Genomic DNA, 72,089 nt, shown 5'->3' with positions numbered 1-72,089 from the left:
CATGTCCACACAAGATAATCGAAATCACCAAGTATCCATTTGATAAAACCGTCTCATCTTACATAAATCATGTAATAACTATCACAATTCACTCTATACTAAATTACAACATAAAATCTCTCATTATTAGTCACTAATTACTCACTTTACGTAACAACCTACTAATTAATCTCTCTTAAAAAACCCTAATCCGAGATTAACATAAAACAAAGAGGAAGAGGGCTGGATGTCGACTCACAAAGGTAGATCGGGGATTAGGAGGGGTGTTCCACCATTAATCCAAGCTTGAATGTCAAAGGGAAGGTTTAAGGAGCCTTTAGAGAGAGGGGAGGGTGTTTTAAAGTGAGAAGAAAGGATAAGAAGAATGAAGGGGTTGGTGTTGGGATAAGATAAAATCCCGATATATCATCTCTCGGGTACAGCTCAGCACCACTCGACCGAGTGATACTCACTCGGTCGAGTGTACCCTCACTCGATCGAGTGCCAACTCACTTGGTCCACTTGGGGTTCTACTCGGTCCACTGGAAGTCTACTAGGTCTAGTTTAGGTCTTACTTGGTCTCGTAGGAGGATCATCCTTTACTTCCGAGTACATTTGGGTTCCCTCACGTGTCCCTAAGTCAAAGTACGGGTCCCACAAATGCCGGGTATTACAGGATAAGATGATGGATAAGGGTAGAGTGGATAAGGGTGGAGTATATAGGTGAGTTGGAGTATATGTATATACACGTATCGTATTATTATCGTTACAACTTATTATTATTATTATTATTATTATTATTATTATTATTATTATTATTATTATTATTATTATTATTATTATTATTATTATTATTATTATTATTATTATTATTATTATTCTGTTTCATGCATAACTCGTATAAATAATATAAAATATATATACCCATTTACCGTTGACTAGCCTTTGACCAAGGTAATAAAATACAGGGTATTACATAAACAAGCAGAACGAAACACCCAAAGGACAACACCGACCAAAAGGGGGCAGACCGGAGAAGGATGGGAGAGGGACGGGGGAAGGGGGGAACATCACTCTAGTGCCACCCAAGACCGCGAACCACAAGGGGAGGGACATGCAAGAGCATCAAGTATCGGGATGAGGAACGGATACGACAACGAGGAAGACCAAGCAACTTACAATAAACCAAACATGAAACAATTCGACATAGGAAAACAGAATAGGACGAAAATATGATCTGATCGGCAACGACACCGGCGAAACGAACACGCATCCGGAAAAGTCAACCGGGAATCAAAGGAAAAAAAGTCTAATCAGAGGTGAAGGTCTTACCTCCGGAGATAGGTCAAACCGTTGCCACATCTCCGGAGAGGCAGTAGGAATATAGGGGAAGGTAGAGGGGTAGGCGGTTAGTGGTGGTACAAGATGAAAAGATTGGGGTTTTTTTGGGTTTTGTTTAGGGAGAATTTTTAGAGAGAGTGAAAGAGTTAAGGGGAGTGGTAATGAAAATTGCAAAAATGAAACCATTTATTTTGAACAATAAAGACTACTCATTAATCAAGTTCGACAACCGATGTTCCAACAAGTTTTATAAGAAACTTTAGGGACTCTGAATAGTTTGTTTGAACGAGTTACATTTATGTACAATCAATGCTAATATTGCAATATTTTGAGGGTTGAACGAAATATATGATTAGTCCTTCTACTCTACTATAGGTAATATATTTTTGTTTCCAAAAAAAAATTAAAGTCCCATGGTAACAAATCGAGCCAACAAAATTAGCAATATTATCTGTAAACGTTTTAAAAAATAAATCAAATTGAAACTGATATTGAAATCAACCCGAATAAAACATATATCCCATACAGTTTGACCCAAATTGAAATCATCGCCCGTTTACCACGTCTAAGACCAAACTATTATTCCCCACTTCAAATATATAATAGGTACTCTGCTGCCAATACAAGAAAAAGGCAATGTCTAATCTAATGGAGAAGGATGTTTATAATGCTGCAGTCAACGGCGACTTAACCATCTTCCGTAACAAAAATCATGAGCAATTGCTTAAGAAAACGAACCAAAACAATAATATTATACACATAGCAGCCCAACACCAGCAACTCGATTTCATCAAAGCAGCTCTTAATAGTTTCCCCAGTACACCAACTTGTGAGTCCCTAATATGCGACCAGAACCGCCACGGGAACACCTCTCTCCACATTGCGGCCCAGGTCAGGTATGAACCCCTCATCGTCCAACTTTACGAGTTTTACTCGACTCAATGTAATGGTAGTGACCGGGTGCTACCGTGGAGGATGGTGAATTCAGATGGCAACACGCCGGCTCATGTTGCGCTGATCTACAGCAACGCTTCGGTAGCGATGTATTTGATTGACAAGGATGATTATGTTGCTCGCACACAAAATCATTCTAAGGAGACTCTACTACATCTCGCTATTCAATACCATAATTTTGGTAATTTGTTCATTCCCCTTTGTTCCAGTCTACTTCTCCATCTTTTGAATTACGTATTCTTTTTTTCCATGTGGTGGTTAATCGATACTTCATCTCAAATTATTGTAATTATTTGATTTTACAGGTCATTTGGTTTCGCATTTAGGCGTTAAATTTTCGGGAAAATTCCCCTAGTACCCTTATAATTTCCCTTTCTATGTGCTACCTTTTTGTAAACAACAAAATTTGGATAATTTTTTTTTTGACAAATCGTATTTATCATGATGTCGGTGAATTAGATATAAATCGTCAATTTGTAATCTCGTAAAAATACTGGGTGACTTAACTTTCATCTTTTTTTACCGTTAAGGATCTAAATATTTAAATTTTTCAGTTAAGGGATCCAAATAATTTTCCATTAGCATGGTTGCTGTTAGCATTTCTATTTTTATGAAAAGTCAACCCCAGTACTAATTATGTCCCATTATTCCTCTTTACTCTTAGATGTTGATCTTGATCTTGATGAAGAGTTTTAGTGAATTTTTTTTTTTTGCCATTTAGTGAACGTACAAAGTTGGCTGATATAGTGAAGAGAGGTCAAAAGTATTTACCAAAACTTAAAGACATTAGAGAAAAGTAAAATTTAAAAATTAGTTTTATTAATTTTAGCAATCGAGTTAATGAAAAAGTCAAACAATTAGGCACTTTATGTATAACTCCGTCAAATAACACAATTTCAATTAAGTATTCAATAATTGAAGTTATAAAATTAATTAATCCGATTTCAAAAATAAAAAATTAATTAATCCGACAATTGAAAATGCGTTGGCTGATTTCTTTTCTCAATTTTTAGGAAACTCCTTAAAGAATAGATCCTTTAAACGTTTGGGCGAATTTACTACTTTCCCCGTACTATAATACCCTAAAACTAGGTAGATGTAAAGAACATGTGAATATGAACCCGAAACACCAACCTAAATGACATTAATGTTATTAACAGGAAGATTTGTACAAGTACTCTGCAAAAGCTAAGAAGGTATTCTGTGCAAGTCTCGTATAAAACGGCTTTATATTAATATAATTGAACAATGAATTCAAATACAACTTTATAAATAAGTAAAAATAATTACTAAAAAATACTACGATAGATTTGTGTTAAACCATCTTATACAAAGTATTTTTATCCCACAAATATCCACCACTCTAAGAATAGATACAAATTAAATTCGTACCCATTAAATTTATCAAGAAGTAATAAAATAAATAAGTTTAGAACCTCGACACACTGTCATCCCTAGCTGTCATGTGACTCATTCTTAAGCATTTTCTACAACCTCGACACTTATACCCTCAATTCCAAGTTGATTCCCCTCTCACCTGGCCGATGACTCATTATTTGTATCAGGAAAAGAGAGATAGAGTACTAGGGAAGGAGATGAAGGAAAAGAAATTTTTCCAGATCTCAACCAAAATTTGGAAAAAAGAGGGAGTTCATCTCTCATCTTTCTCTCACTTCTTTTCCAACTCTCTCCAGGAACCGAGTACTCTTGGTTCGAGGATTCTCATATATTAGACTTAGAGGTGGCAATCGGGTCACTCGGATCAGTTATATATGGGTCGGGTTAAAGCGGGTCAGGTCATATCGGATTTGGCTTATGTCGGGTCAGTGACGGATTCGGGTTGGGTCATCTTCAGGTCGGGTCTGTTGAAGTAATATGCTTCAAAATATAATTAAATTAATTATTTCAAATAAGGCATGATAATAGGAGTAGTGGTTGTTTGTTATTAGTCATTCCACTTTACACGTTTTTTGTTTAGTGGTTAGTAGTGGTCAATATTGTGCTTAGTAGTTGCTAAGAATTAAAAAGTCTTGTTATTTGTAAGCCTATATATTAGGCCCTAGTCGAGCGTTTTCAAAGCATTGCAAATCAGTAAGTTTTCCATTACTAAAATTTCATATTTGTTTTGCCTCTTTCATCTCTTATTCCCAACATAGTGGTATCCGAGCACCAAGTTTCTATCCTAAAGTTCGTTAAAAAAAAAAAAAAATCTCAATCAAACTCATCAATGGCTTCCAATACTTGATCTCTTCCATATCCTATTTTTAAGAGAGACAATTATCAATCTTGGTCTATCAAATTGAAATCTCATTTGAAAACCTAGAATTTATGGGAGGTTATCGAGAGTGATTATGAGCCTAACCCTCTTCCAGAAGATCCCACTCTTATCCAAATAAAAAAAATGATGAGGATAGGGCAAAGACGCCAATAGCTCTCTCGTGTATCCATTCCGCGGTCTCCGAAGACATTTTCTCTTTTATTATGGCATGTGAGTCACCAAAGAAAGCATGAGAGATGCTAAAGGAAGAGTTTGAAGGCAATGAGCAAACAAAATTAATGCAAGTATTGAATTTTAAGAGGGAATTCGAGATGCAAAGGATGAAGAAATCAGAGACTATTAGAGAACATGTGGGTAAGCTTATCACCATTGTTAATCAAATTAGGTTACTAAGGGAGAGTTTTCCCGATGAAAGAGTGCTTGATAAAATTTTAGTCTCTGTTTCGGAAATTTATGAGAATAAAATTTCATCACTTGAAGATTCCAAAGACCTTTCCAAAATATCTTTAGGAGAGTTAGTTAATGCTCTTAGTGCCGTAGATCAAAGGAGATCTATGTGAGGGGAAGAATATGAAAAAGGCGATCAAGGGGCATTTCTAGGTAAAAAATCATTTTTCAAAGGGAAAGGTAAAGGACTCCAATGTAAAAATTTGTACCAAATTTGGTCATAGTGAAGATAATTGTTGGCATAAGGGCAAGCCTCAATGTCACAAATGCAAAAACTATGGTCATTTGGCAAAAAATTGTTGGTCCGGAGAGGAGGCATGTATGGCACACATTGCCGAGGAAGAAACCTTATTTTGAAGGTATGGTGACAAGTGCACCATAAGTTAAGTTAGAGAGAAGTGCTCTAACAAGAGTATTGGAGAGAAGTGCTCCAAATGAATGTTGGTGATTATGTGCACCAAGATAATGGTGATTATGTGCACCGTTAAGATGGTGATGAGAAGTGCATCATAATGTGAAGACAAGGGCTTCACAAGTTTGATGGAGAGAAGTGATCCATATCAAGAAGACATTTTAAAGCAAGGGAGTGTGTTGAAGTACTATGCTTCAAAATATAATTAAATTAATTATTTCAAATAATGGCATGATAATAGGAGTAGTGGTTGTTTGTTATTAGTCATTTCACTTTACACGTTTTTTGTTTAGTGGTTAGTAGTGGTCAATATTGTGCTTAGTAGTTGCTAAGAATTAGGAAGTCTTATTATTTGTAAGCCTATATATTAGGCCCTAGTTGAACGTTTTCAAAGCACAAATCAATAAGTTTTCCATGACTAAAATTTCATATTTAATTTGCTTTGCCTCTTTCATCTCTTATTCCCAACATAGGGTCATCAACGAGTGGCAAGTCGGGCCGTGTCATTAATGGATCAGTCTTGGGTGAGGTTGTCCGTTTATATTTTATCTTATATATTTAGTTTTAGATGATAATTTTATGTTTAGACAAAGGGTATGTGTATTAATTGTAGTTTTAAGTGAAAATAATTAAGATGAATGTCAATTTTGTCTCATTTAAGCTATTATTAAGCTAGTTCATATCGGATCATCTATCGGGTTGAAAAATATCAGGTTAGGTCGGTTCAGGTCGGGTTGGAAAAGATAAGGCTGTTATCGGGTCGGTTCGGTTTGGGCCAGGTGGGTTTCGGTTCACCCAATTTTCGGGTTGTATCGGATCGGGTTTCGGGTGGGTTGGGTCAGGTTCCTCAGGTCGGATCAGCTTTTGCCAATTCTTTTTTTTTTTTTTTTGAAATTGTCATCTTATTAATAATCAACTAAGCGTAGGTTACAATGAAGATAACAAATAGACAAAGGAAAATCAAGATTGCTAACGTAAAAAATACATTCAAAATAACTATCTAAATATCGTAATGAGAATACGCGCGCTCCAAAATCATAAATTTCTTGAATCTATGAATAATCGATGTCTTTGCATCCTTCTTGATGGAGGGAAACAGTGTAGCCGTCTTGATGTATTCATCCACGAAACAAATCTGATAATCTCCCCGTCGATTAAAACTTATTATATTGATAACAATCCCACGAAAAAATGGAAAAACCCCGAAAGAAGGGACGGAACAACAGATCTCACCAAAAGGGAGACTATTATTGAAAATAAGATAGATCTGCATAATATTAGTTGTTTAAGAAAGTTTTTGTGGGGCTTACCATCGATGGATGATCGATGGAAGCCCCCGAATAATAATGGAGGCTAGGTTTTTAGAGAGGGTTTTTTAGAGGGTTTTGCCAATTCTAATTAGACTTATTCATTTAAGTAGACGGGCAATCTTTTAACATGAGTACTAAACTGCTACGTAAATGTTTGAAATCCAGATAATGAAGCTCAAATACCCCAAACGCAAGCTATAAGTTCGAGCAAAAAGGTGTATCAACCTGGAGAGGAATTACGGCCCATTATCAGACTGTTGCTCAAACGAGAGAGTTCAGTAGCATGCTGGACAGATACAGATGGATTAACTCCACTTCATCGAGCCACATCACTGCATCCTGCTTATTGCATTCCGGTCATTAAAGCCATGCTGGCTAGCTGCCCCGAGGCTGCTGAGGTTCAAGACGAAAGGACCGATCACACTGTTTTACACCTTCTAACGAACCATCAGGTGGCAAGTTACGAGCAAGGCTTAGAATTGCTGCAAATGCCACAAGTATATGCTCTTAGGAATATTAAGGATCATCAAGGTGATACACCATTGCACCTTGCTGCTAGAAATAATGACTCTATCATGGTTCGAGTCCTATTAAGTTCTTCCCCGCACCTTGATATGAAGAATAAGTGTGGTGTCTCAGCTGGCTCTTTAGTTCAACAAGTTGAAGAGGTAATTGAGTTGATTTATTATCTCGTCTTCTTGTGTTTTCTCTTTCTATTGTTTGATTTCAAATAGAGTTGAGAGTATCTCGAAATATAAGAATGACTTGAATAGAAAACGAAGGAAGCACGGTGTTGTTCTTCTCATATAAATCGAGTGTATTTGGATTTATCTTGTTCAACTCACATTAGGTTTAGCTTAATTCAATTCAGTGACTAAACAACGGGGGCGTCTTAAAACCAATGGAGGCCATGTGCACCACAAAAAATGAGTCCCCAAATATGAATGTACAAGTGAACAATACTTAGAGGTTTGTTTGCATTTCATCGATTCAACAATTTTATTTCATATCATCGATGCAAACAGGTGAGAATTACAGAGAATCCAATACAACACAAGCGGAAATTGACAAAAGAAGAATGTGAAGCTGCAAACGAAGGAAATGTAGCATTCCTTAAGGAACAACTGGCCTCCTTAGAAATGAATTTCTTGGTTTCGCAAACACACAAGGGAGGCAACATCCTTCATATATTGTTGCAATATGAATTCAATGAAGACTCTATCATCGAAGCTGAAGAGTTCATGGGTGCAGCAATACAAAAACTACCCTTACTCATAAGTCAACAGGACTGCAACGATGATACCCCTATTCATGTACTTGCAGACAATATTTATTCATTAGAGTTACTGGAGTTTGCTCATAAGTATTACGAGAAAGCGCAAGAAGAGGTGAGGGGTGATGCCAGAGTTGGGCTCTACTTGCCACCGTGGAGAATGAAGAATATCAAAGGCGACTCGCCACTTCATGTTGCGGTTAGAGCTGGACAATATGCTGCTGCCATTAAGTTGCTGGAGTTTGATCAGGAGTTGGCTGGCTGCATTAACAACCGCAATGAGACCCCTCTTCATCTTCTCTCCCACCATAAAGGTAACGTATGATTAAATGATAACGTGTCACACTTGAGATCCGTACATGGTCTGAAGGAAGTGGGAATTTTTATTTGCAATATTTGTCATTTAAATTCTAGAAATGGCTATTTTCAGGTTATAATGCAACTGAGATGTTTGAGGATTTGATAAGCTGCCTCATCAAGAGAAATCCTGATCTACCTTATATGCAAGACGAGGATGGTCTTACTCCTTTACTTACGGCAATTCGAGACCGTTGTATCCCCTTGATTCAAACACTCCTTAGAAAGGTCCCCGGCTGCTGGAAAATTGCTGATTTTAAAGGGAGGACATTTTGGCATTTGTTTGTACAGGGACGTCAAGGCCAAAAATCTACGTCATTTGAAGACTTTAACTTGGTGTATAAGGAATTCGGGAATCAACCTGATCGTTATGAAGTTAGGTGTCTAATGGCAAGGCATGACAAGGATGGAAACACACCTCTCCACCTTGCTATTGCAAATCGACACTTTGATTTTGCACAGTTTTTTGTTCATACTGCGTTGGTTTCTCAAGGACGCCGGGATGACAGCTGCGCTCAAGCATATTTAAAAGCAGTAAACAACAACAATGTTTCGTGCTATGATTTGATTGGATCAGCTGAGCATCTTCCTCGCGAGGTAATTACTCATTATTACTATGTAGTACCTAATATACCAAGTATTAATGCTCTTTTATCAAAATAATCATATGCTTTAAACTATTCGCCAAAATAACCTTTCTATCAAAATATTTCCCAAACTAGCCCATATATTGGTACAAAAATGTTTACATCAACTAAATTGCCAAAATTATTAGGAGATTCACATTATTTTCCTTAATAAGAAATTAAGAATTATTGTTAAAATTTACCAAGGACTCCTCGTTTGATGTATGTTAAAAACTACCCTTAAAATTATTACTACAAGATTCTTCAGCAATAGTGTAGTATTTTCCCTAAAAAAGTAGTTGCGCCTCAATAATTTTTTTTTCTTTTTTCTTTTTTGGATGATCTTTCATTTCATTAAAATTTAGTTTAATGATAAAGCTACATAGTATTAGGCAAATTTCTACTTAAGACATTATTGTTGAGGTACTTGGGTAGATTATATAATTTGGGGTTAACACTTTAACATCTATGAGAGCCAAGAATGATTTCACTTATTTTTATATTAAAATTATATTACCGAAATTAATAAATACTACCTCCGATACACACCAAAGATAACATAGGAAAAAATGGAGTATTTAAGAAAAGAGTAGGTCTCCTGAGAGACGGTCTCTTAATAAGTTTTATTGAGAGATCATTGTACAATTTTAAGGAAAAGTGGTACTAAAGGTAATAAAATAGGTACAAATCATGATTAATGATAAAATGGGTACATTTATTATGTAAATAGGTACGAAATTACTATGTTACGATCAACAATAAAAGAGGTACGAAATACAAATAAAAGGGTACGAAAGATTAGTCTCTCAATAACTTAGTGAGAGACCGTCTCTCCCAAGTTTTAGTGTTAAGAAAAAGTGGAAAAAGTAAGGGTAAAGATGGAAAAAATAGGCGAGCCCTGTAATTGTGGGATGGTATGTGACATTGTGGGATATGTAATGTCATTTTGTGTAAATATAAAATGGTATAAGGACAACTTGGTAATGTTATGGGCCAAATAAGGTATAATACCTTTGGTGCGGATCGTCCGTTTTAAGTAAGTGTTACATTTGGTGTGGATCGGATAGAGTATCATTTTCGTGTGTTAATTTAAATAATTGATCCATAATTAAAAAAATGGGTTATCTAACCTATACCCACTAGGTATCTATATAATCTTTATAATATATAATATAATAAAATAAAAATCACGACATATTTGTTTCCCTTCAATACCTCACTTCCACATTAATCATAGTTTTTAGGATCTTTTGAAACTAGGCTCACTAACTAAATAATCCAACACATGAAATTCTTTTATGTTGCTAGCATGCATGAGATTTATACCACAATGATTTTGTTATTGTTTTTACTAACTTTTCTATATTCTTAGGTCTCTCTAATATCATAGATGGTTTTAAAATTTTGCGTTATCTTTAAATAATTTTTATATCCTATAATATATACAATAAATTGTTATGAGATTATTTTATAATTTATAATACAAAACAATACAACGGGTGGTAACAAAACAGGTGTCTACATTCTAGAGTGACAAGGGCCAATTCTCAATCCCCAAACTATACTATGAGACCGTTGTATAGACGATGACATAAACGTGACTATTTTCTGGTAAAAATTTAGCTTTATATTAAAATTTGCCACTATTTTGCTAACGATGACATACAGTCAATTTATACATAAAATGCTCACCATTTCTTATAAATTAGTCACTTTTATCAGTCTTATCATACGACGGCCACACACAGTAACTACGCAATTTGAATTGAAACCACAAGCAACACTTTAGTACTTTTTATGATTTAATTTAATAAATAGTAAACCATTCTTTTAATAAATAGTAACTCACACAAACATGTGAAAAAATTGTTATGAATCGAATTGCACGTTATTTATTTCTATTAGTAGTATGGTTAATTAGGGAATTTTCAATATATATGGATGTTCAGTTACTCTTTAAAAAGGCATGAATTGTGAATTATGCACAAATTAAATTGGTTGGTTATCTAATGTCTTCAATTTATAAAATCTGGAACTTTCCCTAACAGATGGTAAACGGGGCATTTAGAGGGACTATGAATTTACTTATTAGGCTAAATCGGGGCTGAGATATTTCAATTTGTTTTTTTTTTTGAGCTATGTCGAATTCCAATCATCGGCATGTGATAGTTTGCTTTTTAGTAATAATGATCAGGCTATTAACATATATATTTATTCATGTTTCCGAGTTATGATTAATAATTTGAAGTTAAATTCTTCACAGATGCTTATGAATATTTTACTCATATTTAGATATTTCACGTATATATATACAAATTATTTTAAAATAACTTTGAATGATGTTTAAAAAATGTTTATAAATATACTCGTGCAATTTTGCACGGGTTTTAAGCTAGTAGGATAAGAAACCAAAATACTAAAAAATTAAATGCTATTTTTATGTCACCTTTATTTCTCTTTACAAGAAAACACCCTTAATTCAAACAATTGGTCTCCCTTGTGACGGGTTACCATTTGTGGCGGATATTTTGTGAGATAAAATGGTAACAAAATGGGTTAGTGGAGAAAGGGGACCACATGAATAGTGTTGCAGAAAGAGAAAAAGTGGGTACATTGTGAGGTAAAGTGGTATCCGTCACAAGCTTGTGACGGATATGTCATGTCTTCAATGAGATTTTGTGTAATTCAAATCAGTGTATATAAGTATAAATGTATTTGTAAACTATTGAATTTTTCATACATCTTTTTTATTTGATTTTTTTTTTTTAATGTTCAACTATTCATCATGAATTAAGGTAAACATCTTATTTTACATACATACAGCTAGTTTAGAAACTACTTTGATAAAGTGGTTATTTTGAAAAATAATTTGAAGTATTATAAACTAGTTATTTTGGCAAAAGACCCTAGTATTTATTTGAAAGTTTGAGGAATGGTACTCAAAATGCGAATTCAAAATCACTAAAATAATTAGGCTCTTAGTCCCATTTACACAAAGCTTATTAATTGTGCTTGTATGAAAATACCTAATATGACACATATAATATGTTAGTTATCAAAAAGTAGTGTTCTCACGGATCTCATTATGTTGGTGGTTCTCACCGAATCTCAATTATATATATTTTACCGGTTCGTTATTTTAAAATTCATATCAAAATCCAGTATTCAAAAATCTAAACCAAACTTATTACCAATCATTATCTTTAGAACGGACCGAGCAATTTGTTTTAAAATATTAAGGGTTATTTTAATATGAACTCTAAAAGTTTTCTATTGATCAATTCAAGTTTTAGATTATATTATTCGATCAGCTTTTATGAATTGAAATATTTTAGGTAGGGATTAAGTTTAGATTTCAATTTGGATTGATGATCAAATAATTAAGGGGATTAAGTTAGATTTAAGCAATGTTCCTTTTTTTTTTCTTTTTTAGTGGCGGTTTAGAAATTTTAAATTGGAATTGAAGTTAGTAATAACTAAGATATATCTAACCTTTGAGGAACCTCATAAGTTAGAAATGCAATTGACCTCGACTTCTTTTAGTCCCACTTTATTTTTTTGGCACTCAAGATCCAGATGTAGACTCGTTAAATAGGTGAAGCTGGGTTACAGTTATGAGTGGCGACACACTATGATTCAGACAAACTTCGCATAGTTGAAATTCTATTTTCTATTTTTTTTGCGTTTCCAACATCATTGAGATATTGAAGTTCAGAATGAATTTCACATCCTCTCAAATAAGTTTACAAAATTGGATTTGAAATTGATTTATTGTGTGTTTGGGAACAAAGATTGTATTCTTAAATTAAGATTTTGACCAATTTGCATGTTTGGCAAACCTATTAAATTTGGATTTCCAAATCCCTACCAAATCCAACTAAGGCTAAAATAAACTCATTTAAAATCCACACTCTAACCCCCTCATTTCAAATCCGTATTTTACTTTGCTAAAATTAAAATGATTCATTTCAAATTAAATTCTTGTTCTCAAACACTCCCTACAAGGTTTTTAACATATATGAAATCAAGAAAATGAATTCAATTTTGTATTTTCAAATACTGCCTAGTAATAACTTATGGACTTTATGGGCTCCAGTTTGAAAAATCCATAGCAAAAGAAGAAAATTTACTATTTGGATACCGGAGCATGTACGGAGTTCCAACAACAAAGATAGAAGAATATGCAAATACAATAGGTGTAATAGCAGCTTTGCTTGCTACTATTACATTCACGACAGCATTCACCGTACCAGGTGGGTTAGACAACAATAATGGAACACCGCTCCTCTTACAAAAGGTAGCATTTCAAGTGTTCATGGTAGCAAATGTGGTGGCAATGTGCTTGTCCATGATGGTCCTATTTTGTCTCTTATGGATCATGACGACGGGTAACAAAAAAGAAACAATCTTACTCCTAGATATAAGTGTGTTTTTACTACAAACTTCTTTTCATGCGACACTTGTGACTTTTATGATGGGTCTATACGTCACAACTGTATCAATTGTTCCTGCCATCGCAATATCCACTTGTGTTACCTGCACATTGCTAATCATTCTTATGCACAAGAAATTAGTCATGTGGATCGTTGTGCCCCTCTTTGGGTTGTTGATTACCTTCACCCGGGCAATTCGAAGGCCCTTTGTTTGCTGTGAACGTGTATCAACTGAGACTGCTGAAGACTGGTTTCGTTATAATTAGTTTGTTCAATGTCTTTGAAAACACATATTCGTATGTAAGAGAGTCTTACATAAAAATATCTAACATGTCATTTTCGTAACTACAGTACCTTTTAATATATGTGGATCATTTACATGGTAATGGTATCCATGTTATTCAATAGTAGTGTAAAATCCACTTTATAGACCCAACTGCTTTGAGAAATACTTTTATTTGGCTTCGTGAGAAGTTCAGCTTGTTAAATAGTTTGCGGATAAGTGAATGTGATGAGCGTAAGTTTGTGAAGTTTAAAGTCGGTAGATTACTACGGAGTAGTACTAGTTTTTGTGCCCAGTTACGTATACGTTACCTGATTTACCTTTTAAATTTTATATTTTTCTATAAAACTAGAATTGTGTTTACTCCCTTAGGTCATTCATTTGCCATTTATAATACGGAGCACATTTTTCAATTTATTGACTATACAACCGGATATACAATGTTATTATACATCCCGAATATTCTAGTCTTTCTCTAATACAATTGTTAAATCCTAAAACAAATTAAACCTAATCCCCCTTTTCCCTGTCATCCTAAAACAAATTATCTTTTCCCTCTAAATTATTCAATCAACTAGTACAACTCTCCTTCGCCAATCAAAATCATCAAGTAATTAATCTATTTTTACCATCAATGGTGGGCGAAGCTTCAATAGTTGATGACTGATTGCTCGAATTATGTTTATATATAAGGCGAGTTCTATGTTCAATAACGCATGTAATATATATAGTAGCTCGACTTCTTAGATGACTTGCAAAATCCTTGGAAAATTTAATTCGCAAGTCATATTTAATATCATATTGTTCAGCAATTAACAGATCAATAAAGATATGAAAAATTAAAATTAGTTTGTGTATAATATTTTTAACAAAAGACCCTACATTACAATTAAAATTTGTTGAACCATTAGTAGATGTAAATGTGAAGAACTCGAAACCTATACTAAAAATATGAAGAATTGTTGAAACGGGTAAACATAAGCTCAAAATAGCTTGAGCTCTTTATATATTAGCTCAAATTATGTCAGTTGTATAATATTAGTATACAACTGGATGTATGATTTAATTGTGTACATTTTTGTACAACACTTCTTAAAATTTCGATTAAGATAAATTTTATTAACTAAATAAATAGATACACACTCTCAATATTGTTACTTTTACTACTCTTCATGTTATTACTTTTACTTTCGCTACTCTCCGTCCATGCTATTACTATTGTTAAAATCACTCTTGTCGTTGTTACAATTGTTATTTTTTTTTTATTATTTTTTTTTTTTTGCAAGAAAGGGTACATCTTATTCTTATTCTTATTCATCCATAAAGGGAAGAAAATAGGAATGGTATTTCTTACAAAGGAGTAGCCAACTAAGCATAAATAGAATTTAAATGAGCACTTACCATCTTACTATCCTTAGTAGTCCTATTTAGAATCATAATCCTTACACTAAACTGCGACTGTTTAAGTAAGGTAGGAATATCAGTCTCGTTACCAGCAAAAATTCGAGTGTTCCGTTCTTGCCAGACAGTGTAGATGCAAGCACTGAGATAACAGCATTACCATCTTGTTTGCCAGTGTTTCTTGTGCCGTCTATTACTACACCAGTACAGCTCCTTCCTCATGTTAGAAGACCTCTAACACGCATCCAATCCAGGACCTTTCTCCATAAATAACCAGCAAAAACACATTCAAAGAACAAATGGGAGTGGGTTTCCATGGCTTGCTTGCACAGTACACACCAATTAGTCACATAGAGTTCCCTTCTGCATAAGTTATCTACAGTAGGGAGCTTCTTTTGGCCAGCTAGAGTGGTAATAAAACTCTGCTTAGGAAGGACAGTAGGATTCCATGCAACATTTGCCCATCGAATCTTGGGATAGTGAGGTCTAAGAAGGTCATAAGCTTTGTGAACCATAAACTGCCCTTTTGCAGAGATACAAGCTTTAAAACCATTCTCAGCAGCTAGAGCAGTTCCAAACACTTGTAGTAACAAATCCTTTGTGTGTAGGATGCTCCTCCAGCTTTCAGAGTGAGTTGCTTTGATAGCACTGTTCCAAATTGTGCCTTGCTTAACAGTATAAGCATCATTCCAGTGAGTCCACAGTGAATCAAATGGATGCAACAATCTCCAAATCCACTTCCATAAGTTGGCATTATTTCAGGATAAAACTTCTTTTATGTTAAAGCCTCATTCATTCCAAGGGCAACAACCCATTTTCCAACTCTTCATATAGATTTTCTGTTGGTCCACATTGGATTGCCAAAGGTAATTCCTGCAGAATTTATCAATGAGTTTCATAAGTGCTTTAGGCAAGCTCAAAATATTACATCAGTAATTTTCAAGTCCAAATAAGATGGAATTTAGAAGCTATAATCGTCCAACATAAGAGAGCAAGTGAGTAGTCCAATGGTTAACAACATGTTGGACCTTGCAAAGAAGAGCATTGTACATAGGCATACTGAGTTTACTGTCATGTAAAGGCAGCCCCAAGTATCTGAATGGGGAAAGATCCTTCAGAGTAGCCAGTAGTCTGCTTGATCATAGCTTTGACATCTTTGTGAACCCCACCAAAGTAAATATCAGTTTTATTAGGGTTTGCTACTAACCCAGAGACAGAGCCAAACTTATCAAGTGTTTGGGCCACTGCTTTGACAGATGGGACATCACCTCTCACAAAAATCATGAGGTCATCTGCAAAGATAAGATGATTAAGTTTTATCTTGGCACATTTGGGGTGATAGGTGACCAGAGGGAGTGAGCATATTTATCTTAGATATCTAGAGAGGATTTCCATTCCTAAAACCAACAGATAAGGGGAGAGATGATCTCCTTGTCTCAATCCCCCAGCTCCCTTAAAGAAACCAACATTTCCTCCATTAATCTTCAAGGTAAACCAAGTACTGCTAATGCAACCCATAATCCATTTAATGTACTGATCGGGGAAGTTCAAGCTTCTAAGCATACTCTCAATAAAATGCCATTGAACAGAGTCAAAGGCTTTTTTGATATCAACTTTAATCAGACTCCTTGGGGAACAACTCCTATGACTATAACCTTTCATTAGGGCTTGAGAGAGCATAATATTCTCAAATATATTCCTTCCTTCAACAAAAGCTCCTTGCTCAGGTCCAATGAGTTTTTGCAATTGGGGCTTTAGCCTAGCTTCCAGAATCTTGCTTATAGTTTTATACTCCCTCCATTCAACTCCACACAACCATTATCTATTTTGTACACTATTCATAATTAAGCATTCAATTTCAATTTTCTCCCAATAGATAAGTGAAAATATATTCATGCGGGATCTTGTTTTATTCGTCGTTACGAGTACATTACAAATATCTAACTTTTATATTTTTTGCAAATACGTAGCTAACGATATTTAGCGCGTAAAAGACGCGTTGGCAAACATGAAAAAATAAAATGGTAGTGTGGAGTTGAATGGAGGGAGTATAAGACAGTACAACAAGTAATTGGCCTAAAGTCCTTGACAGAGGTAACAACATCCTTTTTAGGGATAAGAGTAAGAACAGTAACATTAGCTTGCTTAGCCAACTTGCGAGTTTGAAAGAATGTCTGAACAACCTTGGTAAAATCATCACCCACCACTGGCCAAGCAGACTTATAAAACCCAGTAGAAAACCCATCATACCCAGGACATTTATAGTTCCCAATAGAAAAAAGAGTATCCTTAATTTTCATGGCAGTTACTGGTGAACAGAGAGAAGCCTGATCAGCAGGACCAAGACAAGCCCCTTGAGCAACAAAAGCTTGGTCTAGGTCCAGAATGTGGTGTTTTGTCCTTAAGAGGGAGACGGTTTATGTATGAAGTCATTGAGTTGGGTTGTCGTCGTCGTCGAAATCGGTCTGCGTCTCAAGGTGAATTTGTGTTTAGCTGTTGTCTTTCAGTGAATCTTGAATAGTTAAGTGATATGATATGATTGCTACTTATAGGATTCGATATGGAGTCTTACTTGGCTTGTATGATGGACGCACTTTCATTGAATAACGAAAAGGTAGAGTTTTCCCTACTCAATTGCATGATTAATTGAATATAAGATGATGAAGGTTGATTAATTGGCATGATTAATATGATTATTGTGATTGTGATATATTGGATGATTCAGTTTGGTTGTTTGGTTTGTTTGTGGTTCTCGAGGTGCGTCCTCGGCTGAGTAGGGCCATTATCGTAAATGACTTCACGCCCTTGATTCGCCCCTTGTGTTTCCCGTCACAAGTGGGATGTGCACATTAATGGACATGGGTTATGCGCTCATTGCGATGAGCGAGGCTTAGGTGGGCATGACTGCAATCCCCCGCTGGTGTGGGGATTAACTATTGCGATGGGTAATATGGCAGGACTACACATTCCGGTGTGTAGTCAGTTATCGATTGTAATAGAGTTGGGAAGTGACGTTGTAATGGAATTGGTTGCATTGTTTGTGTTCTGTATCTCTTTTCTCGGTTATAATTAGGTACAGTTAAAATGTCAATCTTATCTAGTATGAAAACTATCAAATTTCCTCTATTACGTGTATATCGCTTAAGCATGTTACCAAGCTATAATATTTAACGTCTTTGTAAATAATTATCTAAAATACAGCGCATTTGCGCGGGATCTACACTAGTAATATTATTATATGATTACATTCACTAAAAGAATAATTTCAAGTAATGACTTAATTATATAAAAAAAATTAGAGAATTTGTAAGCGAAGATAGTCAACTTGTAGTAGTGGTACCTTTGTATCATCACAAGACAGGAAAATAGAATTATTAAAAAAATTGTGTAAAATATTTTGTCTCATATCATACATATTATTGTTAATGCAATCCACATGTATAATAAAATCAAAATATTCTATTAATGTATCTTTATAAATTAAAAATTTGTAATAGTATCTCATATTTATGGTACAGAGAATTAATATGATATAACATAAGGAGTGATAACCAATCATAAAGCATCTCACTTAGGCGAGAAAAAAATTTAGAGAGCTCTTATTCTTTTAGTAGAAAGGGGGCTCTTTTAAATTATGATGGCTCTAATGAACTACCGAACTAGACTTCTAGTTTAGTAATGGTTGGAGCAGCAAACTCGGATTCAACAAGAATAGGAAGTCAAAGCTTATGGGCTGTTTTTTTGCCTACGATCCAGCTGCTAAACAAAGGCAAGCAACTTGATCACATGTTTCGCCCAATTTTTATATTTTATATCGAAAAAAAACAAAACTTATTTTTAATATCCGTACATATCTTGATTTATATAGGGTGTCAAGTGCCAAATCCTTACATCTTAAAAAGAGCCAACTTCATTGAACTGTAGCAATGAATAGTACCCAAACAATATCCTCTTCCACCGTCGGATTCCTCATCAAAATCTCATCCCTCCATATCTCCTTTATTCACAGCCACAGTGTAATCTTTTCTTTCACTCATTCTACTCCACTCATTCTCATCCGTCTCTCGATTTGCACTCCTCACAAATCTCTCATCAAAGCCTAGCACCTGACATCGTCTCAAAGGTATTTACTCTTAATCCTATTTTTGTTGTTTATTTCAATCTGATCTTTGATTTCATTGTTATTATTATTGTTAGGGTATTAAGATGATGTTGGTTCTATGAGACGTATACCTTCTGCTCATAAATCAAAATACTCACAATCTTTTTATTCGCCCATAGATTTCATGACACTTGATTGATCTAACTTCAACACTGGCTTTTGCGGATCGGGATTTCGTGTTTCGAAGTGGTTTAGTTTTGCTCAGGTACTTTTCTGGGCATCCAATGTTGACCTAATTTGCGCATTTGATAGGGTTATGGGATTGGGAATGTGTTTATTTGAGTTTGATTTTATGGGGGATTGTAAATTGGTGTCTTGAATGTCGCTCAAATGATTTTTTTTTTTTTTTGCATGCGGTGTTGCAAAATTGTTGCTTAGATTGTGATGGGGAATTGAGTTTTGGTTGATGGGTTATCGTTTTTTGTATTTAGAAGTTGATTTTCATAAAAAAAAATCCTTTTCTGATTGTTTAGTTGACTTTTATTTAGCTTATATTTGGCTGTCGATTTTTTAATGCTCCCGAAGGATACCGTGTGTCATATACACCGGAATAATTTGCTCTTTTCAAAATTTTCATGTCCTGGATTCTTGCTGTACCAAAGTCTCTGTTTTTGTAGGTGTATTATGGTCATTGTTTTATAACTCAGACTTTATGACAGGCATATTTGAGTTAGGCTCGGGTGGTTTTGTGTGTATTTGAGTCACACAACATATATTTTGTTAGTGCGTAAGTCCGTGGAGATGAACGTGTAAATTTATAGTTCAGGTTGTGTATGCCAAATATTCTTAATTAACCTTAGTCAGAAACTTTTACTCTTCCACACCTTCTGGAAGGTAGTTAAGCTGTTTTACACATAGAGAGGCTAATTATGAAATTTCAGTATGCTGAGTTTTCTATTGGAATAATTTGGCAGGCGTAACAGTGAAAATTCGTGAGAGAATTTAAGGTCCTCCCTCCCCTGATAAACTGATGAAAAACTTTGTAGTATCAGCAACATTTCGATCGTTTACTTGTTTATGACACATTGCTGGTTTCTTTTGTATTGTATTACTTGAGTTTTAGGGAACTACCTCATAAATGATTTTGCCACTAAAAGGTCTGCATTATAACATTTGTGACACAATCACTGATAATGCCTTGGTTGCTAAGCTAATTTACATTATTTGGGTGGTTTAATGATGATATATTCAGCAATGTAGTTAAAGAATACATTAGATTTCTCAGGTAAGTCATCGTAGAGCATGCTTATTCCTCATGCTCTCCCACAACTAATGCACAAAGGGTAGTACAGAAATGTTGGTTGGGCACTTGAGCATCATAAAATGGTTTATACGTTTCATTCTGTAGCATGTAGCCTTGTTAGACGACAGTTCATGCATGGGAATTTCTCACCTCATAGAAAAGAAATGGCAAACAGAGAACGACTTTTTAATCCATTATTTGAAGACTCTTTGCGATATTGCTTGCGTGGAATGTATATGCAGTTATCTCAGAATTTTAAAGCAGGTCTATTAGCTTCATGAGAGCTCCAGCAACTGGCCTACGCTCGCAATAACTAATCATAATGTTCACGTTATTCAGTTTTTTTATAGTATTGTTCACGATTCTCTCCCTTAAGTTTGGTGTAGGAGTTCCATGCTGCACCACTGTCTTATCCATCTATGCTTAAAGTTTTAATATGTCATCTTGTAATTTTCAGGGGTTTGAACAACTTTAGATTAGAGAGTGTGATAAGATCTTTCCTCCCTCCTTATCAGGTATGTATTTGTGCTTCTTTTAGCTCATTGATTATATTGTATGCTCCGCTGCTATAGATTTGTAGGGATTATGGGGCAGGTGTCCATAATCCCGGCTCTCAGAGTTGAGAGTTGTAATTCATCAACCCATCTTACCATGATTTGTTGCAACGACGAGTTCTGCTTAGTTCATATCGGAAATTTAAAATTGTTGGGTTGTGCACTAGAGCCTAGGGATGCCATTGTCATTTGTCGCTTGGTCCCATAGATGGGTATAATGAGGATGCTTATGATGGGCACATCTGGAATACTTATGATGGGTACATCTGTAATGCTTATGATGGGCACATCTGAAATACTTATTATGGGTATAATAATGAGGATGCTTATGATGAGTATAATGAGGATGCTTAATAGTTCTTTTAAATTTTTCGGGGTTCAACTTGATAGGTTTAAGGTTACTACTCTCTTTATGGTGCATTTGTTCATGTCTTAGTTTACTGCTATGGTTTTGGCTATCTGTACTGGTGCTAACACCTCTCTTTCTATTTTTTCCTCCACTCCATTAAAATATTTATCTAACTTATCCGAGTTGATGGGTTGGATATGAATAGGTTGGGGAATTTTATTGTGGGCGACTGGAAGTTAAAAAATTGTACTTTCAAACTTGCGTCAAATAAGGCTAACTTGCATTTGTAGAGATATCAGCACAAAAGGAGAAGATGGGTTTAATGGTCTAGGTGCTTGGGTCTCGTATACCAACTTCATACTTCATTTTTATTCGATCATTCTTTGTAAATTTTGATGTGGCAATTACAATTTAGAATTGTCTTGGACGCTTTCATTTTTTTTTTTTGGCAGCACTTGGACGCTTTCATGTTTTATTCATTTTGATATGTAGATTGATGATGATGGGAATGTGAAAATGATAGATTTTCCACAAATGGTCTCTGCCAATTAGAATGCAAATATGTGATTTGCTTCTACGTACCGTATTACTTGGGGGCTTTGTTCACACTAATTTTACTTAGTTTTCATTGTAGGTATTTTGTTTGTGATGTTGAATGGAATTTCAAATTCACCCACAAAAAGTACTTTCAAGTGTGTTTGGTTACTCCATCTCATACAAAACGATCTTCCCACTTCAATAAAATACTCCCCATATAACTTTTATTATTGTTATTTCTATTTCTTTCTTATTCCTATGATCAATGTTATCTTATCTTGGCGTTGTGTACACTTGATTTTGTGATACGATTAGCATTGTTCCCTTAACTTTATTGATTTTAATTTTGGCTTCCTGGTATGTGCAGTGGGCATGGGCATCATGAAGCTCCACACATTGGAAAAGAACTAGAACAAGGGAGGAGGCAGAGGCGAGAAGAAAGGGCAAACTACTAGCTAACTTAAAATACAAAACCGTGATGATTGAATATTGCAAATAATTTCATTGCACCCTTTTTTTTATAAGAGCTACTGCCCACCCTAAATAAAACGCTCATGTTTTAGACCTTGCATTTTCCAACATTTATAGCAGCAGATTCAATAGTGTAGTGACCCGCTTCTTGCATGATTTATCATCGCATTTACTTTTAATACAAGTACAAATGTAACTAGGCAAATACATGTCACAATGTCCACAACGTACCCTCGTGGCGTATAAGTCACATAAGCAGAAAAAAAAAACTCCACAGTTTATTGTACATAGTTCAGGGAAGCAATTGATATTGTGTTCCCTTGGACAGAAAAATTATAAATGGTATGTCGTGCTTACCATGTAATACACAATTCGTAGGAAATCTCACTTGCAATATCAAATTTCACTATGATCCGTGTGCTCTAAATTAGGTTGTTTACATGATTAACCAAATTGGAACACCGCGCCCGGGAGGGCGCGGAGCAACAACTAGTTAAAATAAAAGTTAAAGATATGTTCCATGACCACTATACTATTTAATTTCTTATTTATTTTAAGTTATAAAATTAATGTTACCTCGTATATGTTTCCTTATTAAAAAAAAATTTGTTAACATCTGTAAATACAATTGTTTCCTTATTAAAGTATGGGTGAATTTTGGAGGGAAAATTGTTGATAGATTTATTCTCTTAGTATACAGGAGAATTGATTGATGTTGGTTGCATAACATTGGTGGGACTTTCTTGAAGCATGGTAATGGGCCATTGGCATTGGTTTTATATTGTTAATCGAATTGCATTATAGCATGTTAATGTGGGAATTGGTATCATGAGGCATGTTGGTAATTGTAATTCACGAGGAAGCTTTATGCTTGACAACTATGTGCATATTGTGATATATGTGCTATTGTGAATGTTGGAGGTTGTTGGAGGAGCCGTGGTGATGACATATGGTTGTTGAGGAGACGTAAAGCGGTTGGGAGACCGTCTTACGGTTGGGTCGCCTATCGGGGCTTCTCATCCCAATAGAGACGTGCACGTTTATGACTTGAATACGAAGGAGCTCGTGTGGTGTCACGACGCCTGACAGGGGCCCGGTTAGCGCCTGAGCTCAGTACCAAAAGTGTGTCTTGAGTACTTACTTTACGGCTGCGGTCCGGCTGTTTTGGTGGGCGGTGATATGCGGTGCCGTCACTGGTTTATGGATGAGGAGTATGATGGATAATGTCATTCATATGTGTACGTCGTGTTGCATTGCATATCCACGTTTAAATATCGTGTCTTAAGTATTTATGTTATTGAAACTGACGTTTGTTGGTTATGCATAATTGTCACCTATTTCTGGGGTGACCTGTGTCGATCCATATGATATTTTTGATCATATTGGGAGCAGTTTGAGTACAGGTTAGTTTGGTGTCACGCGGGAGACGAGATGAGCTTCGGATGTGTAGTCGAGTACATAGTTAGATGGTAGATGACATGGTCAGTAGTTTAATTGTATTATAAAGAGAGCACTTGTATTGTTTATTCATTCATTAACTCACTATTTATTTCACTAAACATTTTATTATATAATTGTTTATCAACTATAATTCCAATTTCACTTCCTCGGGAAACCGAGACGGTAGCATCTCTCGATTACCTTGGTCGGGTAAGAAGGGGGTGTTACAACTTAGTACACATTTAATGTTTGCAAATTAATCAAATTTTTTGATTTTTCTTTTCTATTTAATGGTGATGATATGACTTGCTAGAGTTGTGTCAAAAGTGAATTTATATAGTGTGGTGGTTTCAAATTACTTTTTTATTTATAGATTAACACAGATATATACTCCATATCAGTTTAATCACTATAATGGAATTGACTTGATGGCTAAAATTTCATAAATGCGGAGTATGTTTTATATGTCTAGCCGAAATGTAAACGAGATTACCTTGGCCGGGTAGCGTGAAGAATTGGAAGTGTTTAACTTTTGTACTTTGCTAGTTTATGTTTACTAATTTGCTTATGCAAACCAAAGAACCATGTTTAGTGTTCTTGCTAATGCATTGATTTTATAGTTAATGCGGAAGAGAAGGGCCGTATCACCATGCTATCCTTCTATGTATATAATCAGGATTGGACAATTCACATGAATTGGCCAATTCACGTGTTTTGTAAAATCATGGGATATTAATTCCCGTATGGCAACCAAACGAGGCCTAAGAATATGCAATTTTCTAAGGTCGTCTGTTAAATAATACAAGTTGAACTAGTGCTACAAGGTGGAGCTAGTTTAATTTTTAAAAAAAATAAATTTCATTCCACATTCAAGGGAATAAGAAAATACAAAAGTGGCCTAGAGAAATTTTTCGATCTTTTGGTTTCTTTCTATAGTAGCTTGCGACGGTCTAATGCTTCGCTCACCATCAATGGTTATGCTCAAGTTTTCGTAGAACCAAGACTAAAATAAGCTGCTTGTTTTGTTACGATTTTGTTTGTTACTTATTGTAAATCCGTTCGTTACTAAGATAAGCAAGTTGCCACTTCTATTGTGCCGTATTAGTCCCCTACATGGGATTTGAGTGAAGATTGGAAAGATTGGTTTTGAGAAGTAGATCAACCGTGTTTGATGAATTAATGAACGGAGTAATGAAGATTGAAGAGTATCCAAATTGCATCTTTTTATCATGACGCTTTGAAATAATGTCACACGGCATATAATATATTTGCTTCTGTTTAGCTTTAGGATCACCTTACCCCATTTAGCCTCTAAAATTTCATAAATGCAAAGCTCTAAAAGCTACACCATTTGAAATATTATCAATGAGATATCGAAGTGGACGGAAGCACTATGATTTCATGATTAGTGTACAAAATTGTCGTATCAAATTTGATATTGTAAAGGACATTGAAAAAAGATTACTTTTAAGCTAAATTATACTCCGTATGTTGTGATAGACGATTTCTTACTAAAATATTAAGATGCCGTTTTTTTTAAGCGGGTTCATGTTATTTCAAATTCTTGTGTGAGACAACTTTACACTAAAAGATTGTAAAACAGATTCTTTTAAGAATTAACTTCTCGTTTTATGGGTCATGACATTTGCGTTAATAACTGTTTCACACAACTTTTGTCTAAGACGACCTTACAAAAGAACAACTGTGCAGCCTATGTTGCATCCTAAATCCTACACGAATTCTTGTTTAAGACGGACATATTCGTCTTAAACGATAAAATGAGTCAAATAAATGGATGAGACGAAAAATAGAATGTCCAACGAATGATAAACTCTTGTTCTATCCATCCATATGGGGCAATATTTAAATTCGTTTACACTTAAAACAGATATGAGTGACCTGGACCAAATGACTCGACCCGTGCCCGAACTTAAGACCCCAGCTTGACTCGAACCCGAGCTGACCGACCTAATATAACCCGATCTTATCCATAAATAACTTGAAAATAGTCAACACAAAAATGACTCGAACTTGCCTGACCCGACGCAAGATCCGATCCGATTAACCCGTTTATCAGGTTTGGATATAACCGTCTTAAAGAAGACCGATTGAATAGTGAAATACCATAAAAGCCCTCAAATAGTCGTTGCAACAAAATACAGAAACCAATACACTGGTACAAAAAGTAATCCCCAAAGTAAACAAATCTGACAAAACCAAGGCCAAGTTCAAATTCAAAATTTAAAACCCAATAGAATACAAACCCAGACATTAAACTGCAAGAATCCAAAACCAAATAACGACGCTCCTACAGTCCTACACTACCCACATAAAACTACATATAAGCGTGACACTCCTACGCACAAACACAAAATATTAAGACACACTACAAAAAGATTTAGAGCGCAACTCCAAGTTTCAAAAACAAAAACCTCAAGAAATTACAAATTACAAATTACAAATTACAAATTACAAATTACGAATTAAGAATTACGAATCGGAATTCCGTAAATTTGTAATGTCGACGCAAACGCACCGGAATCGATTGTCGGGTTCGGAAAATGGTAACGGTGGTGGTGGTGTTAAGGTGGTTAATAATCCTAAGTTGACCAAGAAACGTCCGCCTCTTTCTAACCTTACTAATCATCCTCGTCCTTCTTTGGTACGCTTTCTTTCTTTCTTTCCAAGAAACTTGTTTTGTCCAATCATTTGTTTACATTTGATTAAAATGCCCCGACATAGACGGTAAACAAGTGATTGAGACGGAATGTGTTTTATAACTGAAATGTTCTTGCATTATTGTTCGCTACTGAGAATGTCGAGATATTCGTCTCTGATTTAATGTATAATTTGATGAAGAATTGTTCAATTATTACTTCCTTCATCTCGGTCATTTATTTACCGTTCACTGAAATAATCGGAATATAAAAAGTAAACGAATGATTGAGACGGAAATAATACATCATTGGCTACATTGATGTGAAACGGTCCCCGCGCGAGGGTTTTTGAAATGTTATCTGATTTTATAATTGAAATGTTCTTGCACTATTGCTCGCTGTCTGATTTAATGTATAATTTGATGAAGAATTGTACAATTATTACTTCCTCCGTCTCAATGATTTATTTACCTTTCATTAAAATAATCGTTACAAGGAATATAAAAGGGAAACAAATGATTGGGACGGAAAATATACATTATTGGTTACATTGATGTGAAACAGTCCCGCGCAAGGGTTTTTGAAATGTTATCTGAATTTATAGTTGAAATGTTCTTGAACAGTTCTGTACTTCTGTGTTGTAATGTGTGTTACTGCGAAAGTCGAGGTTTTTCGAAGATAATTAAATTCTGATTGAATGTATAAGTTGATGAAGAATCCAAGAAACTAGTCTAGTAGAATTACATTATAGCCTACAACCTACATTTGTTCTTACATTGGACCTTGTTGTGAGACGGTGTAGCGCGAACGCTTTTAAAAAGCTTACACACAAGGATGAATGCTCTGTGTTCAATTGTTTGGCAATGCTGTATGATTTTTTCACTGAAATGTTCTTGCACTATTGTTTGTTACTGAGAAAGTTCAATCTTTTCGGACAATTTCTCCGTCTCAGATTCAGTATAGTTTGTTCCCCCTTCCATTGGCTGAAATTGCTCTTTAGACTAAACATACCTTGATGAAGAATGCAAGCACTCGCGTCTTGCGTTAGATGATAGCTTACGATAAAAGAAGTTTCCAAATGACTGTTGATGAAAATGAGTCAAAATGTGTACTAATTTACGATAAAAGCAGTTCCCAAATGACCATTGATGAAAATGAGTTAATTGTGTGCTAATTTACGATAAAAGAAGCACATCCAGTTTAGTCGGTCATGGAAAAAGAAACAACGTGATGGAGGAGGTAACAGTGAACTTGGAAGACGGAATGTGAGAGGGAAGGCGATAATTACCCACTTCGCTTGTTCATGCCTTGATCACTATTATTTCCCTTCTCCCCTTTGTTTTGACCATCTATTATGCTTGTCTAGCTCTTACATGGAGTCTAAATTTCTTGAAACTAAGCCACCTGTAATAACCTCGGTCATATGATTTGCTTAGCCCTCTTACAAATTATGATTATTTCAATCATATTCTATCATGGCGGTTATTTAAAATCAAGTGAATCATCTCTACAAGCTTCCTAATCTTTCTATGCTTGTTTCGCCTATTAGTTCTTTTAGTTGTTAGTTCTAAATCCTTGAAAATAAAATTGTTGTGTATATGAGCGTTTTTGCATTTTCGTGAAACTTCTTCTAAGTGGTGTAATTTAATATGTGAAGGTACCGAGTGCCATTACCAAAAGCACCAAGGCCAAAAGGGATAGTAGTACAGGAGTCCGCAGTACAAGCTTCCCTGCAGAAAACCCGTCTGCCACACTGAACTCCAAACCCAGCGCTGTGGTTCCGTTGAAAACAGCTTTCACAAGAAGTAATGTTCTGGTTTCTTGCAAGGCTAGTTTACCAAATGGAAAAGGAGAACAATCTCATATCACTCGCCATCCAGCTTCATGTACCATGGATACGACTCCAACTCCGGAAGATGCACAATCTGTTTCCATGGATGAATCAATGTCTACTTGTGATTCTTTGAAGAGCCCAGAAGTTGAATATATGGATGAGAATGATGTAGCTGCACTTTGCTCAATCGAAAGAAAAACATCCAAAAATCTTTACATTTCTGATGACATGGAAACTACAGGTTAATTGTTTACTAATCAGTAGGTATCTGGTTATTAATCACTCCCAAGAGTAAAAAAGGGTCTAAACATGTGGTAGTAAATTGCTCAAATGCTACGGTACCTTATCCTTCATCAAACACAGTTTGCTGCTTAAACTGATAGTACCTGTTACTAATCTGCCATCCAGAATTTTTAGCTCTCATTATTAACCGTGTGTAATGCCACCTTTGTAGGAAGTTTCTGCAAAAGAGAGATAGTTTCAGCCATGGAAATTGATAAAGTCGTTGACGTTGATGACAATCACATGGATCCTCAGTTTTGTTCGACAATAGCTTGTGACATCTATAAGCATTTACGAGAATCAGAGGTATTCAATCTTCACGCTCACATTTAAAACATTCTTTCCATTTCTCTCAATTTTTTCATGCTCTTTGACATCCTTGCCACCCATTTTTTAGTTCGAAACTATCTGTTATGTAATATAATTATTTCTGTATGATCAAATTTGGGTATCTTGTAAATACAGTTTCATTTATCAACTCATGATTTTTTTCAGACACAGAAAAGACCATCAACAGACTTTATGGAGCAGACTCAAAAAGATATAAATGCCAGCATGCGCGCCATACTTGTTGACTGGCTTGTTGAGGTAGCTAAGTGTCCATTCATGATTTTCTTATATCAAATTTATATGCTCAAATGGTTGAATTTCGCCTTTTGTGTCGAACATCAATCAGAGTTAATTCTTGGAGTAGTACTGCTTTCAAAATGTCTTGAATGATGTTTTGTTAATGGTATTCAAGTTCTTACCGTGATAATCCATTAAACTGAAGCTGTATTCTCTTTGTTAAACATTGCAGGTTGCTGAAGAATACAGGCTCGTCCCTGACACATTATATCTAACTGTTAATTACATAGATAGATATCTATCTGGCAATGCAATGAACAGACAGCGTTTGCAATTACTAGGTGTAGCTTGCATGATGATTGCAGCGTAAGCCATCTATCTTTCTAGTTTCTCTTTTTGTAATTTCTGTTGGGTAAAATGAATTTCTGAATCTGAGAGTATATGATGGATTTTTGCAGAAAATATGAAGAGATATGCGCGCCTCAGGTGGAGGAATTTTGTTATATTACAGACAACACTTACTTCAAAGAAGAGGTATGAATTTTAACACCATGTTATTTTTTTTCACATTCCTTCAAAGGTTGAATACTTTCACAAAATTGACTTAAATAACCTTGTCTGTAAAGGTTTTGCAAATGGAATCTGCAGTTCTGAACTTTCTGAAGTTTGAAATGACTGCCCCAACGACCAAAAACTTTTTAAGGTATACTATGGAATGTTTGTGTTGCATGATGATTTTCCAACATTATGTAGTTATAAATTATTTAATTTCTGTAATAAGTTTATCAGATTAGCAAACTTGTACTGACTTTTATTTTATCTGTTGGCTGTTAATCAGGCGATTTGTTCGGGCTGCTCAGGTGATGAATGAGGTGTGTTTGTTATTCCGATCATCTTACGTCTTACACTGGTTCTTGCGTATTATCTGTTCTAGAAACTCCCAAATATTTAGCTCTATGCAAATGCAACAGTGTGTTATGTTCTCATTATTTCTTCTCGTGCTGCGTTATTGCATAGGTGCCAGCATTCCAGCTCGAGTGCCTCGCAAACTACGTGGCAGAACTATCTCTTTTGGAGTACAGCATGCTTAAATATGCCCCATCACTCATTGCTGCTTCATCAGTCTTTTTAGCCAAATACATGCTTACTTCTTCTAGACCTTGGGTATGTGCCTATGATGGTCTAGTTTCGGTTTTTGCCTTTTGGTCTCTTGATTTAGTAGCATTTATTTATCTGTTTTTCCATTGATGATTGTACAGAACGCTACTTTGCGGCATTATACGCTTTACGAGGCTTCTGACTTAGAGGAATGTGTTAAAGCTCTTCATCAGCTGTGCCTGAACAGCCATAGCTCTAGTTTACCAGCAATCAGAGAGAAGTATAGTCATCATAAGGTATAACTCAGAGAACTTCCGGCACACTTAGTTTTATTTACAAGAATCTGTCACAAATTAAACCCCCTTTTTAAAGACCCCAGACAGATTTAATCTCTGTGACACATACATAGAAGGCATGAGCGTTTTAGGCCGCATAATAATGTACTCTGTAAATATATTAATACCTTGCAAATATATTTTCTTCAGTACAAGTCCGTGGCAAAGAAGCATTGTCCTTCATCAATACCCGCAGAGTACTTCCAGAATTCAAGCTGCTGACTATATTCAAAACCAGCTTCTTCGATGCAGAATGCTACACTGGCTCCAGTATAGTCAAAAAGCCAGTTGAGTAGGCGTCACCAGCTTCGTCATAACAGATTGCTACATTGGCTACAGTATATTCACGCCACCTTTCTGTCTGCCATGTACTGAGACTGTAGAAAAACTTATTAATCCTGCTTCCGCTGTCCCACTGTTAGAAGGACTTAGAACATACGCCTCAATCGATTTGCATGTCATTTGGAGATTGAGTTACAGTCCGTGTAACTATTTCAGAAAATGTTGATTGCAAATTCTTAAATTTTGAAGCTATGATGAATCTGTAGTAGATAGGTGAATATTGCAAAATGTCCAGTTATATGATCTCATATTCCCTTGAAGCATTCTAATTCAAAAGATAATGAATTTGAGCTCAATGCCCACTCGGAACTAGTTTTTTTTCGATACATTATTATGTCACATCCGAGCTAATGATTTGTACTTTTTTTTTTGGTTTTTTTAAAAAATGATTTGTAAATTAAGAGTTAGCTAAGTAAGCTCCATGTTTAATATTTTTTTTTTTGTTTTTTTTTTTTTGTTTTTTTTTTTGTTGTCAGAACATGTATCCATATCCAATATTAGACTTGGTAAATGTGTTATTTGGGGCAATAATTTTAGGGGTGGCATAACACCACGACCAATTGCGTTAATGCCACGAACTTTATACCGCATAAAAAGTCAAGATTCTTCTAATTACTGCAATAATGTCGTGGCGTTAAAGAAAATGTTCGTGGAAATATCAGTCCCCTAATTTTATCGAGTTATTTTTGGATGAAGTCATTTTGGGTCATTTAGGTCAAGATTTTGCCTTTACCAAGTCATTTTAGTTCTAGCGGGTCATTTTGGGCCATTTCAAATCAGTTCTTCCGGTCGAGTCACTTTCGTCTTTAGCGTCAGGTCACACTTTTCGGCTTTTTTTGGGTATATTGATTCACCTTATCGGGCCGGGTATTCGGGTTAGTTCAGCTTTGTCAGATCTACCCAATATGCATCCGAACATATGACCCGACCAAAACATTTATCGTTGCCAATTGACCATTTTCCTTAAATAATTTGATATTTATACCCATAAAACTGACCGAACTCAAAATAACCCGACCACAATACTTACAAATTCGAATAACCCGAACTCGACCCAAACAACTTGCTTGTTAGGTGACATACTGACATCCCAAAAATATTTACACGGGATAAGGAGTTGGTGCGGATGACATTGTTTGGTATTATTCGTGCAAAATCGACATCCCGACAAACATATCATCAATCATCATCTATTCATCATCCTGAAATCTCAATTTTACTTCCCAAAATCAATTACCCATTTTAATTAAACCAAAACCCACAAAAAAACTCTGCAATTCACCATTAATGGCGGCATCAACATTAAGTAGCATCAGCAACATAGGTTGGGTACTAGGAAATTGGACCAACCCAAAACAACAACAACAACAAAAATGGTCTAACATTTCCAATTCTAAACTATCAATTAGGGCATCTAATGACATCCATACTAATACAACTACGAGTACGAGTAAAGGTCTTAGCATTGACGAATGCGAAGCAGCAGTTGTTGCAGGAAATCCTCCTGCTGCACCTGCTGCACCAGTTATTCCTAAATCACCTGTTAATACTCCTGTTATTACCCCATTGTCGCTTTCTCGTCGCCCGAGGCGTAATCGTAGATCAGCTCATCATAGAGCTGCTTTTCAGGAGACTAATCTGTCTCCTGCTAATTTGGTTTATCCTTTGTTTATTCATGAAGGTGAGGAGGATACTCCTATTGGTGCTATGCCTGGTTGTTTTCGCCTTGGTTGGCGTCATGGCCTTATTACTCAGGTATACGAGGTTTTTTTAGCGATATGGCGTCACCTGGTGGTACTGAATTGAATTTCAGCATTGTAGCATTGTTGATACTCCCTCTGTCCCGGTCATTTGTTGTCCTTTTTCATTTTTGGGTGTCTCGGTCATTTGTTGTCCTTTCTATTTTAAGAATGAACTTGATGAGTAATTTGATCATTCTCATTCAATTTGTTCCACTTGTCATTTAGTTATTGGTCCTCTCCTCTTTCCTTGGTCTTTGTGCCAAAACTAAAGGACAACAATTGACCGGGACGGAGGGAGTAATTGTTATGTTTTGATTGATTGATTGATTGATTGATTGGTTTCAGGTGGCTAAAGCACGCGAAGTTGGGGTTAACAGTGTTGTTCTGTTTCCTAAGGTTCCTGATGCTTTAAAGGTACCTTCTTTTATTCGTTTCCATGACTCTATCTATCCGTGATCAATTACTCCCTCTGTCCCGGTCATTTGTTATCCTTTTCCATCTTGGGCCCATTAAAATTATAAATTATGAAACTTTGATGTAAATTATGAAACTTTGATAGATTACACATGGTACCCTAATTTTAAATTATGAAACTTTGATGTAAATTATGAAACTTTGATAGATTATACATGGTACCCCCACTTTGATAGATCATGATAGATTACACATGGTACCCTACTTTGATAGATTACACATTGTACCCCTACTATGATGTAAATTATGAAACTTTTATGTAAATTATGAAACTTTGATAGATTACACATGGTACCCCTAATTTGTTGTCCTTTTCCATTTTGGGTGTCTCAGTCATTTGTTGTCCTTTTTATTTTAAGAATGATTTTGATGAGTAATTTGATCATTCACACTCAATTTATTCCACTTGTCATTTAGTAATTGGCTCCATCCCCTTTCCTTGGTCTTTGTGCCAAAACCAAAGGACAACAAATGACCGGGACGCAGGGAGTACAATTTATAGAATAAGAACGTGTTACAGTGTGAGACGGTTCTTTTATTGGTGATCAATTCAAGTATCCAACCTGTTTGTTTCTCTTCAGACACCCACAGGTGATGAGGCTTACAATGACAATGGTTTAGTGCCCCGCGCTATTCGCTTGCTCAAAGACAAATTTCCTGACCTTGTATGTCTATCTTCCTTCTTCATTCCCCTTTTATACAGCAAAGGGTAAATTGCTTGTGCCGCTCACTTTGAGAGCTTTCTGAGAGTATTAATTAATCGGTTTATCTAACTCAAAGCATAAAAATGAGTGGCACAGTATATTTATGAGTGTTGCTATGGCCGACTTTTATGTACTATTGCCGGTGTTATGTGTCTTCTGAGTGCTGCTACTTTACTTTATGTTGGCAGATTATTTACACAGATGTTGCATTAGACCCTTACTCTTCAGATGGGCATGATGGGATTGTTAGAGAAGATGGCATGTTTCTGACCGCTTTCATTTGCTATATGCCTTTGCCTAAAATTACTTTATTCTGGTTATGAATCATCCTTTCCTTGCAGGTGTCATTCTGAATGATGAGACTGTGCACCAATTGTGCAAACAAGCTGTATCTCAGGTTGAACTGGTTTTATGTTACATTGCATTTTCATATATCCTGAAAAATCATAGTCCGTCGTACTCTGATGTGTTTTTAATAGGTATTCTGTACCCAGTAAGAGTTTAGTTCCTGCATTTTACTAGTTATCTTGACATCCTTCGTCTCCGAGTCAATGAAAGTGAGGTGCTGTTAGTTCTCAGTGTCTCGTGCTCATGAAAATTACAGTCAGATTTTGGTGGGAACTTGGTCTGTAATATTTGCTGGCTATAAACCATGTCATGGGTTGTTGATTTAAAAAACTTGACTTTTGTGAATAATCAGATTAGCAAAGCATTTTGTGGCCTCTTCATTAGCATTGTGGTTGCTATCCGATTCTTATAGTTTATCCTGAATTTTTTTTAGCCTCTAGTGCATTACAAGCAAGTCGGTTTGCCGTACTTTTTCAAGCATTCTTTTCTTTTTACTTTATTTTCTTATTTTTGAGAAAAAGCTGTTTTCCTTGCTCCTTGCTGTTGTAATAGATTCTACTTACTTCTTCAACAGTGTTCAACTGTCTTATTTAGTTTTATGTTTTTTCAATAAGCAATGGTTGCATCATAACCTATGTCTATTGTGACTTTGGCTCACTTGTGACTTCAAATGTTGTGCCTAGGCCCGAGCTGGAGCGGATGTTGTTAGTCCCAGTGACATGATGGATGGCCGTATAGGAGCAATACGCTCAGCTCTTGATGGAGAAGGTTTTCAGCATGTTTCCATTATGTCTTACACGGCAAAGTAATTTCATTTCCTTGTATAGATTCTCATTGTTGTGTCAAATTGTAACAGCTCAAAAGAGTGGTTCACTTTGCTGGTGAATGTTTGTTTGATGATACTACTGTCTGAAATTCAGGTATGCAAGTGCTTTTTATGGTCCATTCCGAGAAGCACTCGACTCTAATCCACGCTTTGGAGACAAGAAAACGTATGTAACCGTTTAATATTGTATTTCATTTTTATTAGCTCGATTGCTTATGTTTGTTGGACTTATATTTTGGGATTCAATGCAAAAGCTATCAGATGAATCCAGCAAATTATAGAGAAGCTTTAATCGAAACTCAGGAAGATGAGTCAGAAGGAGCTGACATCCTATTGGTCAGTATGGTGTCTTTAGTTGTCTGATTAAATTATATGTTTGGCGCTTTACTACCTCAATCCCTCAATGCAATTTCATGTTTGAGTTACAGGTAAAACCAGGGCTTCCATACTTGGATATTATCAGGCTCCTTCGCGATAACTCATCCCTGCCAATTGCGGCATATCAGGTAAATTCTAGCAAGAACCTGGCTGTAGTAGCGATCTGGCACGTGTTTTATAAGATTTTAAAAATTACATGCTCTGTTTCCTTGAACCGGACAGTAAAACTGTTGCCAAGTGAATGCTACTCCCTTGTCCTAGTTTTCATGTTCTCCAATTTTCTTCTTCAGTATTTTATTTTTCTTTCTTCCCACTTCCTTCAATCTCTTTTTGGGATCACAAGAGAGCGTGTAACCGCGATCCTTTAGCACTGGGTGTAAATTCGTGCATACGTGATAGCCTGCAAGCAGGCAAAACCACCCATTTTACCAATGTAAAAGCTCCGAGTCAGAAAGGCATAATCTCAGGGCAATTGGCTGGCTCCCTTAAGGATTTGAACCAAGAGCTATGAGTTATTCTCCCGTGTTTTAAGTTTTTAACCAAAATAGCCACAACCCATATGGGCTTCTCGCTTCTCTCAGTCATCCTTTCCATAAATTTTCATTCTAAAATTACCAACATGCAATTATTAAACAAATATTAAACTCACTTAACTAAATTAAAAAACTCATTAACCATATGCACCTATTAAAACCACCACCAGTCTTCCTCTTTCTCCTCCCTCATGACCACCGTCTTCCGGTGTCCCCAACCACCCAACATTGCAGGCTGTAACCTTCTGCTTCTCTGATCCCATCAAGTCCTCCCTCCCTCCCGTCCTGCTCGACTCCATTATAACCTCTATTTTCCCCTCCCTGACCCCTCCATTCCTCCCTCTTTGGCCCATCACTTCCTCCGTCCATTCTCCATTACCTGTTGGATACTCTTAAAATATTTAATCTAGCATGGCCAGTGTTCAGAAATTTCCTTATGATGACCAAATTTATATTTGCTAATGGTGCTACAACGGAACAAAGAAACTGAATTGTAGCTTGCTTTTTAATTTTATTTCAGAAACCAAATTAAATTCTAATCATTCCTAATGTTTATTGGATCCTATTAGCGTTTTACCATTGAGAGTGCACTTCATTTTTACATTTCTCTCAGTATTTCTTTATTATCACCCTTAATTGTTTGTTAACTAGGTTTCTGGGGAGTACTCAATGATAAAGGCGGGAGGTGTTCTTAAAATGATCGATGAAGAGAGAGTTATGATGGAATCACTAATGTGTCTACGGAGAGCTGGTGCTGACATCATTTTGACCTACTTTGCTGTACAAGCTGCAAAATGCTTATGTGGAGAGAAAAGATGATGACCAAGATCATGTGGAATCATGGTTGTTACATCCCATCCCACGGATCTCAACCCTCGATTGATCTCATTCCAGTTATGAGTATATCTATTCTTTTCAGTTACGAGTCTATTTATTCTTTTTCGTTATCAGAAGTGTAATACTCCCCAAGTGTTGCTTTCGAGTCTTACAGAAGTAAGGAGACAGCATATCGTGGTCTGTAGAGACGGCCATGTAGCATTGCCAACTTATAAGAGGCAAATATTGACAGTCAGTTAAGGAAGCTCGATATTACGGTCAGTGCTTGGGTTAGCCCTTAGGCTTGGACCCAATTAATTTTCGAGTCGTAGTAAGGCATCTGAATGCTGGAATTAGTAGACCTCTCATCAATCGTGAATTTGTTTGGAACTTGGCTCCGTTTATTTACTTTATATACTCGATATATAATCCCGATATAGTTACACACATCTAATTAAAATCAACATTTTTCACACTTCATCCACGAGGCGAGTTCCTGCATATAAGACTTACAGACAAATATGTACAATGCCTACATAAGCAGAAGCAGTTTTCGATACCTTGAACACTTGCTTGGGTTGGATGTGGCGTTGGTTTGGACGGCTGCGGTGGTCTAAGTCCCATTCTTCATGCTGCTGCTCTTTTCGTCGTTCAGTTTAATAAAGACCTCTTTTGGGTTATGGGTGTCCTGTCCCGTAACCTTTGGGGTGGCTCGTAGCGTCGTGCTTTTTATTCGTACTAGGGTCTTGGTAACTTCACATCCGACAATGAGCATGGCCGCATGGGTGTCCTGTCCCTAAGGGTTTCTGTTCGTGTTCGTGTTGGACTTTGCACGTCTGCTTTCTTGATCTGTTGGTCCTACGACCAAAGGGTACGATCTCTAAGGTGTAGGAGATTTATCTCCATCGGTGGCGGACTTCGTCGTCTTGCTTACCACTTTGTCTTTCTACGCTCTTTTCGCAAGAGCGTAAGTACACCTTGCTTTTGTCACTCTGCGGCTCGTATGTATCGACAATTTTTGGAGGCCTTCTGTGGCTTTTCCTCCTCCCTTCACCAACATACCTTGGTTGCTCTGCCTTGTTATTGTTTTTCCTTTTTAATGTTTATGTTATCTCTAGGTGTGGCTTGGTAGCACTAGATTTGGTAGTCAGGTTTCTGGTGTTACTTAGTCGAATAGCTTACTCTGTAACATTTGGAATAATGTAAGTTATTCATTGCTTGTTGTCAAAAAAAAAAAAAAAAAAAAAAATTAATAAAGCCGATGAGTAAAATTATCTTTTGCATTCCATTGATTCAATTTAGGGCCACACCAACAACAAATTGATGACTACAAATGTACGGTAGGTTAGGTCTTCCTGAGGACGGCTATATCCGTAATAAAAATAAAATTGATTAAATAATATCTCACTTGCATAAAGGACAAATCTTTTGGCAATGTCAATGCATTTTGTTTGTTTATGTATGATATCTGACCTGACCTAAGGTTAAAACGGATATGTCCGTCGTAAATGAGATTTTGTGTATTACAATTTGAAATCCTTAGTCCTAGACTCTTATATGGGGTACACCGTACACTTGTCTATGGTTTATTTATTTTGTTTTCAATTTTATTAATTGAAAATGTCACATAACGATATTATGATTTATGAATATATATATATCTTTTTTGAAAAACAAATAAAAAGGGCCGACGTGTATGAAGGATAGAGATAGCCAATAAGCTTCCAAAGAAGGGAGTCCTTACATTAATATGTAGACCTTTATTTACAAGGCTGTAAATCATCTCGGCCATATTAATACCAATTATTTCATCATTTCATTTTCTTTTCCATCTTTACTTTTTCTATTTTAGAAAATGAGATAGTGTCACCAGGTGATACTGAGTTTCGGTATCAGCTAGGGATACGTTCATTGGTCCGGAATCAAAGAGGATGGGGCCAAACCCTATGGACCAAAGATCAAATAATGATTAAAATGGTGGACCATGGACCATACCATTTTAATATTGGTCCGATCCGGCCTGGATCAGAAAAATGCGTAAATCGGACTAAATGAACCAAAATATGATTATCATTATTCATCAGTCATCACTATGCTTTAGTATATCAGAATTTAGAATTCCTGAACTTGCTAATGATAAAAAATGAGTAACATTTTTTTTTTAATTTCTTAGTAGATTTAATCATTTAAGTATATCTCTATCTTGTTATAATTTTAACGCTTTTTTGTTATACAAGTTCGGTCCACAGTCCATCCGGTTTGGTCTAGAACCAAACCAAATACCAAAGTATAGTAAATAGGTGGATCATGGACCGGACCAATGGTCCGGTCTGGTTTTTAGTCCAGATCACTGAGTGAACACCCCTAGTATGACCCTCTCAAACGCACACAATTCTCTCTTTATTATGTAGGGCTTACATTATGTATGTAAAAGGATGTTACTGAAACTCAATACCATCCAATGACGACGAATCTTTTGCTCAGTTCATGGACTATACATCTGAGGTAGTACCTCTTATTATTTATTTTCTGAGTTTTATTTTAAAGTTTTTGAGCACACTTACTAAAACATTACACTAAAAAAATATAATATTGCTCAAAAACTATAATTATAAATGATAATATGCTCAGAAAAAAATGTGAATATGCTCAAAAACTACAAGGTCTGAGGTACTAACTCAGATGCGTAATCCTTTTTCTCATCTTTTGCTGTATTTCTTTTTCCAATTTTTGTGGGGTTTGGAAGGGGCATAAGCAAGGGGTAAAAGGGAGATAAAGTTGCTTAGAAACCCATTATAAAAAGAGCAACTCACTTGCCTAAAAAACACAGGCAGTTGTAGCATTGCTAGTTACTACAACAACAACTACCAACTTCCTGCTCCTCTTTTCCATCACATCTCTTGGTTTTTTATATTTTTTTCGTTTTTGTTTTGCGTCTGTCTTAAGAAAAAATAGTCGTGCACTATTTCGCTAAATATACCCACATAATTTAAATTTAAAAAAAAAGCGAAAATGAATGCTCTAGTGAATCTAGTGAACGGTAACAACGGTGTGAAAACAGCCAACCCGAAAATGAGTGAGGATGAAAAATTGGCAGGGCAAGCAGTGAGTATGGCAAATGCTGCAGCTCTGCCAATGATACTGAGATCAGCCTTTGAACTCAAAGTGCTTGACATTATCTCTGAAGCAGGGGAAGGCGCGTATCTCTCAACTACTGAGATCGCGACTAAGATTGGGTCTAAGAACCCAAATGCTCCCGTGTTGCTGGATCGTATGCTTCGGCTACTGACCAGCTACTCGGTGCTAACCTGCAAGCTCCAAGAGGGCGATGCCGGTGTTCAAAGGCTTTATGGCCCTGCACCCCTTTGCAAATACCTTGCTAATCCCAATGACCAAGGCTCTCTTGGCCCTTTGCTCGCTTTGCACCATGACAAAGTCATGATGGAAAGTTGGTACGACTTTTTTTTTTTCCCGTTCCTAATAATATAACCCCGTATTGGGCATAAATCAACATATTTGGAAAATAACATATCATGCTTAATCTGCTATTTACCAAACACGTACTTAGTAATAATAATAATTCCGCTAATGGGATTTGTTACTCAAACATGCTGTTAAAATCTGCTAACTGTATTCTGCTAACATAATCTGTTGTTTAAAATCTGCTTCTGTTAATTGCCAAACAGGACCTATACCCTTTAATGGGAGACATTAGTTTAGTCGGAAGCAGAGCTATGCATTCCGTTATAGGCAATGACCATAAATATACATTTCGGACGTTAAACAATTAACATGACACTGACCGAAAGCTAATAACACCGTAAATTAATATTTACTGAAGATTAAGACTGAGAGTGACTAGTGTTGGTGAACTTGTGTAGGTATCACTTGACCGAGTATGTATTAGAAGGCGGAGAAGTACCATTCAAGAGAGCACATGGACTGATCCAATTCGACTACACAGGAACAGATGCAAGATTCAATCATGTGTTCAACCAGGGTATGGCACACCACACAATCCTAGTTATGAAGAAGCTCCTTGAGAAGTACCATGGATTCGATGATGTCAAGGTCTTGGTTGATGTTGGTGGCAGTATCGGTGTTAATGTCAGCCTCATTGTTGCTAAGTACCCTCACATCAAGGGCATCAACTATGACTTGCCTCATGTCATTGCTGATGCTCCTTCCTACCCTGGTGTCGAACATGTTGGTGGTGATATGTTTAAAAGCGTTCCTAACGCTGATACCATTTTCATGAAGGTTATTAATTCATCTCCGATCCTTATTTCCATTTTACCAGTTTGTTTATTCCGTCTTAAAATTAAAAGATGTCAGCTGATAACAACTTGGCTAGACAGGACAATTATTTTGCTAGTCCCTAGGAACTGTATTTGTCTTATCCTTCCTATTTGACCAGTCTGAAACAAGAATTTGTGTAATATTTACTGTCTGCAGTGGGTTTTGCACGACTGGAGTGATGAGCATTGCGTGGAAATCCTGAAAAACTGTTGTGCAGCTCTGCCAAAGGGAGGGAAGCTGATCCTGGTGGAGTCATTGATCCCGGTACTCCCAGAAGACAACCTGGAAGCCCACATGGTCTTTAGCCTTGATTCCCACACATTAGTCCACAACCAGGGCGGCAAAGAGCGGTCCAAGGAAGACTTTGAGGGTTTGGCTCTCCAGACTGGTTTCTCCGGAGTTGACGTCTTTTGCTGCGCCTATGACACCTGGGTCATGGAGCTCTTCAAGAAGTAACTTGATTATATATCCTGCTGTTTGCCATGCTCGGGTTTCTAACTCTGTTGAGACCGGTATAGGCAGTCATTGTGTATGTTGTTCCTAAGTATTGTTGGGTTTGTGTCGTCGTAATTTGTAATTTGTAATTTGTGTTTGCGTTCGAGTGCATTCCTATCATTCTGAGTTGAGGATGGCAGCACTTTTAGCGCTTGCTTCCTCTATGGGCTTGTTTCCTTCCTTTGTTTGAATAAGCACCCTCTTGTATTTTCTCCGTCATTCTACTCCTTTGCGTCTGCAAAGAGTAGTGTATCGATCTATAATATATCCAAGGGTTTATTTAAGAACGATATTGATAAATCGACTATCTACGATTTGTGTATTCCTACATTGTTCTCCTTCTGTTGCGGATTCTAAATCTATTGTCACAATTTAACCATTTGTATCTTATATCAGTTTAATTTACCATTTCAATTACGTGAATTTTAATGAACATCTCAATAAAAACATCGGAATACTAAATAGATATTCCTAAAATGGATGCTCCGATAATTAAAGGCTTTTCATTCTCAATAATTGATTCTCTATGAGTTCCACCATTAAAATCTTTCATATCCAAACCAAAACGCCATGGCCTTAAACAAAGACATGTAACCAAAACATGTCAAATTGGACAAACAACAAGAGTGAGATAAAGCTTGTAGAGGTTGCAAGCTGTAATTTGAGTGTTCAGTTTAAATTTGAGTACCTATGATGTTGGAACCCCAATTTGAACAACACAATTGCTCTTAGTTTTCAAAATTCTTTTTTAACTTTTTACATGTTTTATTGTTAATACGGAGTAATTGTTAGAGAGCATCATCTTTAGTCGCTTCTTGAGTTCTTGAAATCCTATTCATTCGGGCTGAAACTTATTTGAAATAAATTGAAACTAAGTTTAAAGGTAAAGAGGGCCTTAGTATTGCAATATAGTCCATTTTCTTAGTTTGGTGATCGACAATCTTTACATACTTGCATGTGTATCTCATTTGTGAAGTTACTTAATTAACCTACAAAAACCAAATCCAACATAATCTCATGAATAACCGTTATTTGCAGATATCAACTAACTTAAGTGGTAAAATCATGAGCTCGTAATTTGAATTCAAAACTCATCAGCATCATATTCGCACTTGTAACTCCCTTTACACTCCAAAAAAAAATTAACAACTTTTATTTGTGCCATTAGAAAGCTTCTCATTAACTGGATAAAACAACTAACAAGTGAGTAGCAAAACAAGTAAAGTTGTCCACTAAAAAACTACCATGACGCTATTGATGAGTTGAGTTAGAGTACCACCCTCTCATATGAAGTACATAATGTAAACTCTATAGAACAATGATATATAAAATCTTCTTATGTACGGAATACATATGTAACAAAATGTCAATAACAGTATTTACATTCTAATAATACGGAGTATGAAAGAGTGGTACTGAAACTCGTCTCCGTCAAGTAACAATATTTCATTTTCAAGAAGAAACGTGCTAAATAGTTGGAAAGGGATTTGTACATAAGGACAAAAAAGGGAAGCAACTAGATGAAAATTCAACTTAATTGGCTCACATGTGTCGTGTCGTGTCAGGTCGGGTCGTATCGTGCCAGTGAAATGAAAATGGCGGTCCAAGCACAATCCACAACCTATAGCAGGTGGTGACGTGCTTAGGCGTGGCCAAGTAAACTCTCCACTTTGGGCGTATCCAAACGTGTCGTGCCCAGGTGGGACGTGTCGTGCTTGGGCTATAGGCACGATCTTCTTTATCAAACTTTAGCCCAAACACGAGAAGACATGGCCAATGTTGGGTCGTGTCAATCTCGTCTCGTGCTAAAATGGGCCATGGGCCGCGCTGAAGCGTGCCAACCCACCGGCCCACGTATCCACTTGTTGGACCACTTCCATCTCTACTCAATTATATATACTCCTGGTGAGTTTTTTGGTTTAAACCGGGGTGTCCATCGTCGACAACAATTCATAATCCCCTCGCTGCGGGCGCTCTCACGAAGAAGTAAACGGCTGGTCAAAGAATTTGCTTCATTTCCATGGGCAGGGATCGAACCCCTGACCTCATGGTTAAGGAATGAGGTGAACAACCTGTGAGTTATGCATGGTTATTTCTTTGCATTTTCTTTTTAGTGTCTTAATCATTTCTTTACGTTCCCGTTTTACGTTTTAAGTATATGTATTGAAAAGTTTTTTCTTATATACATACATATTACTTTTCACTCGCATATAAATGAATAAAAAATTTCATTAAGACGGGCATATCCGTCTTAACTTTAAGACGGGTTAAATATCACACCTAAGATAAAAACAGAATACATTAAAATTTGCAAAAGACTTATCTCATCTATACAAATAAGATGTTATTTGACCCATATTATTTTTAAGACAGATATATCCGTCATAAATGAGATATAACGATAAAAGAAATCAACGTCGACCAGAAAGCAACAATTTTAATTTGTTTTGAGTGGAATACTACGTGTTGGGTTGTGATTTGAGTAAAGTCAAGTTATTAAAGAAATGCTTGTCTATTTCGTCGTGGAATCATTTAATTGGTTGCTTGAACATTTTCACGTCGACTGTTCTGTGTCATAATCACTGTACTATTACAATGTATGTGAATCTAACCAAACCAAATGTCACTTAACCACATGTGTGGGCCTACTTAACCCAATGTGAGTACTTATTTAACCTACATACTTTGTCAGTGCTTGTCTGTTTCTTGATGTGATATTTTACCTATATTTTTGTAACTTTGCTTATTTACTGACACGTATATCGAGGACGAGGAGGACATCGATGATAATAGCTCTAGATTTTTAGGAACGATGATGGAAAAGGCTGATCGATTATTATCTTTGTTTAAAATTCTGCTCACGAAGAATTAGTGTGATATATATTAGAAAGTAATTAAATGTGAGATCACTTAAAATGTTGTACCTAGATGCGACAATTAGTAATATAAGATGCCGTAATTAGGAGTTGATGGGAGGTGGCCTCGCGATAAAAAGAAGCGAGGCCGGTGTTTTAATTTTAGGAAGGGTATGCACTAGTGGAGTAATTGGGTAGTGCATGTAGTACTACAATAATTTTGAAAGGAAAAGGGAAAAGAGAAAGAGAAATGGATGGAAATAGAATGAATGAATTTGGAAGAGAAAGCCCAATATGGAAATTTAAAAAGAAAAAATGTAGAGGAAATGTTTTACATTGGGTTTAGGCCCAAATTGGAAAGATTAGAAGAAAGGAAAGGCCCGGCCCAATAGAAGAAAATGTGAGAGTTCAAGGCCCAAAGGAAAAACGCATCATGAAAAAACAAGATGCTCCTAGAGCTTAGTAGAATAGTAGTGCATGCCGACTGCCGAGTGTAAGGATTTAGAAAGCAAAGTAAATTTTACGATAAAACATGGTAAAACTATATTATAACAAAAGTATTTGAGGTCATTATGGAAAAGTGATGGTTGATGACAATTATCTTAGTAGTTATTTAGGTAAAATATAAGTTGGTTTTATAATAAAAAGTGGTGTAAAACGGTTTTATACAAAAACTATTGTAAAAAAGCATGGTAAGACATAAAGCCATACATGAGTAGATTGTAGGAAGGAGATCGAAACCAGCAGAGTGCATCGTACTACCTTCCATTCAGATAAATTCGTGAGAAGAATTTTGAAAAATACGTAGTTTGATCTAGAAGAACTCCCATCCATGCCAAACTAACGCGTGTATTACAAATAAGTAAGGAGAATTTAGAAAAGTGCGCGATTTGGTCTGGATGGGAAGGAGTAGTATATAGGAATACATTAGATGTGACTATGAAATTATGAATATATATATATTGAATTGAACAAGTGAATGAAGTCGGTTTCGAGAAACCGTAAGAAAGATGAGCAAGAAAATTACAAGAAATGATGAGGGTTAGGAGAAGGAGGTGGAATGATGAAATGATAAATGAAGAAGGTGAAGAAAGGAGGAGGTAAGTCAAATTATATACTAAGGGTCTAAGGGAGTACGGTTGGGAAGACAGCTGCTGCTAAATAGAGATGAGTGAGTATGATATCTATCTATCTGACTCGGATTAGCGTAAGATTAGGGCCCATCTTACTTGGGATACTTAACTTAGCTCTCCTTTCAACATCTACCCTTAGATCTTTTGCGGCGCATTTCCTTTTCCTTCCTCTCTGTCTACAGATTTCCTTTGCATTCTAGTTGCTCGGTCAAGAGTTTTATTGTGGGGGGATATAATTGATAATCGAATGCTATAATATAACCGCTAACCTAAAATCATCCCCGGTTAGGTGCAAACCACACCGTCGCAAGGTTAGACGATAATTGTTTGTGCGCAACAGAGTAATTTGTCAATTCTTGACCCATAGATAACACAAGTCATTTCATCGCATTTTGTCATCACTCATGCGTATCCCGGAAATCTTTCTAGGAGGCTACCTAGTCAAGATTATTTCCTAACAAACACGCTTAACTGTGGAGTTCTTATGCTTCTAGAAAAAAAATACACTTTGTTGATATAAATAGTATTTTCAATCCTTTTCAGCACTAGTAATTTAAGTTTATCAATGGAGTTCTTCAACGGGGTAATCTGAGTATTACACACCCCCATCTGGATAACGCAACGTGCTTGTTGTGCCTAACAACATAACCGCTAACTTAAAATCATCCCCGGTTAGGTGCAAACCACACCGTCGCAAGGTTGCTCTGATATCATGCATTTGTAGTCTCCCCTACCTAACATGGACGGGAGCAGTTACTCACGGTAGCTCGCTAGCCTCGTGGGTCTTCATTCCCAATGTCCAGCCCAACCCGGATAACCCCTCGTGGTTCGGTGCCAAGCACAAGTTAGTTAGACACGGACCAACCCTACCCCACCATTGCCACAAGTCGGTCAAGGGCATGGTTGCCCTCGACCCATGTCCAAGTTCAAGGCCTTCAGGTGAATCTAGCGCTAAATAAGTACAATGTTTTATTTTGAAGAAACATATCATTTATGCCCCTTGTTCAAAATGTATTTATTTAGACCAAACACGAGTCCTTGCGAAGGGCATGAGACCATAATCGTATGCACTTGAGAAAGTTATTATTTCAAGTTGGATCGGTTATGGTCATAACAATTTAAATTGAGGGTTAAATTTTGGATCCTCAGCTTATTTAGATATAAATCGGGTACAAATAGAATTCCGTGTCATTCAAATCAGATCATTTTTACCAGATTTAGGACCTTATACTAAAGGAAAATAGGTTGCCGGCTGTGTATATGTGGGTATTTGGCCATTAGTGATGGGCACCCATACACAATACCAACTCACCAAGTTTTTCCTCATTTACTTCAGTTTGGTACACCGAATCACAGGTCCCCTACTCCCCACCCAACACTCACCACAAACAATATTCTATAATCACAAATTAAATTTAAAACCTAGAAACTTACAAACAATCAAACAAATCAAAAAAGAATAAAACAAAAAAAGAATTGAACTAAGAGTTGAACTATCAAGTTCCTCGACTACTCCGACACTTAAGAGCACAACTTGTACAGCAACTCAAGAACTCAAGAAAAAAATAGCGTATGTCTTTTTTTATTCTCCTTTCAATAATCTGCATGCAATCTAGATTCTATTTTTTTTTCTTGTGGATGTTTGGTTCAAATGTACGCAAACTTACCCGTAATGTGTTTATTGATAAATTATGCGGAGTAACTAGTAGACCACAACATTGATCATTTGAATCAATGTGGGTTAAATGTACGCAACCTTACCCGTCGTGTGTTGATACAACATTGCATCCTCCACATAATTACTTCTTCTTAACTGAATATCAGTTTTAATAATGATTCGTAGTTGACTAGTTTTATTAATGATTTCCAGTTGACTGATGATTGCTTGATTTAGTTTTGTTTGACATTTTAGGCTGTTGGATTTAACAGCCGGAAATACAGTTGATCGATGAGAGTAATAATCAAAATCTGATTTGAGACCGTCTTAATCGATATTAAATAGGATTAGCAATTTTAAAAATAGAAGCTACCTCCAGCTCAAACTGTTTTATTGAATTTTTAAAGCTAGTATGTACCAGTCTTTTTGGTGTTGGTTACTGGTGCGAGTTAAGGCCCTCTTCTTTTGGACTTATTTTCAGTTGAGTTCAGGTGGTCAGGTCCTATAAGTTCAATTTTGTTCAGTTTTACTATTCAATTCGCTTCAATTCAGGTCCTACAAGTTACTCCCTCCGTCCCGGTTAAGTGTTGTCCTTTAGGGTGTATTTGGATAGTAAAAGTGGAGGGAAAGGGAGGGGAGGGAGAAGGAGGGAAGAGAAAGGGATGGAAGGGAAGGGGAGGGAAAATGGAGGAGGTTATTTTCCCTCCAAATCTTGCCTTTGTTGGAGAGGAAATAATTTGGCTTGGAGGGGGAAGTGGAGGGATTCATTTTCCCTCCTCTCAAAATTCCTCCACCTCCATTTTGCTAACCAAACAAAGGATTTATCATCCCTTCGTTTCCCTCCCATCTCTTTTCCTCCAAATCCTCCTATCCAAACAGACCCTTAGTTTTGGCACAAAGACCAATGAAAGAGTAATGAGCCAATTATTAAATGCCAAGTGGAACAAATTGAGTGTGAATGATCAAATTGATCATCAAGTTCATTCTTAAAATAGAAAGGACAACAATTGACTGTGACACCTCAAAATGAAAAAGGACAACAAATGACCGGGGCACACGGGGTAAGTTGAAATTCAGTTCAGAGAGTTTCAATTCAAAAGGACGGGGCCTTAAGGAAGCCATATCTTGATGTGGAAGGGGATGGATCTAGTTTGTTGGTCTAGTCGAATACTCTCGTCATATTGCCAGTTAGTTCTAGGATGGAACCAAACCAGGGCTTGTGTGTACCGTCTCCAAATAAATCGAATTAGCATAGATGCTATCTGGTTTAGATTACTAAGTTGAGATATGTCAACTTAATTTGATATTGGAGGCTTGTTTCAGGTGTACATTAAGGAGATGAATACATATGTAGTTGGACTACTAGCCCCCCTTGTGTTTACTTTTATTCTTCGCCATAAGCAAGGGAAAAAACGAGGGTTGCTAGTCGACGTAGGTGGAGAACCTGGCCATGCAATTCGAAACAGTCGATTTTCTTCGCCAGTAACAACAGCGTGGGAAGGAATTACGACACTTGCTGAGCTTTTTGCTTGGGCATGTGAAAAACACAGAGACAAACCCCTTCTTGGAACTAGAAAACTGATTGGCAAGGAGACGGAAGTAGCTGAAGATGGGAGGTCCTTTGAGAAACTTCACTTGGGAGAATATGAATGGCTTTCCTATGGCGAAACATTTGAAGCTGTTTGCAATTTCGCTTCTGGTTTATCACATCTTGGTCATTTGAAAAATGAACGCGCTGCCATATTTGCTGATACACGAGAAGAATGGTTCATTGCATTGCAGGTATTTAACCTGCTCTTTATTAGTGAACATAAGAATGAAAAAGGACGTGCAAGATTTACTGATATTGCAAGTGGTGTGGAGAAACTTAAGTTTAATGTGCTTTACCTTATTGCATTTCATGTATACGCTGTTTAAAGTGCGTTACCTTATTGCATTTCATTTTTTTTATAAATATTTTCACATAATTTCTTCAAAGTCTTGTTAGTGATACAGCAACAAGCTAACAACGAATTGTAGTCCGGAACTGTTTTAGAGTCATCTAACATGAATTATCGTTTGACAATGTGATAACCTACTATGCCATCAAACTTTCATCGTGATTCTTGTTACTGTATATTATCAGCTCTTAATGTTTCCTTGATTTTGATTTGAGGTTCTTTTTTTCTTGGCCAAGGCTTGTTTCAGGCGTAACATCACTGTCGTGACAATATATGCTTCTCTTGGGGAGGAGGCTGTGGCACACTCATTGAATGAGGTCCTCTCTTTCTCTCTCATTTTAGTCATATTACACCGCTCTCTATATTTGATGTAGTAGCTGCTTTACCTGCAGAGACAGGACTGATACGGAGTAAAATTTATTCTATTTAAATGTCACCTACTTCGGTATTTTTGAGTACAGACTTTGTTGCCCGCTTATTTCTGAAGAGAGTCTGAATGTGTTTCACAGACCGAAGTCACTACAGTAATCTGTGGGCAGAAAGAAATGAAAAAGCTCGCGGACATAAGTGGACAGCTTGATACAGTTAAACGTATTATATGTATGGATGATGAGTTCTTTTCTAATGTTTCATTGTCGGAACGAGGGTGGACCATTACTTCATTTGCTGATGTAGAGAAGCTTGGACGGGAAAACCCTAGTGATCCTGATTTACCACTATCAGCCGACATTGCAGTTATAATGTACACCAGTGGGAGTACGGGCCTGCCAAAAGTGAGTAAGCAATTAGAGCCAAATTTTTTGTGGGTTATGAACTATTATTTGTTTCTTTTACGCGTTTACTTACTTATTCATCGTCAAGGGGAAAATGATAGAAAAAACACTAAACTTACAATATCAAACTGCTAAATATAATCTTAGCGATTTCTAGCTATCAATAATATTCTCATTCATATAATTTTGTTTCTAGCTAAGGATACTCACACTAACTATGGACTTAAGTTTTTGCACGATGCTATCAGTGAACTGCTGAGAATTTGCAAAAATCCACGTTTCTTTCTGTCATAACAAAATAAACAGTAGCAGCGACGCTGCATTCTCTTCATTTTAATGTCATTGCGGTGTTGCCTTCCTCACTGACACACGCCTGGTATGGCTTATTTGCTCCTTTATATTCCATTGAGGCTATCATTGGCTGGATATATTTTGGGGGATCATCCTCCAGTAGTATATGAACCATTTCCACCCGTATATTACCAGTCTAGTCAATTTCTTTGTCCACCAACTCAGCAAATCTGTTACTGGCGATATGTGGACTGTTTTGCCTCACTTGATTGAGCTCCTCGGACAATAGTTTCGAAACCTAGCTCATGCACTAGATCTGATGGTGGCGGAGGAGTTGTTATATCAGTAATTGGCTCTGATTCATGTTGCTTGCTGTGCTCCTTCAGTGTAGAAACTGGTAGAACAGTGGCTGTATTAATTCTGATTTCACCAGTTGACGAATAGATTTATAGTAGTGGCTATTTTCACGTTCTTAGCTTTATTCCATTTGAGGTATTGGATTTCATGGCCAAGCTTGTGAAAGCATTTTCAGAAACATGGCACCAATTCAATATATTCATTATTCAACTCTTTGGAGTTATTGACCACAAAAATTGGTGTTGATATCCAAATAATCTGGAAGCTCTTTGTAGTACCTTTTGTCTCATGACGCTTGTACTTTTTGGTTGTCGATTTGTCAGTAGCATGTATCTTTTTTAGGGAACTTGGTTAACAATGAACGATTTTATTATCTCCCCCTTTATCTTATCACAAAAATTTATATGAGATGGTTTTACAAGACCAACCCATCACCCTAAAATAAGGAATACAAAAATATTTAGGTTGGTCTCATAATATAAGTCTGTCTCATAAAAGACTCGCTGCGGGATTTAGGGTGTGTGTGGATTGGAGGATTTGGAGGGAGAGGGAGGGAAGGGATTTGGAGGAATGAGAAATCCTTTGTTTGGTTAGCAAAATGGAGATGGGGGATTTGGAAGGGAGGGAAAATGGATCCCTCCAATTCCGTCCTCCAAGCCAAAATATTCCCCTCCAACAAAGGAAAGATTTGGAGGAAAAATGACCTCCTCCATTCTCCCGCCCCTTCCCTTCCCTCCTTCCCCCTCCCCTCCCTTTTCCCCCCTATTTTGCTACAAACAAGCCCTTAAGCTATTCCATTCCAGTATTTTGTTGGTTAAAATTATGGCAGCCAATGTAGGTCATTGATCCGCAACCCCAATTAATACAGGATAATGAACCCCATAAAGTGAAATAGGTATGAGAGATGGTTTAAGTATGGAAACACATGTGAACAATTATGGAGCTGGCAGCCTGGCAGTATCGAACTGATAATCTGTAACGACAAATAATACAGTATTTATGCAATTCTTGAAGATCTCTGAGTTTGAATGAAGTTAATCGCAGATAATTAATGAAACGCTGGGGGTGGAGAAACTACCATTTGTGGGGAGTTTTCAGTGTGAATCCTTTTTCCTTAATCAGAGCTTTCAGTCTCCTACTGAGTTCTGAGGCTTCTTTGTTTTCCTTGCTTTAAGTCTGAATCCGTATTGATTTATAAGGCCTCTTTTTTCCTTTTGCATTTGTTCTCTCATCAGTGTCTGTTCTCATGTTATTTTGGTCTCATTTTTCCTTTAGCCATTAAAGACTAGACTTGACGCAACTTACCCGAACTTGAAGATGATACGATCTGGAATGACGAGCTAAACCAGCCAGAAATGACCCGACCTGAATTGACTTGTATAGAAATGAGTGATAACCGCACAACCAAAAATGATTCGACCCAAGTGACCTGACTTGAACTTGATCCTAATGACCCGTTTGCCATATCTACTACAATCACAACCATTTTGCAGCTGAAGCATGAAAATTTTCGTTCCAGGTCTTTCTTTTCTGTTATTTATTATTAATATGTATGCTAAGCGCATCTAAATGTGTAGGGAGTGATGATGACACATGGTAATGTGCTTGCGACAGTTTCTGCTGTGATGACAATTGTTCCCGGGCTCGGTGCCAAGGATGTTTATTTAGCTTATCTACCTTTAGCTCACATTCTGGAACTAGCAGCTGAGGTGATTCAATGAATTCTTTTGGTCGGATTTCATGTCTTTAAACTGACATTTGCTTCATTGAATGATTATCACACGCCTAAGTGCCTAACTATCTTTATATTTGTTCCCTAGAACCTATTCCCTGCAATTGGCAGTAAAATAGGATATGGTTCCCCACTTACACTTACGGATACGTCAAACAAGATATTAAGAGGTACAAAGGGTGATGCGTCAGTATTGGCGCCAACACTGATGGCAGCTGTGCCAGCAATCCTGGACCGTGTCCGAGTTGGTGTACGCAAAAAGGTTAGTGAATCTGTTTGACAGTTTCTGCCATTACTTGTGTCTACAGATTTAATTTGTCAAAGGAGATTAATGTCTTTATAAACACATACACATTGTCCCCGAGAAACAAATGTTTGAATCTGAAAACTTGAACTTGGTATAACTTTTGAGGCATATTATCCTATATGTGAATTTGATAGGAATTTGTAGACAATAACTACAAAATTTGTTTGTGTAGGCTTTAGAGTGTAAAATATTACTGTATAAGACTAAAAAAAAATGTTGACAGCATGCAAAATTCTTAAGCTTTAGCTGTAATGTGTGTCTGTGTGATGTACTCATTGTCACGGACTCACGGTTTTAGAAATATTAGAATTGTGCCTAATATAGAATGGTGGATCTCACATTTCACATGTTTGAAAGAGGGGAGTGAAATAGAGGATTCAGAATTGATTGTTCACAAGCCATAGCTTTAAGCTGAGCCTGAGATGGGTTGGATGGGCGGGCGTATGTTTCTATATATGTTACATCTACACTACACATGTTGAATATGCTGGATCATTGTTGTGATGAGTTGGATGCAAAAGGTGGACTATCTAAAAGATTATTTGATTTAGGTTGATTTCCTCTTTACGTCTTTCGTATGAGTCTGATCCTCATTGTTGTGATTTAGGTTGATGCAAAGGGTGGACTATCTAAAAGATTATTTGATTTTGCATATAACCGCCGCTTATCTGCTATGAACGGTAGCTGGTTTGGTGCAAGAGGACCTGAGAAATTTTTATGGGATCTTCTAGTTTTTAGAAAAGTCAGAGCTGTGCTGGGAGGTCATATTCGTTTTATTCTATCAGGAGGTGCTCCTCTTTCTGGTGATACTCAAAGATTCATCAATATTTGTATTGGGTTAGTATTTCAGAGCGTCTCCATATTCTTTCATGTGTTTGCAACTGTTTCTGTCGCGTCTTACACGAGAGTGATGAGACCAACTCTATTTTCTACTGTAATTTTACTTGAATAATTTTAATGTTTTTCTGTTTCTGCAACTGTTTCTGTCACGTCTTGCATGACTACAGCCATAACATTTTCTGTTTCAGTAGCGTCTTGCATGACTATAGCCATAGCATCTTCTTCAGTTTGGAACTAACTGAGACAAAGTCTGGAAATGCTGTTTATATTGCATGGACTTCATTTTTTTAACCTAATTTATTTAACATCTGTACTTTCACAATCAGTGCTCCAATAGGCCAAGGTTACGGGCTCACTGAGACTTGTGCTGGTGGGACATTTACTGAGTATGATGATACATCTGTTGGTCGCGTTGGTCCACCACTTCCTTGCTCATTTATAAAGGTGAAGCTGAAAACTGTTTATTTTTGTAAATGTCTATATCTGGTATACCACGACTGTTATTTAACTCCGACGTCCAATGTTTCAGTTGGTTGATTGGTCGGAAGGAGGCTACCTTGTAAGTGATAAACCAATGCCAAGGGGGGAGATTGTTATAGGTGGTCCCAATGTTACACTTGGATATTTCAAAAACGAAGACAAAACCAATGAAGTGTACAAGGTATTTCTAGTTCTCTGTTAGCTATAGACCTATAGTGCGACAGCTGTAATGGTATACGCTGTCTTACTGATGTGTCAATCGCTGCTATTGAAGGTTGATGAGAACGGGATGAGGTGGTTCTACACAGGTGACATAGGGCAGTTTCATGGAGATGGCTGCCTTGAGATAATTGACCGTAAAAAGGACATTGTCAAACTTCAGCATGGAGAATACGTTTCATTGGGAAAGGTATGACTGTATTCATTACCTGGTAGGCTCGTACCCATACAAGTCTAATTCTTATGAATTTGATCCAAAACCTGAGGTCTCATTTATGATTTATCCCTGCAGGTTGAGGCAGCTCTTGTATCTAGCCCCTACGCCGACAATATTATGGTACATGCTGATCCTTTCCATAGTTACTGTGTTGCACTTGTGGTGGCTTCTGAGCATGCACTTCAAGAGTGGGCCGATAAACAAGGAATTAGTTTCAGTGATTTCCCAGACTTGTGCCAAAAAGAAGAAACAACAAAGGAGGTTCTTGGATCACTTATAAAGGTAATTTCTAACAGAATGTGTTTTTTTTTTCTACTGTTGAGGTAATTAATTGGCTACAGGTTGTTGTTTGCCTGTGTCGTAAATCCTGTGATGGCGGCAGTCTAGAGAAAAATAACTAGAAATGGCCAGAAAACGGCAAGTAGGAAGAACAAGAATACAGTAAAAAGTTAACTCGCTGTCGTTTAGTGGCTAGTTAATGTCATTGATTCTGTAATAGTTGGACTTAACCCAGTACCTCTAAATCTTTTATGGATAATGACATGGGAGACAATAAGGTTCCGAGGTTTTTTTTTTTTTTTTTTTTTTTTGGAAAACAAAATAAGGTTCAGGGTTATAGGAATGATGGTAATGCTAAAATGCTAATTATGAGTAAATCTTGATCCTAAAGAATTGATGTCGATATGTAGGAGGGTAAGAAGGCACGACTAGAAAAGTTTGAGATCCCAGCAAGAATGAAATTGTTGTGGGAACCCTGGACTCCAGAATCAGGCCTGGTAACCGCAGCTCTGAAGCTGAAGCGGGAGGTTATTAAGAAGACGTTCTCCAACGAGCTTACCATGTTATACTCTTGAATCTAAATTTTGCTTTGTACAATATATTTTGTGATAATATAGTTTGTGACCTTTTAATCTTTAAAAACAGTTTTACATGCTCCATTTCTGTAACATAGAAACTTAGGCTTTGTTCTTTCTGGCTTAATTTCAGCTTCATTCAGCTAAACTCTATTCAGATTAACTTTTACTTCAGCTCACCTCAGCTACATTACAAAGTGAGGTGTCTGTAGACGACATATGGTGCTCCTCTCGCGAAGGCTATCCGTTTGTGGGTAAAACCGTCGATTAGTCGAACATGATCATGTATGTACACACATAGATTGTTTGAGACAAATGGGAGTAGTGCTAGTTCATGTGGGTATACCATACCTTTGACTAGTAGGAATGGACAAGACATAGAGGGATGAGACTTTAGTAAATTGGAAAAGGATATGAAAACTTTGATGCAAAGTTGTGAACGTGGGTAAGTTGCAAAACAGTCGACCAAAATACCTTTATACCATAGACCCTAGTGACCCCCCACTCCATCCCTTTATCTCCTTGCTTACTATACTTTTTGGTTACTTCTGCTTCTCTTTTCTTCCTGTCATTTCTCTCAAAGTCTTCATACATTCCCCCTTCTAAATACTTAATGACAAACGGTAGAAGCACGTTCATAATAGCGGATAACGTTTGCAGAATATGATTTAATAGATTTTAGTAGCTGGTTTGACTATTAAACTAAATTATAGCAGAAGTAAGAAATGACGTTTGATAGTTAGCAGATTAATTAAAATGTTTTCATGTATAAATTGAACATGATACAATATGTTGCTATTAGCAACATATTCAAAAGTAGTAGATTTCGACCAATATGCTATCAGAATACGGTTAGCAGATTTCAGTAGTAGGTTTGACTATCAAACAAATCAGCAGAATTAGAAAATGGTGTTTGGTAATTAGCAGATTTTAAAATAATTAGAATGGTTTCACGAATAAAGTGAATATGCTAATGCAATATGCTGCTATTTGAAAAAAAAAACAGTAGATTTCGACCAATATGCCATCAGAATAAGTCGTTTACCAAACACATGAAAGTAGTAGATTGTTTGGTCAAACTACTAATTAGGTCGGAATCTACTAATTTCGCTCAATATGCTGTTTACCAAATAGGGCCTAAATGGTTAATCTATTAATCTACTATTTAGGTCGGAATCTTCTAATTTCACCCATTATGATATGATGTTTACCAAACATGATCTTAATCTACCGTATTAGATGGTCCGTAATTTCGAATCTTTTGAGTTATTGATGAAATGGTATTGTACTATTGTGGTAGGCCTCGAAGAATCAACCTTTATTGTATGTATTCTTTCCAATGGAGCTACTTTATCATTAGTTACATTGGAAGAATGTCTATCTAAATGCAAATTTTCACATATGCAATGTTTGTTCATCTTCACATGATAACCTCAAATTTGAATTATCCGTCAATAATCTCAATTTCAATGTAATAATGTTAATTTTCCATTTGACATTTTTTACTTTTAAACTTATTTTGTTCTTAGATATTCAAAATATAAATTGTTCAAAAGTGGGTATAGAAATCTCTCACTGTAGTCTCCAAAATGACTTAAACAACTTATAAATTTCAAGATTATAGTTAGTAATACAATCCAATGTTTAAAAAAAAAAAAAAGAATTGTTGAATATTTTATCTTTTTGTGCTTATTTTGATGATTTGTTACTTGTGTTACTCTGACACTTTACCTTGTTCGCATGTCTTTCATTCCACACTTAAAGTGTTCAACAGAACACGACATATTTACACTTCATTTTTCCAGGAGACTCGGGTTCAAGCCTCCTCGAAAGCAAATCTTGTGGAGTATTTTTGGCGGCTGCGGAAAATAAATGTATGCAACATTCTAACACGGTGTCGTCTTCAATTCTTACAGCCGAATTAAAGTAAACCTAACCTAAGAGGCTCATTTTGGGAAGATGCCCAATAAAGTTTGGATTATTTTTAGATTATTAAAAGGTGAGACTATTTTAAGAAGACCGAAGAAAGGTCGGATTATTCTTGTGAATTTATCCTAAATAAATTTGGTGTTGTATTGTTTTGTAAGGTGAGATAGGAAGTTAGGTTGCATAAATGGGAAATGCCACATAACTTATATTAGATCCCTTATATTATCAAAGATGAAAGATTAGATGAATAATCACATCAATGCCAAACGCACGTACAGACTACAGACCCACTTGATTTGGAACACATCTCTGTTACAACTCCCTCTTTTAAAAAACTTAAAGCAAGAATGACAAAATTTAATCAATCCCATTTGCATCCTAATTCAGACACTTAAACCTTACCAGATCCTCAATAATCCAACATTGACAACCTTTCTTAATCTTGATGTTATGAACGAAACAAAGGAAAACGTACACCGGTAATCGTCCTAATCGAACAATCTAAACCTCGCATTGTGACATACTTTTTCGCGATGCAGACATGTTTAGGCCGGGACTGACTGCCCAATGTGCCCCATGTTATCAGAAATTAATAATAATGCAAAAGTACATAGACATTATTAGAAGCAAAATCTTTACATATAACAAAGTATTAGGTAAAATGTGGACATATATATATATAAAAGGGTTTTTCTAACGTGTGCCCAAAGAGCACATGTTAAAATGCTAATTGGAGGAGGTTTTGCAAGAATAATTTTCTAAGTATGGTAATTTTTAATTCATATCTCAATTTATCATGAGATATTATTACAAAAGTTTCTCTATTTAACATCTTAACATGTATCATTTGCGCACATATTAGAAAAACTCATATATAATATATGGGTTTTTCTAACATGTGTCCTTAGGGCACACATTAATAACCCATATATGGTACTATTTACAACATATTCAAATGAGATATTCAAATATCTTCTCATTTTTACCATATTTAATGAGAATATATTGTAAATATTACCATATATGAATTATTAATGTGTGCCCTTAGGACACGCGTTAGAAAAACCCTATATAAATAAAGTTGAAATAATAATAAAACTATAAAAGAGAAAGGTAGGCAGAGACCATATAAAGCCAACTGGTCCATAATGCTCCTTCTATACTACTCTTACAAAAACTAAGTTAAAATTCTGAAGCAAGATGAGGTACTACTGCAATGAGCATCCTAAGCAAGAGGTGGTAGGAGTGTGTCCACTTTGCTTAAGCCACCGTCTCCGCCTCGTATTAGCCGATAATACCCGTCGTTCCTCTAAATTCCGACTCTTTGCTTTCCCTACCTCCTTTTCCTACCGACGGTCTCGTCACCTTCTCTCGAATTCTACTTCTACTTCTACTTCCACCCTTCCTGGTTCAGGTATTATTTACATTTCCTTAATTAATCATTATGTAACTGCTTCACCTTATTTTATGTCTTTTTTTTATGTTTTTGGATTTTCCTTAACCACCTTATACCAATTATTAATTGTACTAGTTAGCATAACATTGGCATACTATACTCCCTCCTGATTAACTAGTTGTTTACGTTTTTCTTCTTTTATCAGGAGTATTTTAATTAAACGTAAACTAAACCAAAGAGAGTAATAATTGAGAAAAAGGATTGTACATCAGATATATACTACCTCACATTTAATAGTTTCTGAGTTTTTGTGTATTTTTTTTTTTTTTTGAGTTCTATTGAATATATAAATTACATTCTAGTTTTATGACGTCAAAAATCAATTTTTTGAGCTTATATATAATTTTTTTGAGTTATAATGTAACTTTTTGAGATTAATATTTAACTGAATGAATTCAAAAACTTTATAATAAAACTCAATATTTTTAAATTAACACTCAAAAACTTTATCTTAATACTCAAAAACTATACCATCTGATGCAGTACATCAGATGTATAATTCACTTGCTGGTAATAATTTCATGTAATTGTTGTTTCCTTGTTTTTAACTCAACTAATGTTACAGTGATGATGATCCCACAGTCCCACATGGTTCTAACTTCTAATTATAGTAGCTAAAACTTAACTTGTTCGTCGAGTATTTTTTACTCTTTCCTCTTCAAAGTCTTCATAATTACGTTAATAATTTTCATATTTTGTAAAACTTTGACGATCTATATGTAAGAAAAAATATTTACATTTATTTGTCGAAAATTAAAATTATGGTGTAAGTATCGTTTGAGAATCATTGTAAAAGGGAGTAAAAGGGAGCGAGTACTCGTAGTCGTTGTTACTGTAAAGGAAGCTTCTATATCATTTACGAGATACTAGAAGCTTCCTTTACAGTTACATACAGTTTGATGTTTGGTCCGAGAGGCTAGTCTTCTGTCGGAATAATCAAATAATGTAATACTTGGACCGTTTTATTGCTTTTAATGGATGCAAAAATTAAAGGTTTTGAGGAGTAATTAACAAAGAAGAGTTGGTTGTATGTTTGTGTCATATAGATGATTCATACATTTCGATTAAATTTGGGGACAACGGCGAGCCATCATGGGACAAGAGTGGGAGCAAAGTGTCTACGCTATCACAACAACAACAACGACAACGACAACAACAACAAAATGGTTGCAACGCTAAAGTCAATAAGACTACGAATGAGAAGATCATTAACAGCAAAAGTGTAGTGGAACATGTCAAGCCACGGCCTGTGTCTCTGAGGTTGCGCAACCGTATTGCGCAGCTTTTACAGGTTATAAGATGGAACAGGCCTGGTAACAGTCAGGTACAGACTGTTAAGATGAGGAATCGCAGAGCTCGGGTACGCACTCTCAACATCAACACCATCGATTGACAACTACTCATCTGATCACCTCCTATCCTATGATCTGTGTTCTTGGTAAACAAATTATTGAGACGGAAAAAATTTGTGATTCAGAACATATTGCGCATTACGTATAAAGAGATGATTACATATTTACATGTATATTTGTTTGTTTTATCCAAGTTTAGAGTGTTGAAATACAATACTTTGTCTTATCAACATTAATTAATTAGTGCTATATATAGATATGTTTTTAAAACCGCGCTTCACATTTAAGACGGTCTTAAGAAATGAGTACTAAGTGTAGGCTCTGTTCTTTTGAACTAAATTTCAGCTCATTTTAGTTCGTTTCAGCTCTCTTCAATTCAGTTCAACTTTCTTTTCACAAATTAAGTGTTGTTTGGTTGATCAAGGAACTTAATTTTCCTAGGAAAATGCAATTCATGGGAATTAAGTTCCCTCATCCAATTCAGGTGAATTTCGGAAAAGTGTTTGGTTGCTCATGTAGGAATTAAATTCCACATGAACTTCCAATGACTGAAGGGGAGTAGGTAAGACTTCCCACACATCACGGCGTTGGAAGTTCCTGGGAAGTTCTAATTCCTACATTTTGTAAAATTTATGACAACCAAACAACCCATGTTTTTCAAATTCATAGGATTTTCCAATGCCTATGTTTTCTAAGTGGCAACCAAACGACCCCTTAATTCTTACTTTAGTTCAGCTCTAATAAGTTCGGTTAAGACAGTTTCAGTCCAAAAAAACAGGGCATAACCAAGTTGATGTTACGACGACAGAATGTTGGGGTAGAACAAGCATAATATTGGACTGATTTAATATCGAATGGGGGACCGGAGGTTCTCGTAGTTATGGGAGAAAGAGTTTGTGTACAAAGACGGGATAACAATTAGCAAGAAAATGACAAGACAAGTTTCCTTGTTTCTTTCACACCATCTCTTTAGCACATGCTATTACAATTTCACAATTACTCTTCAAACCTATCTTCCTTTACAACTCGATTTGAATTCTCGGGTTGCGCAGGTTGGGATAGGTCCAATCGATTCTATATCAGGGTACCTACAGGCTGCAGCTGCTAGATTTGGTGCACACTTGATAAACCCACAAGAATATATGATAGCTAGTTTTGTCAACTATGCACGTATATCAGGTCAACCACCCTTTTTATCTGGGTCGACTGGGTGACGTGATTGAAATTTGTAATTTTACTAAACGAAACTTGTTAAACAACCCAAAGGGAAAAGGGGAGTTCACTTTGCATAAGGTACCCACGTTCTTAAGTCAACATTTTGTTCATTTAAGACACAAGAAAGTAGATAACACACAGGATAAGGTGAGACTGAAAGAGAGGGAAGCGTAAAGCGTAGAGGCCTATACATCCACTCATTGTTTCTGCGACATAGACATTGTCTAGCTAGTACCTAGACATTGAAGTATCGATAAGCAGTGGCGGAGCTCGGATTCTCAGTGAGGAGGGCGAAAAATCTCAGCGGAGGCGAACTGGCAATGCCCGTAAAGTAAACCTTAAAAAAAATTGATAATTTTAACTAGATATTCAAAATTTTCAAAGTCCAGTAGGAACGAGCGCCCCTGTTAACCCCCCTAAATCCGCCACTGTCGATAAGCCTAATATTTTCATATACCTTTGTAGAATCACTCCTTCAAAATCAACCGTTACAATTTACAACACTTTTATGACAAATTTTATACACACCTTGACATCAAAAAATAAATTGAGAGAGACATATCTCACTCTTTAGTACCCTTTTATATGTTTTCCGTGACCTTTTAATGTTTATTCGTGTCCTCGGTTAGTCATGATTTGTAGTTTTACCACCGGTATATTGTATTACTCCGTATGGCTTACCCGGAATCCACAGAATAATCGGGGTAAATTTGGTATTGCGATAACTGAAATACAAAATAAGGAAACAATTATATTTTATTAATAAATATCAAAAAGTATGTGTACAATCTCTAATGTATCCTCTGATTCTAATATGCCGTAAGGGGTACGTGTACGGGGTACACGTGAGGGGTGCGCGTGTAGACAACTTTAATTGCTCTACGCGCGATGTAAATTTGATTTCTTGAGAAGGTCGCGTGCTTGTTGACTGCTTGCAATGATTTTGATAGTGAGGATTTGTAGGAATTTTGTACCTTGTTCTCTCTAGCTCCTTTGCAATTATGAATTTTCCAACCCTTTGAATGAATGAGAAGAGCTCTATTTATAGAGTTTCAAATCTCCTTATTGGACTTTGATGGTCACAGGCCCATTTGTGGGTTTATTAGCTCCCTTGGCCCAAGTTTGATTCTTTCTGGGTTTAGTGATCCGAATAACTCCTTTTGTAATCCGAATCGACCCACATTTCATTTAATTGGGACAAATTAATTAAATTAAGTTAAAAATTTGGTATTAACTCAAAATAATTAATTTATTTTATTTATTCGGCACATTAATAAATTTTCCGTGCCTACAATAGACATTGTCTAGCTAGTACCTACACATTGAAGTATCGATAAGCAGTGGCGGAGCTCGGATTCTCCGTTAGGAGGGCGAAAAATCTTAGCGGGGGCGAACTGGCAATGCTCATAAAGTAAACCTAAAAAAAATCGATAATTTTAACTAGATATTCGAAATTTTCAAAGTCCAGCAGGAACGAGCGCCCCTGTTAACCCCCTAAATCCGCCACTGTCGATAAGCCTAATATTTTCATACACCTTTGTAGAATCACTCCTTCAAAATCAACCGTTACAATTTACAACACTTTTATGACAAATGTTATACGCACCTTGACATCAAAAAAAAAATTGAGAGAGACGATATCTCACTCTTTAGTACCCTTTTATATATTTTCCGTGGCCTTTTAATATTTATTCGTGTCCTCGGATGACTTTTATTTTTGTTTCGTACATATTCTCATAAACGTATCCTTTTTATGTTTAGTCATGATTCGTAGTTTTACCACCGGTATATTGTATTACTCCGTATGGCTTCCACGGAATAATCGGGGTAAATTTTAATCGAGTGATAATTATTAGGGGAGTTAATTTCTTAGGTAATGAGTTCTTTGATAATAGGTTTGGCATATAAGAATAATGATTACTGAGGAGAAGTTTTGCTTCCATAATCATTACGGGGGAGGTGGGTTATGTATTACCCTTTTATGAGGGTAATAGATTCGGGAGGCGAATAATTACCTCTTTTACCCTCAATTCAAGTAAGCCCGTAAAATAGATGTTACCTTTGGATTAGATTGGAGGGAGTATATATTTATGCACAAAACACTCCCTCCAATCTAATCCAAAGTACTCATCATGTTTTAAAGTCAACCTTGTAAAATACTCCCTCCAATCTAATCCAAAGTACAAGTACTCATCATGTTTTAAAGTCAACCTTGTAAAATTTTGACATCGATTATATTTAATCTAAATTTTAAAATTTATATGTAAAATTGACATATTCGCGTTTGTTATTGTTCCGGGTGTAATTCCAGATCAAGTATAGTTACCACCCTTGGCTTGTTGAATGATGTCTTGAGTTGGATTCTCCTTTGGTCTCAATCGTTCCTCACGGCCTCTCCTGCAACAATGAACGAACTGAGGGCTTGGCTTTGTGCCAAGCGTACTCACTCCGACGCTCAAGTCAGTAAACTTAAGAGATAAGTTGTTACTTGGCTGAATGTGTATTGTAGAGAGATGAGGAAGATATTAGCAGATGAATAGTGTATTTAGGTTTAGTTGTGAATTAGTTGGGATCCTTTCCTCAATGAAGGTTGAGGAGTATTTATAGGCTTTCACCTTTTGTCACGTAGTGGCCAAGTGGCCAAGTGGCTAGCAGGTGGAAAAACTGATTTACCCCTCGGCCGAGGGGCCGATGGCTGGCCGGCGGATCTTGTTGACTCGCCGCCGAGGGGTCTTGGATATGAGTACGCGGATATGTGTCCCGGCTGGCAGGTTACCATGCCGAGACCAGTGGACGGGCGATGGGCTGCATCGGCTAGATTGTCCAAGTCGTTGACTTGTTGTGGATATCTTTGACCTTGCTCAACCATGTTGACTTGGTCGTTGATGTGCGAAATATGCCCCATCAATTTGCCCCAGCGTAGTCTATGCCGTGGTATGGGCTCCGATGTATGTTTGAGCGTATATTCTGCGCAAGTAATTTGTAAAAAATTTCCTGCATCGGCTTCTTCTGCGGCGGCTTCTTTTACCTCGGCCTGGTCTTTCTTAGGCCGTACCATATCCCCCCTCCACATGGATGCGTAAAGGGCATCCGATGTGGAAAAGAAAGTGACGCTGGCCGAGACCAGGGTTGAGAGTGCCGGTTGTTTTTGATTGCCCCCGGCCGGCGCTTTTTAGCTTGGTTGATTAGGTGGCCGGCGGAGAGCAGATGCTTGGGAATTTGTTTGCGGAAGGTGAGTAGGCAATGAGATATGAATAGGCGTGTTGAAGACGCTTGGTCACTGTTGCATTGATTGACGTCTAACTGTTGCAACGATTGACATCCCGTGGTTGCATGTCCGACACGTGTCTGCACGCTGATTGGTTGACGCTTCATGGGCTGTTCTCTGATTGGTCCTTCTTCATGGGCTTTTCCCTATAAATAGGGCAGTTATCCCGTGAAATTGGTCACCAATTTCATTCTCCAAAATTTTTCCTCTAAACTTTCGGTTTCTTTGTCTTCTAATTTTCTCAGTTGTCATTCCGGCGAGTGTTTTTCTTCAAGGTAAACAAACAAACTTCTTCTCTTTATTTTGTTGAATCAATTATTGTTATTATGTCTTCTGCTGACGCCGGGACTAGCACTTCTGTGCCGGAGGGTTCTCCGTTGCGTCTTGATGGGGAGGAGATACTAGACGCCATTCCGATAAGGTTTGGGGGTCCTAGGTCTCCTTCTCCCGTAGTCGATCCACCACCTGCGGGGGACGGGAGGATGAGGGTGACGATGCTTTGATGAGGATGAGGGGACCCCTCGATGGTGGGAGGTCGTCTGTCCCCGGATCATGGCGAGCCCCCGCACGATTGGTCTTGAACGTGGTTGGTCTCATAAGTTCGCCGATTGTTCCGGCGAGACATTTTTCGGAGGCCATTTCTCATTTGGTGAGGGGTATAAGATCGTTATTCCTAAGAAGGGTCGGCGAGTGTCTGTTGCCCTCCACCGGGTCACACCGGCGTGTACATCGTGCATCCGGAGTATGGGCTGCGGTTTCCTCTGAATAAATACGTCGTGGCCATTATCAGTGCTATGAACGTCGCGGTGGCCCAACTACATCCGCTGGCCGTGAGGACGATAGTTGGCTTTGTCTGGCTTTGTCTCTTTAGGGGGGAGATCCCGACAGTCAACTTATTCCGCCGACTTCACAGCCTTCGGCCGTCAATTTCCGGTAAAGTGGGGTGGTACAGCGTACAGATGGAGCCAGGCTATGTCTCCGTGAACAAGCTTACTTCTTGCAAAGACGCAACGGCGGTGGGTGTATGTCCAAGTGCCGGGAGGATTACCCTTTGCCTCGGTCTTTCCGAGCCCTGTTCACTTTTGGTGTGAGAGCGGGAAGAGTACGATAAATGTATCTCCGGGTAAGGCTAAGATGGATGCTTCGATGGTCCTTCTTGCGAGGATGAGAAGCGGGCGTGCAATTGTTTGACGCCGAGAAGGGATGGGATGCCCCCGACTCGGATTATTCTTCGGATGAGCCGCTTGGTCACGTCGGCCTCATCCGGCCCTCGCCCGGGTGAGTGGGGTCGGTGTGAGGCCCATCTTAGCTCGTTATGTTCCTGTTTCTAGAGCTATGTTTCATTTATTTCATGTAATTCTTTGTTTGATTTCTTGCAGACCGGTCTGGCCAGAATCTGTCCGAGAGTACCTTAAAGAGGATAGGCCTTGATAAGGACGGGAAGGTCGTTCAAAGAAAGATCCTACGGTGAAAAAAGTGATCGTAGACCGCTCCTAACGACCTTATGGAGAAGCAAATGAAGTCGTTGGATCGTCGGCGGCCCAAACACGGGTTCTCGGAGGCGTGCGAAGAGAACAAAGAAAGGAGCGTCCGGCGGCGGCGGCATCGGTGTCCACTCCCTCCTCGACCCCGGTGGTGCGGAAGGATCATGTGGAGATTATCGACATCACCGACAAGGTGGTGACCGTTGCTAAGGTCCTTCTTCCCCAAAGAAGAGAAAGGAGCCACCACCGCTTCCACCGTTCTTGGGGAGAAGCCTCCGCCCTCCATTTAAGAGGGTCCAAACTGGTACGGATCTAACTTGCGGTTCGGATTTAGCCGGTTCGTTGGACATCCCTGATGACCGGCTTTCTGATGTGTCAATGCAGGGTGATATGGATGCTCTGTGTAAATTTTTTGTAGATCCTCCCTCGGCGACCACCGTTCTTGTTGAACGGCAATCGAAAGCGACTGAGAAGGCTATTGGGAGGGCGGGTCTTTAAATGTCATCGTTGACTCCTCGGCTCGGAAGATTTCTGCCTCCGAGCTTGTGGCGAGGGTGCGAAACTCGTATAAGAAGGCGGGAGGTGGACCCAACAGCCGGCTCCTATATCACGGAGCGAGAGAAAAACTATGGCCCAGCCGCGCCACCGCTCGCAAAGCTTAAACGGATCTCTCTCGCGCAAAGGGGGAAGCCGCGAAGGCTAAATTGGATCTCTCTTACGCCACGGCGCGTGGAGGAAGTTGAGAAGCTGCTAGGGGCCGAGAAGGCCAAAGTTGAGGAAGCTGATGCCGCCACCGCCAAGATGATGGAGGAGCGGAACAGGTATAAGGATGCTTACGACGCCGCGGTTGCCAAGAGGGATCAGTAGAAGGATCAGTTCGACAACCAGGCGGAGGCGCTCAGGGACGCGCAGGCTGCCGTTGCCCAAAAGGAGAAGGATATCGAAATGCTTCAAGATGATCTCCTCCCTAAAATGTGTGCCCGGTTTCGGGGCCAAGGCCGAGGAGGCGACCAGGGAGGCAATTAAGAAACTTCTCCCCGACGGCACCTTCCCATGGGATAAATTTGACCAGCTTCCGGATGAGATGGCGTCTTTGCGGAGGCGGCGGATGTGGAGGCGCGGCGCTCGGATAGCTGAGGCCACGGCGGCCTGCGATGCAGAGGCGAAGGAGGGTGACGGGCTAAAGGTACTTGAAAATGTCGAGCCCTCTTCTGAGCCGGCCACCGAAGATGCTGCTGCTGCAGATGGAGGGAAGCAACAGGCATAGGGAGACGGGCGGTCGTCACCGGACTCACCCGGCGTCTCGGATAGCTTTAGCTGTTCGGGGGCCAATTATTGAGCCTCCTCTCCCTGCCATCTTTTGGCGCTTCAAATCCCAAGTCTGTAACCTTTTGTTTTTTTTTTGTTTCGTAGCTTTTGTAAAGCTTTGGTAGGTAGAGTTTAGGCTATTCCCAAGGGGACGGCCGTCGTTTGTACTCTCTTTGCAATCATTTTCAATAAAGTTTTGTCTTTTCGGTCCTCGGCTTGGCCGGGACTTTGGTCACGAACCTTTGCTTTTCTTGCGTTATTAATTGAGTGCCTTTGTTTTTACCGCCAGCATGGCTGAGGCAGTTAGAATACATATCTCAACTGTGTCTAACGTCTTTAGTGTATTGCTTGATTTGCGTCTCGGCTGCACCGAGTCTATGTTCCTGCTAGCATATCGGTCGTTGTGTCCCCGTCGCTCTCGGCTTTGGCCGAGGTAATCGAGGTTACGGCTCGATAGCGCGTATCGGTCATTGTTTCCCCGTCGCTCTCGGCTAGGGCCGAGGTAATCGGGGTTATGGCTCGATAGCGTTCGTAACTGTAGGCATGTTGACCGCCAGACTTGCGTCTCAACTGCACTGAGTGTACGTTTCTTCTTTGGGTGACTGACCGGTGGCAACTTTATGGAGGGGACAAGTACTTTGATGGAAAATTTGGGTGATTCTTCCTTTGTTAGGATTACGCGTTGGGGTGTCCACAATGGGCTTGGACACCTCCGCCGCTATACAAAGTACTTTCTTAAGTTGTCGGTATTCCAATGGCTCATCAAAGGCACACCCTCCATGTCCGTCACCCAGTATGTATGTGCCGGCCTCATCTCTTCAACCACTTTGTAGGGACCCTCCCAGTTGGCCGTCAGCTTACCGTGAATGTTTCCTTTGTTGGTGGCAGCTGACTTCCTTAGGACTAGGTCTCCTATTTTTAAATCCCTTTTGTGGACCCTTCGGTTGTAGGCTCTTCTCATCCGGTTTTGATATACTGCCAAGTTGAGACGTCTTTGTATCTCGGCTTTCTTCGACCAGGTCTAGGGAGGCTTTCGAGCCCTCCTCGTTTTCACCTGGTTAAAGGTAGCCGTTCTGAATGTCGGCACCGTTGCTTCAATTGGTAGGACTGCTTCGGAACCGTAGACCAGGTGGAAGGGGGTGTACCCCGTTGCTTCTTTCTCCGTGGTCCGAAGGGACCATAGGACGCCGGGTAGCTCGTCGGCCCACCTTCCCTTAAGGTCTTCAACTGTTTTCTTCAATCCGTTGAGGATTGTTTTGTTGGCTGCTTCCGCCTGCCCGTTGCTCTGTGGGTGGCAGACGGAGGAGTACGCAAACTTGATGCCAAGCTCTTCTAACCAGTTCATTATCAGGTCGCTCCAAAATTCTCGGCCGTGGTCGAATACCATAACTTGGGGCAACCCGAAGCGAGTTATCACATTTTCCCAAATTACCTTTCTCGACAATTTGTGGTCTTGGCTGGTATGCTACACTCTTCTACCCATTTGGTGAAGTAATCAACGGCGACGATTAAGAACTTCCTTCCTCCGGAGGTCTGTGGGGAAGGGTCCAGCATGTCCATCCCCCACTGTGCGAAAGGAAGGGGACTAAGCACCTACCGTAGGTCCCTGGAGGGAGCGTGTATTACGGGGCATGCATCTGACAGTTTGTGCATTTCTTGGTCTTTGTTCTGGAATCTTGAAGCATGGTGGGCCAGAAGTAGCCAGCTCGGAGAGCTTTAAGGGCTAGTGTTCTTGCCCCCATGTGGTGTCCACAGATGCCTTCGTGAATCTCTGTCAGTATCAGTTCTGCGTCGGCTGGACCGACACACTTCAAGAGTGGTCTTATTACGGATCTTCCGTACGTTCCCCTTCGAACACCAAGTACCTGGTGGCGATCCTTTTATTTTGGCCGAGGGATTGCGGCCCTCCAATTCACCACGTGAGTTTGTATATCATGATCGGGGTCATCCATGTTGTCTCGGTCTCTATGTTGCCTATCATGCCGACGATCTACGTGATGCTCTTCGTATTCTGATATCTACCAAAGCACGGTTCGGTGACATTCTTGATGGTTGAGTGGCCAGTTTGGAGAGAGCGTCGGCCGGTTGTTTTTCGGATCCGGGAACGCATTGGATTTGGAAAGATTTCAATTTCGCTATGTCGGATTTTACCCTCTCTAGGTACCTTACCATTCCGTCGTCCCGAGCCTCAAACTCCCCTCTGATTTGGTTAGTAACCAACAGTGAGTCTGTCTTTAACACAATGTGTTCTGCTCCGGCGGCCCTAGCTAGCTCGACTCCGGTTATCACCGCCTCGTACTCGGATTCGTTGTTCGAGGCCGAGAAGGTGAATTTCAAGGCGTACTCAAATTCGTCTCCGTTTGGGCTGATGATAAGGATGCCGGCTCCCGAGCTGTTCGTCGTGGAGGAGCCGTCGGTGTAAACCTCCCATATGCCTGGGTTTGGCTCTTCTTGATATGTGCATTCGGCCAGGAAATCTACGAGTGCTTGCCCCTTTATCCAAGGCCTTGGTTTGTACTGAATGCCGAAACCAGAGAGTTCCACTGCCCATTTGATGAGCCTGCCGGATTGTTCGAATCTTTCCAAAGCTTTCTCAAGTGGCTGATCGGTTAGGACCGTCACGGGGTGTGCGTCGAAGTAGGGTTTTAACTTCCTTGTGGCAACGACGACGGCGAAGGCTGCTTTCTCAATTAGTGGGTAATTTCTCTCGGCGGGCAACAACGTATGGCTGACAAAGTAGATTGGGTGTTGCTGTTTGTCCTCTTCCCTGATGATCACGGCGCTGACCGTGGCCGAGGTAACTGCTATGTATAGGTATAGCGTCTCCCCAAAGATCGGCCAGGACAGAGTTGGGAGAGTCGAAGATGAGCTTTCGATTGCTTGAAAGCCGTGCTCTGCTCCTCCCCCCACCAAGTTTTTATTCCCTTTCAACACTTTGAAGAATGGGGTGCTCTTGTCGGTGACCGAGAGATGAAAACGGGCGAGAGCCGCCATTCTCCCGGTCGATCATAACCTCTTTTCGATTCCTTGGTTCCGGCAGGTCTAGGATTGCTTGGATCTTGTCCGGATTTGCATCGATGCCTCTAGCACCGACAAGTACACCGAGGAATTTACCTGCCCCGGACACCGGTTGCATTTCATTGGGTTGAGCTTCATCTTGTATTTCCTTAGTGAACGAGAATGTTTCGTGTAAATCGGCCAGTGCTCGTTGTCGACTTGCTTTTCACAATGGCGTCGTCGACGTAAGCCTCAATGTTTCGTCCTTTCGATTTTGGAATACCTTGTCCACCGAGTCTTGTATACGTGGCGCGGCGTTTTTTCAAACCAAACGGCATCATTTTGTACATGTATGTGTCGTTAGCGGTGATGAATGCGCATTTAGGCATGTCTTCCTCAACCATGAATACCTGGTGATACCCCGAGAAGGCGTCTAGCGAGGCTCGGCATGGTGTATCCTGCCGTGGCGTCGACCAAGCTATCTATTCGAGGCAAAGGGTAACAATCTTTGGGGCATGCTTTATTAAGTTGGGTAAAGTCTACACACATTCTCCATGCCCCCGATGATTTCTTTACCATCACAACATTGGCTAACCACTCGGGGTAAGTGCAGGGCATAATAAAGCCCGCCGTAAGTAGTTTATCTACTTCGGCCTTGATGGCCTCATCTTTCTCGATCGAGGAGTTCCTCATCCTTTGCTTGACAGGGGCGGCGGTGGGGAGTACGTTCACTTGTGAATAATTACTTCCCGCTTACGCCCGGCATCTCGGCGCCGAGTAGGCGAAGACGTCCTTATTTTTCCTTAGCGAGTCCGGGAGTTCGGCTCGAATTTTGGTTCCGAGTTGTGACACCGATGGTCACGGTGAGACTGGGTCAATCTCCACCTCCTCTGTCTCTGCTCCTTCAACCATGCTGATGGTTCGGTCGATCTCGGACCTGGGAGTGTGCTGTATCTGGAAGGATTTTAATTTTGAAGCGCCGGCTCTCACCTTCTCTAGATACTTTGTCGTCCTATAGTCCCGAGCCTTTTGCTTTCCTTTGATCTGGTTGGTCAATAAGAGCGAATCTGTTTTCACCACGACATGCTCCGCCCCGGCGGCTCGCTAGCCCGACTCCGTTATCACCGCCTCGTACTTGGATTCGTTGTTTGAGGTCAAGGGGGTAAGCTTCAAGGCGTGCTCAAACACGTCTCCGCTTGGGCTAAAAATAACGATGCTGGCTTTCGAGCTATCCGTCTTGGAGGGGCCGTTGGTGCGTATCTCCCATACGCCGGGGTCCTTCTCGTTCTTCGAGACGAGCTTATGTGCTTCCCCCCGGTCCGAGAGGTATATCAATGTCAAGGCCCGGATGGAAATTACGGCGTCGGTTTCACTCAAAGTGACCCGACCTATGAGCACGTTGTGGGCAGATGTGCCGTCGATAACTATAAACTCAGACATAACATTCCCCGGCTGCAGCCCTCGCCTAACCTCACCGGCAGTCGACCGACCCAGGGGTACCAGGCCGACCCCGGAAAAGTCAGTATAGCGGGTTGGTGCAGGGGCTCAAATCTTCGACTCTCGAGGCCAGAGGCCGAGAAGCATTCTCTCAGTACATAATGTTTGTGTAGGCGCCCGTGTCAATCGTGCACCTCTTCACCAAATGGTTGGCTATGTCCGGGGGTATCCGTAAGTGGTCGGCCGTGAGGAGCGATGACTCCCTCGTAGTCCTCCTGCCCGATGGTCATGTCGGGGATGTTGGGAGCGGGGGTGGCCGTGTTGGGCACAAAGTTGATGGCCGATATGATTCATTCAGTGCCGTTTGTGCCCATGAGCGGACCCATCGTTCCCGTTGCCTCCGATGAC

At 38.1% G+C, this 72,089-nt stretch overlaps 4 protein-coding genes across 5 annotated transcripts; all 4 read left to right on the top strand.

Moving 5' to 3' along the window:
* Positions 1–26,212: 26,212 nt before the first annotated feature.
* On the top strand, positions 26,213–31,261 carry LOC141586375 (cyclin-A1-4-like). Its single transcript, XM_074407581.1, has 11 exons — positions 26,213–26,512; positions 28,165–28,582; positions 28,796–28,929; positions 29,119–29,211; positions 29,423–29,556; positions 29,649–29,724; positions 29,817–29,893; positions 30,029–30,062; positions 30,208–30,354; positions 30,450–30,584; positions 30,774–31,261. Exons 1-11 carry the CDS (start codon positions 26,369–26,371, stop codon positions 30,843–30,845), a joined length of 1,464 nt encoding a protein of 487 aa, XP_074263682.1. The 5' UTR covers positions 26,213–26,368; the 3' UTR covers positions 30,846–31,261.
* Positions 31,262–32,067: 806 nt separating this feature from the next.
* Positions 32,068–37,235, top strand: LOC141586374 (delta-aminolevulinic acid dehydratase 1, chloroplastic-like). Its single transcript, XM_074407580.1, has 10 exons — positions 32,068–32,720; positions 33,053–33,121; positions 33,763–33,846; positions 34,074–34,143; positions 34,227–34,282; positions 34,917–35,038; positions 35,154–35,225; positions 35,314–35,395; positions 35,488–35,565; positions 36,622–37,235. The coding sequence occupies exons 1-10, from the start codon at positions 32,253–32,255 to the stop codon at positions 36,787–36,789; spliced, it is 1,269 nt and encodes a 422-aa protein (XP_074263681.1). The 5' UTR covers positions 32,068–32,252; the 3' UTR covers positions 36,790–37,235.
* Positions 37,236–39,610: 2,375 nt separating this feature from the next.
* LOC141586367 (inositol 4-methyltransferase-like) lies at positions 39,611–41,870 on the top strand. The gene is made up of 3 exons (XM_074407569.1): positions 39,611–40,238; positions 40,668–41,046; positions 41,242–41,870. The coding sequence occupies exons 1-3, from the start codon at positions 39,799–39,801 to the stop codon at positions 41,539–41,541; spliced, it is 1,119 nt and encodes a 372-aa protein (XP_074263670.1). The 5' UTR covers positions 39,611–39,798; the 3' UTR covers positions 41,542–41,870.
* A 4,983-nt stretch (positions 41,871–46,853) lies between these two features.
* Positions 46,854–55,319, top strand: LOC141586366 (long chain acyl-CoA synthetase 9, chloroplastic). 2 transcript variants are annotated; one of them, XM_074407566.1, is made up of 12 exons: positions 46,854–47,138; positions 48,549–49,007; positions 49,402–49,482; positions 49,675–49,938; positions 52,164–52,295; positions 52,407–52,580; positions 53,233–53,462; positions 53,792–53,909; positions 53,995–54,126; positions 54,220–54,354; positions 54,457–54,663; positions 55,071–55,319. In XM_074407566.1, exons 2-12 carry the CDS (start codon positions 48,564–48,566, stop codon positions 55,233–55,235), a joined length of 2,082 nt encoding a protein of 693 aa, XP_074263667.1. In that variant the 5' UTR covers positions 46,854–47,138; positions 48,549–48,563; the 3' UTR covers positions 55,236–55,319. The 2 variants fall into 2 exon arrangements, with proteins under 2 accessions (XP_074263667.1, XP_074263669.1); XM_074407568.1 differs by lacking the exon at positions 46,854–47,138 and adding an exon at positions 47,419–47,809 and having other exon boundaries at positions 48,205–49,007.
* The last annotated feature ends 16,770 nt before the right edge of the window (positions 55,320–72,089 follow it).

The sequence above is a fragment of the Silene latifolia genome, chromosome 6, assembly GCF_048544455.1.
Source record: "Silene latifolia isolate original U9 population chromosome 6, ASM4854445v1, whole genome shotgun sequence".
Classification (NCBI taxonomy): domain Eukaryota; kingdom Viridiplantae; phylum Streptophyta; class Magnoliopsida; order Caryophyllales; family Caryophyllaceae; genus Silene; species Silene latifolia.
This window is presented reverse-complemented; position numbering and strand designations above follow the sequence as displayed.

Bases quoted from the DNA above. Each gene is read 5' to 3' on its own strand.
- LOC141586367 (XM_074407569.1), top strand. From the start codon at position 39,799: ATGAATGCTCTAGTGAATCTAGTGAACGGTAACAACGGTGTGAAAACA. The intron at 40,239-40,667 runs GTACGACTTTTT...GAACTTGTGTAG, and splicing joins AAAGTCATGATGGAAAGTTG to GTATCACTTGACCGAGTATG. The intron at 41,047-41,241 runs GTTATTAATTCA...TACTGTCTGCAG, and splicing joins CTGATACCATTTTCATGAAG to TGGGTTTTGCACGACTGGAG.
- LOC141586374 (XM_074407580.1), top strand. From the start codon at position 32,253: ATGGCGGCATCAACATTAAGTAGCATCAGCAACATAGGTTGGGTACTA. The intron at 32,721-33,052 runs GTATACGAGGTT...GATTGGTTTCAG, and splicing joins GTCATGGCCTTATTACTCAG to GTGGCTAAAGCACGCGAAGT. The intron at 35,566-36,621 runs GTAAATTCTAGC...TTTGTTAACTAG, and splicing joins TGCCAATTGCGGCATATCAG to GTTTCTGGGGAGTACTCAAT.
- LOC141586366 (XM_074407566.1), top strand. From the start codon at position 48,564: ATGAATACATATGTAGTTGGACTACTAGCCCCCCTTGTGTTTACTTTT. The intron at 52,581-53,232 runs GTTAGTGAATCT...GTTGTGATTTAG, and splicing joins GAGTTGGTGTACGCAAAAAG to GTTGATGCAAAGGGTGGACT. The intron at 53,910-53,994 runs GTGAAGCTGAAA...CCAATGTTTCAG, and splicing joins TTCCTTGCTCATTTATAAAG to TTGGTTGATTGGTCGGAAGG.
- LOC141586375 (XM_074407581.1), top strand. From the start codon at position 26,369: ATGTCGACGCAAACGCACCGGAATCGATTGTCGGGTTCGGAAAATGGT. The intron at 29,557-29,648 runs GTAAGCCATCTA...GGATTTTTGCAG, and splicing joins GCTTGCATGATGATTGCAGC to AAAATATGAAGAGATATGCG. The intron at 30,585-30,773 runs GTATAACTCAGA...TATTTTCTTCAG, and splicing joins AGAAGTATAGTCATCATAAG to TACAAGTCCGTGGCAAAGAA.